Below are 72,089 nucleotides of genomic sequence, written 5' to 3' on the forward strand. Positions count from 1 at the left end.
TTTTTATGAAAATAAAATAAAATATAAAAAATAGCATATATAAATATAAATCAATTCAATATTTAATGTCGACAAATATAATATATATTTTTAGGAAAAATTAATCAAATTATTTTTTGGTGACAATTTATCATATTATTTAACATAGATGTATTTTTAAATTTTATTTGAAATCATCATTCTTTAAACAATTTTGTAAAAAAAATATCAATAATTTTAATATTATTTTGAAGGAATCTTTTTCTTAAAAAATGTTGATTTTGATGTTAATGTTACACAAAGTGCTTCTTGTGAACTCACGATATCAAACAAAAAATTAATAATTATGGTTAAAAAATGATAATAATAGTAATAACAATAATAAGGATAAGGTTCTCTTTAGTCCCCAATAAGATAATTGAGTTGTCAGTTAGGTCTACTCAATTGGTTGTATTAAGAGAAAGAAGGATAAAAGAAGGGCCAAACTATAGGTGCAAAAGTATATAAAATTTTAAACTTATTTTTTTATATAATCTAATTCTTAATGTCAACAAAAATTAATTTTAATTATTAGTTAACTAAAAAAATAACATAAAAAATCACAAAAAAGGACCAAAATATTTCAATCAAAGACCCAAAGAAGTACGGATAATAACCTAAAAAATTATAGAGAGCGATCAAGAAAAATTTATTAATTCTTTTTTGTAATTTTTGATATTACTTTTTGTTATTTTTTATTCAATTAACAATTAAAGGTTAACTTTTGACAATAAAAGGAGACAAATTATACCATTTTTACAAATTAAAAAGAAATATTATAAAAAAAAATTTAAGATCTCACATATTTTTGGATTTATAGGTTATGAGTCAATTTATTTTTTATTAAAAAATTAAAAAAAAAAGAAAAAAGAAAATGAATGAAAGGAATCTCTAATGAGATCCACATGTGCCTAGCAATGATTTCCTAGGCGAACCTTCCACCTTGCACCCCTACCTCTCATCATTATTCTGAATTTTTTTTTTTCCACCAATAATACTTGAAATCATGATAAGGGGTATATAATGAAGGCTTAACAAATTCAAATTATCATCATCGTAATCATCAAACTTTTGGTGATTTTCATCCTTAAAATACTCCTCCGTTTTACCTTTTGATAATTTTTCTTATAACTTATAATACTTTTTTTGTTTCACTCAACTTAGATAAATTCTTACTATGTTTTTTATCTTGAGATGTCATGTAAAATTGCATGATTTTTTTAATAATATAACACATATTTTATGTTTACTTCCTTTCCGTTTCACTAAAATTATTGAAACATTTCTTTTATTTTTAAAATATACTTTAGTCCAATTTTCAACATATTATTAATTTTTTTCAAATATTTAAATGTTTTATCAATTTAATAGTGTATTACATATTTTAGGCATTTTTTTGAACAGAAAATTATTTTTAATAAAAAATTAAATTAAAAACTTATAGAATTTATAGTTAAATTAAAAATATGTCAAATTGAAAAATGAAAAATTGAAAAAAAAAGTATGGAAACTGTTATTGATAAATATTTATCTTACGGTGGATAATTTCATCACACAAAAGTTAAATTTATTGAGTAATCAGTGGCTTAATGGTTGATTGGACAATAATAAAAAAATAAAAATAAAAGGAAGGTTTTGTTTGTAAATTTTATTTTTGAGAGATATTTCTGTAGGTTTTGAAAAAAAAAAGAGAATGCCTCTATGCTTATAGTTAAGATAAAATATAAAAATATACATAAACATATGGAATGAAACAATTACCTCAAAGAAAATATTGATTTGTTTTACTAAACTTTAATGTATTGAAAATAATAAAATTTTAAAACTTTTATATTCTGAAAATATTCACAAAGTAAAGTTCTTTTATGTTAATTAAGTACACATCAGTCTTCATTAAAGAAAACTACGTGCCCATTAATTAATTTTTCTCAATGCCGTGAATTGAATCATCCATGGATAAGCTCCAAGCCAATTTCATCCTCTCATGATTTTCATGATCCCCTGCAAACAGACAAATCATCTAAAAATGAAAGAAAAATATCTTTAGTCTGCTTTTGGATTATGAACTTTATGAATTATTCATAATATTTGAAAAATTAAAAAAATTGGATTTCTGTAATATTTAAATTATCCATAGATGCCCAATCAAAGAGAGGTCCCCATCCACCATCTTACATTGTCCTTCTTACAATATAGTGCATTATCAGCAAGAGTGTCCAACTTGTAAAGAAATAGAGTCTCTAAATCATAGTTAATTAGATTTATTTTCCTATACATTATTGCATATAGTTTGAATAATTAATTAATTGTGCTGTTCATGATTGATTTGTGAATAGTCCGGGCCATTGCGTAGTATATATTTTAATATACATATAAATAGTGATGATGTATTGATTAATTGAAAGATGGAGACAGTGTAGGGTCTATACGTTAAATTAATTTAGATCTCAATATATTCATATAAGGAATGAAATAGAATAACAAAAAACTTCATCACAAACTAAATTAAATTACTTGAAACTGTTTAATTAGTTACTATACAAATAAAATAACCGTGTCAGAGTATTTTATTTAATTTCAGTCACTCTTCATTCTTCAAACCTACCTTCCCTCCTTTAATTTAAATCCGTTCACGAGAACACAGAGTTTGAAAATCTTGAATTCAGTAAATATTTTTAAGCAGGTTGTGTTCTTGCCTTTTCTCCTCTAACTTTTCATGTGTTTTATTAAATGACAATTATTTCACTCTCTAAAAGAAACACTCACATGGCCAGAACATACATGATTGGCACGCCTGCACCAAAACTTGGAATTAAAAAGTTCAATTTGGTCCACATCCTTATCATATAATATCTACAAAATCTGCGGGTAATACATTCACTCATTACTTTTGTTTTTAAAAAAATCACCATTCCCTGTATATAGGCATATATTTTTACTTCTCACTCAAAATAATCGCAGCCTCCGACATAATTGTAATTTGCTTATTCTAAGATTTGAACTTGAAAGTTTAGGATAAGTTAATTCAATTCTTTTAAATAGTTACACCTAGCATCTATTGCTCCCAGTAAGCTTCTATTAGTTTCATAACTATAAAAATCAAGTTCAATGGGCATACAAAAATTCTAATATAAATTAGATACCTGAAAAGTTAAACTTTTTTTTTAAAAAAAAAAGAGTCAACAGTCAACTATGATGAATTGATAAATGTTGAACAAAGACACCAATTAAATAAAGATTCCACTTTTAAAATCTGTAGTTGTTGCCACACTTGTGCGCAACAAAATATTCTCTTTCTATTCACATTATATAAATTCACACACACAGAGCATATTACAAGCCATCCCATCCCATACCATCCTCCTTCACTTCCTACCCCTCTTACTTTCTCATCAGCTTTCTCTGTCAGTTTAAAACACTGATATTTTCCCAAGAAACAAACACCCAATGGGCAGCTCAGAAACTAATTATTGGTGGGTCCTTTTCCTTCTCTCAACTCTACTGCTCTTTGCAGATGAAATTCATGGAAGCAGAAAGCAAGAACAAGCTCTCAAGAATCTGAACATGGCCAAGTTTTTCAGACGAGGAGGTTCCATTATTGACAGAAGCAGTGAAACAACAACCTTCGAGGTAGATAATAATAATAATAATAAGGCTGTGTTTGGAGAGTACGATGATGATAAGTCTCGTTATTACTATCCTCAACAAGGATTGAAAGAGAAAGATAGAATCAAGAGACTTCCTGGGCAGCCCGAAGCTGTGAGTTTCTCTCAATATGGAGGGTATGTCACTGTGGATAAAATTGCAGGGAGAGCTTTCTATTATTATTTTGTTGAAGCTCAACAATCTTATCGTCATAAGCGCAAATTGCCTCTTCTTCTTTGGCTCAATGGAGGTATGTATATTATATTAACTACCATTTAATTAACTCAGATTCTTTTTATCTAATAATGTAGTGGGTGCAATTATATATAATCTTTCCATCCCAAATTATAAAATAATCTGAGACAAGATTATGTATACTAATAAAGCTCAATAATAACAAGCATATTTTTTTAAAATAAAAATATAAATTTTTAAAAATATACTTCATTTAATAATTAATATAACTTTAAATTTGTAATCATTTCAATTCTCTCTCTACTTGAAGGATGATATATTGGAAAAGCATAATTAAATAAAAATTGTCTTATATTTTAGGATAAGAAAATTCATCCAACATTGTCTTATAATTTATTATAATTTAGAATTGAGGGAGTATATATATTTATAAAGAGATAGAATTAATTATAGGTCTTATATTAAGAGATAGGGTTCTTTAAATCTTGCTTATTATCTAGCTAGCTAGCTAATTGATTGTTTTTTTTTTTGGCCAATAGCTAATTATTAATTGTTTAATTGTTTAATTTTGCTTAAAATATGGGGATCCCTATAGCTTCACATGGAAAAGAGGAAATAATGCATCTTGTAGTGGTGTTTACTTGTTGGACACTCTAATAATTACTATGAATGAGCTTCTTTCTGGTTGTTACGTAGTTTTTTAATTAGGCGTCTGGTGTTTGTCATTATCCATGTCTACTAATTCCTAATAATATGCCATATCACCAAAATATGATTCTATATATTTTGGTCCTACAATATTAATTAGATGTTTATTTTTATGGCCGATGATATTTGGACGCTTACCATTCGTAAAATATCAACAGCATAAGTTTATGAATTATGATAATTTCATGCAAAAAGACAAAATTCATGAATTTTTCTATTTTTTATAGTTTACAAAATTTTAAAAATCTATAAGAATTATTAAGTTTAGTAGATATAACTAGTGATATTTATCTAGTATAGATATTAAAGTAAAAGTAAATTAACTCAAAATATGATAATAAAGGATAAATTAAAAGTCTAGTAAAACTATAGTAATTAACTAAAGTCACAATCTTCCTTATTTTAAATTAAAACCTTTGAAATTTGTGATATCTATATCTATAACACGCACACAATAGTTTACCAAACGACGACTCCTGCAGCAGATTGATTATGAAGATTTTTTTTTAAATTGCAATATCTAGTTCTAAAAAAAAATTAAATGTAATGTGTGTCATGGAATCAAACCCATCAAGACAATAATTAAAAACCCCATAAATTTAAAATATTTAATATAATACGTATGTGTTTCTTTCTTTCTCATTTTTATCATATTACTTGGTATATAAAAGTCACATTAAAATTTGACACTAGTACTACAAAAAAGAAAAAGAAAAAAAGAAACCTACAAGAACAACTATACAAAAGTGTTTGGGAGAAAAAATATTCTAATAAATAAAGGTGACACAAAAGGGAGCCTTTCTTTTGTGAAACGTTTTTGTATGGTTAGCCTACCGGAACGCTTTCACAGCAAAGCATTCTAGAAGACAGCTTAAAAAGTATATATAAATATATAATACACTTTCACGTGGATGTGGAAATGCTTTTAAAGCATTCTCGTAGGGGGGAAAAACACTCATTCCTTTTGTAATAATGTTACAAATTTAAGTATAATCAAATGAAATTAAAGACGGCAAAACTTTTCAAATCACAGGTAAATCTAGTATATGTGTGTTTCTAAGATGTGTTATTATTTGAAAAGTATGCAAGAACTCTCTCTCTCTCTCTCTCTCTCTCTCTCTCTCTCTCTCTCTCTCTCTGAGACACACACAGTACTTCTCAATTCCACACTACAAATAAAGTCAAACATTGCGTGATGGAGACGTCAATATTTCAAATAGAAAAAGTGATATAAAGAATCTTGCCTTAAAAGCTTGTTAAATTCATATGTTGTAGCGTGTCATGTTTCTCTTCCTTGCATTATTATCTATTTTGTTTGATCTGTTTTGTATTGTAGTTATCAATGGTTTATCATTTTCTTATAAGTCATCTACGTGTTGATTCTGGAAATTGTTATTAGGTTAGGAGGTTCCAACCATGCAATCACTTGATTGAATGTCCACTTGATTCTTAAACCAAATGAGATAGAAGCCACAATTTTTGTCGCAATATTTAACTTCTAAAACCCAAGATGTTTATTTAATTTAGAAGTGTTTTGAGTTTAAGGAGTTACGTTTTTGTTTTGTTTTCCTTAAAAAATGTCCTTTGTTTCAAATTAAACCGAAAAAAAAAAAACAGAAGTGAAATCCCTAAATTAATATCCTCATCTTAGAGGATTTCTCGGCGTGGCTTGTGATCTTTGTTTGCAAATAATCTATTTATTATATTTAGGGGAAGATCTCAAAGCGAAGACCAAGTGATTAAGTTATAATATAGTAATTTATCTGAATATTTTGGATCAAGTAACGTTAATCTTTAAACTTAATGGTTAAGGAAATCTTGCACAGATTTTACTGTCTTTAAAATGTACACAAGCTCCTTGCCTAGAAAATGCTAGAGAAATTATTGTGATTTTTCAATTAATAAAAGTCAAAAGACGTCTAAGTAATTTATTTATTTTATTTCAAGCAGTATTTTATACATAAAAAGAATGTGTAATTTAAGGGGGGCGAATAAATTTAAAATAAAATTAACCGGTCCAATAAACTTATAAAAGTCCAATGAAGTTAAAAAATAAAATAAAATAAAAATTAATGGATCAAAATGTAAATGTGTAAAATAAAAAATCTTAAGTAAATGTATAAGAAATAAAAAATTAGTGATAATATAACTTTTAGTCTCTAAATTTTCTTCAATTATCGATTTAGCCACTCCACTTTGACTCAGTCTGTCTCCTTGTGATTTATTGAGTTAAGGAATCATATGGATTGAGTTATATTAAGTCAAGAGATATTTTGAGTCAAAATTTAAGAACTAAATTGATAATTGAAAAGAAGTTTAGGAACCAAATATTATATTTTCTCAAACAATTATTGATACTTTATGTTTTTCTCACGAAATTATATGAATATTTCTTGGAAAAAAAAGATTAATTGCAATGGATGAATATAATTCTAAAAGTGGAGTGATAGGTTCAAAACTCTTACAATGTTTTGTGAATATAAAGTAGCCTCGCTTTGTTGGCAAAATAAAATAAAATAAAATAGGCTCGCTTGAGTTCTATGTAAATATATGGAGAGATGTATATATTAACGATCGATCGTCTTTGAGATAAGATTGTCTCTAATAAGAATACACCTGTACATAATGGGAAAAAAACCTACTTTATTACACAAGTTTATTGAAAGTAATTATTACATGAGATAAGAATTAAAAGTCGCATCCGGCGACTGATGTACTCATTCATGTTGGTGTATCTTCAGGTCCAGGATGTTCATCACTTGCGTACGGGGCAATGCAAGAGCTGGGACCATTCCGAGTAAATAGTGACGGCAAAACACTTCACACCAACAAATACTCATGGAACCATGGTACCTCTCATTCATTAATCGTCAATATTATACTTGTGAATATAAAATGACTGACATATATACGAGGGTCTTTGTTGATGCAGCTGCAAATGTACTGTTTTTGGAATCACCAGCAGGAGTGGGATTTTCATACTCAAATAGAACATCTGATTATGGTAGAAATGGGGATAGGAAGACTGCATCAGACAACTATGTGTTCTTAAGGAATTGGTTGGAGAGGTTTCCTGAGTATAAGACTTATGATTTCTACATTGCTGGAGAGAGCTATGCTGGCCATTATGTTCCTCAACTTGCTCACACCATTCTCCACCACAACAGCCATCCCAACTCCACTTTCTCCATCAATCTCAAAGGAATCTTGGTATATATATATCCCTCCAATCTCTCTTTTTCAGATGTTTTTTATTTAAAAAATAGTTAGCAAGAGCCTTTTTTTCATAGTATAAAAATTCAGGTCAACTCATTCCATTAAACTGTTAAACTAGTGTTTTAACGAATTTATTACAATTTGATTATGGTTTAAACTATTAATCTTTAAATTAATTCCTTGACTTGTAAGATTTTCAATGCCTTGATTTTTTTTATACTAAAAATGCTCTCATAGGCTCTATCATACCTATGCTCTGTATGTAATTTCTTCTTGATTTTAGAATGTGTTTACATAAAAAAAAATGTTCTAATATAGGCGTTCTGGTATGTTCTGACAAGTACAATTGCATGATATCTTGATTGCAAATTAATGAGAGGCTCATGAAACTACATTATTGATATGCAAACGTGACTGCAATAAAATTCATCTTTTGGAAAACCAAAGGTTTTGTTTAAAATTAGAGATGCAGAATATCTTTTTCTTCTAATTTTCTCTCTCCTTTATTTTTTTCTCATTTCAAATTTAAAGTTGATCGTCACTTTCATCATGGTGTTTGTGGGTGGTGGGATGAAGTTTATCTGACGAAGTTGAAAGCAGAGATTTGTCATCCCAACCATTGAATTATTAAACCAACAAATGAATAAGAAAGGACCATACAATTTGTTTGACAAAGAAAGAATAGACCTCAGAGGGAATCTTGGAATATATTTCCAAGAGCTTGATCTCCTCTGATCTTCAAAAAAAAGAAAATGATGATTGATTTTAATAGCTTTATTCCAAAATTGATGTCACTGCCACGAGGTGCAAATGAGCTGTTTGGTTAGGACTAAGGGGTCATGACTTATCATTGGGTTATCAAGTCAACGAATCATTCGGTGGGTTGGACCATCATATATGTTTAGATGGGTCCCTGCCCACTACCTGTGCTGAGACCTGATCCAGCTGGTTCCTCTTTTTATTTTTATTTTTTTTAAAAAAAGTTTGATTGATTATTATTACCCATCATCATCATTTCATTTTGATTTAAAATTTTTAATTGTTGGAATGGATGTTATTTATGCAAGACGACAAATAAAATTTTTAATAGTGATTGATGGAAATTATAAGTTAGAGCAAGTTTTGGTGATAAATAGGTGATCACCTATATTTTTTTAAACAAAGTAAATTAGATTGGCTTCTCTTGAATTTTGTTAAAGTTATATAATTTTTTTTTGAAATTTATACTAACCCTTTTTGAAAAAATAAAGAGTAAAGCTTATAGAACTCTGATGAGATTTGTTGCAATTGTGCATACTCTCTTCTCTTCTCTTTTGAGAGAAATTTGTGTATTTTTCTTAAGAGAGAGAAGAGAGAGGGTTCATATACTTTCAACAAAATTCATTAAAGGTGTGTTGTAATTTTTTATATAAATCACACGCAGAGGTATGTTTAATGGGGAAAATTCGAGTAAATTTAAAAATAAACAATTTTTGTGAGGTTGATAAACATAGGCACATTCTTTATACATATTATTGTATGGGGTTTGAAAATTTACTATTTAAGGCTTATGAATAAGGTGGATATGATGCATGTTAAATAAACGCAAAATGAATTAAGATACATCGCTTTAGAAAAACGAGAAATTTATGCAATGCTTGGTAAGTATAAAAATGTTTAGAAAAGAATTGACAAATGCACTTATTTTATTTTTCTCTGAATATATCTCTATTACTTTTCCGTATATCAAAAATGCATTTAAGGTATACAGTTTATTAGCTGGAGGGTCGGACTAAACCATATTGTTTTGACAGTTCTATGAAAGGGCTTTCAAGATTACTATTTAAGGATTGTGAAATGCATTATTTGATACATGTGTGGGCTAAATGAACTATGCAGATAGGAAATGCAGTAATAAATGACAATACAGACAGCAAAGGAATGTGGGATTTTTTGGCAAGCCACGCCATAATATCTGACAAAGCGGCACGTGATGTGAACCAATTGTGCGATTTCTCAGAGGCTGTCTCCAACCAAAGCAGTGAATGTAGGGCAGCCTCGGCTGAAATAGGGGAAGATATTGCCGACATTGATATTTACAACATTTATGCCCCTCAATGCCATGACTCCAACCTTACCTCCCTCCCTAGCCTCCCTCTGTAAGTGTTACGCTACTTCCAAAGAATGACACATTTAGATACCAAAAATCAATCTCAATTATTTTTATAAAAAGAATGAAGCAAAATGAAAAGTAGATCTCGTGAATGTTATTGTAGGTAGTGACAGACCCATGTAGCGATTATTATGTGTATGCGTACCTGAATCGAGGTGAGGTACAAGAGGCATTACATGCGAATGTGACAAAGCTCACACATAACTGGGAGCCTTGCAGCGATGTGATATCCCAGTGGGTTGATAGTGCTTCCACTGTGCTTCCTCTCTTGCATGAGTTCCTCAATCATAGCCTTCAAGTTTGGATCTTTAGGTATATATTCACATTATTCTCCCTCCTTTTTATCAATTATTCTCCCACTTTGCATATAATTACAAGTGAATTCTATGCGTTGCAAACTACAGTGGAGATGTAGATGGGAGAGTGCCGGTGACTTCAACCAAGTATTCCATTGAGAAGATGAATCTTCCTGCCAAGACTGATTGGCATCCTTGGTTCGTCAATGGAGAGGTACTTTTTGTCATTCTCTCTATTTGGATTCTCTCAAGTGTAAGTGGACTTGAGTTAACATGTATAAAGTTCTATATAAGATAAAATTTAGTTTATTAAATAATATATAATGAAGTAAAATGCCCTATACAAACTTAAGTCTTGAAATTTTAAAATTAAGATGTGGTGTTCTTTCATTATTCTTGTTCATTTGTCCTTTTCTCTATTTTTGGGCATTATATTTGCTCCTTATCCCTAACATTGTAGGTTTAAATTGCTCCAATTTATCAATGAGATGAGGTCTTTTAAAAAAAAAAAAAGTTAATCCCTTACAATATAATGAATTAAAATTCAAAATCCTGTTAGAAGAGACATTTACATTTAGTGTCCGAGCATATCTTGACATTTGTAAAACTAACACCCCTAGAATTATCCATCTCATTTTTATCATCTAATGCATCAATTAGACAAAGTATTTTCTAAATCATGTAAAGGGATTGTTTTTTTCTTTCTTTTGCTTTCTTTTTCTTTCTTTTTCTTTCAAAATTTAAATACATCTAAAGGCATTATTGCAAGCATAGTCAAATTGTTTTTTTTTTTTTAACCAAGCAAAATATAGTCACATTGACTTGAAGCATGTAAGAATAGAAATAGGAATTCTTCTAAATACTAAACCTGACATTTAAATCAAGTAGTGACAGTAAAAATAATATAATGTAGAATGGTCGACATAAATGTAAAACTATAAAATGAAATGAAGTCAATTTATGGTTATGTGGATATATACAGGTAGGAGGATACACACAAGTGTACAAGGGAGGCTTAACATTTGCAACAGTGAGAGGAGCAGGACATCAAGTGCCGAGCTATCAACCTGCAAGAGCTCTTTCATTGGTCAACCACTTCTTACATGGCATCCCTCTTCCTAATGCCACTCGTACCACTCATCCCTAGTTCTTCATTTTTTCTTTTCATAACTTTAGTCAACGTTGAATTGAAGCAATATAAATCAAATATCATAACATTATGTTCCCATGCCCCCCCCCCCGCCACCCAAAAAAAGAAATAAAATAAATTTAACATTGTTCCTGTGTTAAATTTCACTCTCGTATTTGTGTCGTTTTTTCTCACAAAAGTATATGTGCTCATATTACAAAGCATGGGAAAAATTAAAAAGGTCCCTGTATACCTAAAAAGAAATGAGACAGAGAAAGGGCCAGACAGGGCCATATTCAATTGCCAGTGGTTATGGATTGGATTTAGCACTATTTGGATAGGTCTTTTTGGAACATAAAAGTCCAATATGAGTTTAACCTCGAAATGTTTACTTCACCAGCTTAGCTCCAATTACTTCTACGGCATTACTTGCTTGGTAAATTAGAGTTAATATGTCAGAAGAAGTTACAGGAGTTAAAAAATCTGCAGTAGTTACTGCCATTCTTGACTCAACTACGGTGAAATCATCATCAATCTTGTCTCTAAATTTTCGATGACCAGAAGATGAATAGTGTGGTTCCAAAAATGCCCTCCAGTTTCGTCATAACACTATGTGAAGGACTTGAACAGTAAAATACCAAACATGCCCTCACCTCAATGTTTTTCTTCCTCCCGCGTCTTCTTCGCCTTGCTCCATTTTCTTCCTAGTCAATGTTTCGTGGGTACCACGACAGCTGTAATTTTAATGTTCCATACATGAACCATAAAAAAATAGTGCAAAAAATTTCAATTTATAATGAAGGTCAAACTTTCTTTGAGTATGGGTTATGGGTCTCATCTACTATCTTATGTTAATGGGTTAAGTGAAAAAATATCTGTAAAATAATAGATAATGATGTAATTTTGCCCATTAATTCCCATACAAAAGGGGAAAATTTTCATGAAATTTAACAATTATAGTCAAGTCTCTTAAAACTTGATTATAATTTAAAATTAGGGTGTAAAAATAATAATACCTTCATTAAAAATACAATACTATACTATATCAATCAAATAATTTATAACTATTATTTCATTTTTTTATAACCATAAATTCACATATTTAATAGTTAAATTAATCACACGTTAAGAGTTTAATATTAGTTATATACAACTAACTATCACATCAATAATTTACAATTATCACTTTAACATTTTACAATTATAACTTTATATATTTAATAGTTAAACTAATTATGCCTTAATAACAAAGTTTAATATATTGATTATTTATAATTATTTTATCAATAATTTATAATTATCACTTCAATATTTTGCAATTGCAACTTTATAAATTTAATAATTAAATCAATCATGTATTACTAATAAAGTTTAACACTAATTGCTTACAACTATTTCATCAATAATTTATAATTATCACTTAAAATTTTTAACTTCATATATCAAATAGTTAAGTTGATCTTTTGTTAAAAAAATAGTTAAATTGATCATGCATTATAAATAAAGTTAGTATTGTCTTTGCATCATAATTTAAAATTATGCTCACATTCCAATAGACTTGATTGTAATTTTAAATTTTATAAAACTTATTTGTAACCATGTCTAGATATCTATATGTAATAATTTTCTCTTAAATCAATTCTATAAAAAAAACTTAATACTTATAAAATAATCATCTTATTCAAACTCCATTATGTAAATAAGTCTACACCACCTACTAAGGTAGAATATGTGGTGGATATTGATTGGGGATGCGGTCAAAGTAAAAATGGAATCGAGAAAAGAAAAGGCAAAATCAATCATCCTTCCATTCCGTTATGCCAAGTTATTATTGAACCTGACGAGGGGAACAAAATGAAGCAGGGAATGGATGATACGCGTAAGAGGAAGTGGGAGTGTATACAACTTCACAAGAACTCACAAATCTTGAAATCTTCAGAGGACTTAAATCCTAAACGAGTGTTACAAGTAAGATTATCACCGGGAGCAGTACTGAGTGTAGTAATTAACATGAGCCTGAATAGTGCTGGGGCTGGCACCGTCACATTTGAGGTCGCCGTTGATGGCTCTGAATCTCTGATGGTGGCACCGAACCCTTGGCTCACGATAGGGTGCATGTGTTGCATCCAATACCAGAGAGCCGTCTTGAAGGACACCACCGCATCGTTGGCCACCATTTCTGGAGTGTTAAGCCCGTCGAACCCGTTGCTCTCGTCGGCCGACCCGTAGTTGAAGTTCCACGATAACTCAATGGGCCCTCGACCGTAATATCCTATGTTGGGGGTGCACGGGTATTGTGTGTTGGTCCCGTCGCAGTAATCCATGGACGGACCGTCTATGATCTCTTCTATGTAGCAAAGATGTCCAGTCTCATGGGTGAAGTGGGCAAAAGTGGCAGCAATTTCGCGTTTGGAGTCGTCGGCGGAAGCCATGTTGCTGAATCGAGAGTAGGATTTGAGAGCGTCGAGGAAGGCTGCTTTGGTGTAGAAGTTCTTGCCGGCACAGCTGGCGTCGGCATCTGCAATGATGGCATTGAAGAGCTCAGGCGTGAAGATGTCGGTGACGGCGACTTGGGAGGATTCGGTCTGACCGCTTACTGCCGCAACACTATGGCTGCCACTGCCACCACCACCAGCACTGCAATGTTGAGTGTGGCCATTTTGGACTCCATATTCTGTCCTATGCTGTGAGATGCCACAATGATCCTGGCTTGGTTTATACATAGTGCATGAGTTGAATGTAGTTGACTTGAGTGTCAACTCGGCATCTCGTACCGTATTCATGGTTTCTGGAAGCTGTGTTTCTTTATTAATTTTAGCTCCAGTGCTATTCCTCCCCCTCCGCTCCTCCTTTTGCTCCGAAATACTTCCTAATATGAAGTCGCCCATGTCTTCACCTGAACTTTGGTCCCAATCCGCGCCAAAGGTCTGTTCCTGATAAAAGTCAATCATTTGATGTTGGTAAGCACCGGCGATCTATTACTTGTAAAAGTTAGCTATATAAACCGTGACTTTGATTAGGACCGGATCATCAAAGCTGTCTGAGTTTTTTTTTAAAAATTTAAATATATAATTTAAAATTTAAAATTTTATTTAAGATCTAAACAAAGAATTTTAATATTATAATTTAAATTTTTATATCATTTAAATAAAGAATTTAAAATTTATAAATTTTAAATTTAAATTCTTGATTTAAATTCACCCATTTAAACACAATCCAAGGATATTCTTGAAATTTATTTGAGATCATCTACATCTCTTTCAAAATAGGAAGCAAGTTAAAGGCCTTTGTAGTTTTTAACGCTTTATTAGTAAAAGGTGAATATCTGACCCAAATTTTGAATTGATCCTTTGGTTCCTTTAGTTAAACTCCCTTCTAAGCTAGCATCCCTTGTATTAACAATGGAGGAATGTGATATTATTCATTGGGTTTCTTCATTAAACATCTGTACGTGGACTCTCATTATCCAAGTTATTTTTGATATTTTTATTTTAGTGTTTGGTTTTGTCATCCCCTAGTTCCATCAATCATCCCGTGCAAGAACATTTAAAAAAAAAATCTTATTTTAAGTGACTTATGTCAAGATGAAAGTCTAATTTGGAATTTTGGATAACCCTGCCTTTTTGCACCAGCTTCAATGTTTTAACTTATCCTTTCCTTTCTTTTTTGTTTTGTTTTGTCTCGTCTCGGAGTGCTATCCATGAATGGCAACATCCCTGCTCCCCATGTAATTTCTAACCCGCCCCATTTAGGGTGAAAGCCCATTTTGGGATTTTTTTTTTTTTCATGTTGTTCAAAGCATCACCTTCTTTTTTGTCAAACCATATGCTAGAGTTGATAATTTGAATAAAACCTAATTCGCAGCCTAAACTCGTCCAAAAAAAAATTAAAGCCGGGCTTTAACTATATGAGTTTTTTTAAAGGATATAATAAGGGTGTTCAGTCTGGACCCGTCCCGACTGACCCGGTATCGTTCCGATCATATTGGGACAGGTCTTGTCCCGGCCCGAAAATAATCGGGACAGGACAGGAAAGGGATTTGGGACGGGACGAGACACGAGATTACCATCAGGACGTCCCGTCCCATCCCGAATATTATATATATTATTTTTTATTTTAAATATATTAATTATATTAATATAATTTATACTTATATTAATTATATCAATTATAATTTTAATACTTGCAATTCTTATTTAAAACTAAAGTTTTTTTATATTGATAATTTTAATGGCATGAAGTAAACATAGCGATATCTTTCTTTATAATATATTAATTATATTAATATAATTTATTCTTATATCTATCTATTTAATAATTTTTATTTATAACATATTTCTTGCTTATTTTTAGAAGAGTAATTAGCTTAGTTCATCTTCATTAAAGTAGAAGAACAATGATTTGATGTTGTGTTTGACTTGCCTATTGTTGCTAATCTTATAGCATAAAGATCACTTATATTTGTCATTATAATATGTAGTTGTGATTAATATAATTCAATAACTAATTTTAAATTATTGTTATTTATGTGCTTGTGTTGTTTTGATTTTAAAATTAATAAATTATATGATTTAAAATTTTAATGAACATTATTACCTAAATCTTTTTTCGATATTATTTCATTTATCGAGACAACGGGACGTCCCGATCTTGTCCTGATCCTGTCCCGACTCTTAATGGGACGGGACGACTTTCGGGACGGGACGGGACACAGGACCAAAATTCAATCCCGATCTTTCTTTCGGGACGGGTGGTCCCGTGTCCTGTCTCGTGAACACCCCTAGGATATAATACTTTAAACTCGATCAAAATAAGCCTAATCATTGGAACTATCAGCTTTATATGTATGTATAGCCGATAATTTTGGTAATGCTCAACGAGTTACCTCAAACCCAACCAAAAAAAGTTAAAGCCGCACTTGACTATATGGGCTTTTTTTAAAGGACGGGATACTTTAAGTTGGATTCCAATAAACTTGGCCTGAATTGAGCTCGACCTGCCCGATTACTAGTTCTACCAAACATTGTGTATTTTTCTAGTAAAAATATAAGTTTTTTTTATTCAACCTCTTAATTTCTTTTAATATATTCAAAAATAACTACTTTTTTTGCCAATAGTGAAATAAAAGAGTCCTCCATTTTTTTCAAATTTCAAACTTCAAATTCAAATTACATTTCAAAATATACTTCCTTTGATTTAAAATATAACAAGTTTTTGAAAAAAAATTCGCATACCAGTAAAATTCCCATTCCTATAAAAATATATGTTGTTTTTTTAATGATGAGTAAAAGATATATTTACACAAATATTTAGGTTAATAAATACTAGGGATAAAATAAAAAAAAATTTATATATACTAAGTTGATTATATTTTGAACAAAAATTAGCTGAAAAAAAATACTTATATTTTGAACAGGAGAGAGTATATTTTATAGTAATGACATTAGTTACCTCTTTTCTCTCTTCCTAAAAAGAACCCTAGCCACCAATCAATCAGCCCCTCCCTTTTTTGCTTTTTTTTTCCCCTTCATTCTCTTGCTCACTCAACTCTCTCCTATCTCCCCTGTCTTCCTCTTCTCTCACCATCGAACCCTTTCTTCTCTGTTGGCTTCCACACTCTCCATTATTAATGCAAAGAGTAGGGTTTAGATGGCCAAAATGTATTTGTGATGTTTATTTTAAGGTATGAGTGTTTCATTAGGTACATGTTTGTTCATATGAGGTGGTTCAAGTGTTAGTTGGGCCATTAGCACTTGGTTGACACCTTTAAGTTTGTTTTAAAAATGAGAGTAATTATTTTACACTTGAGTATCTAACTTTTAAATGGTATGATATTTTGTTATAAAACTTGTGCCAATAGCTAGATAGTTTAATTAGCTACATACAGATAGTTGAATCATTCAGATCAAATGTTTGATGTAACATCCCAATATAAATTTTAATAGTTAATTTGGGTTAATAGAAATTAAAAAAAAATAATTTTAAAAAAAAATAAAAAAAATAATTAAAAAAAATAATATTATTAAATTATTATTATAATAAAAAAAGGTGTAAAAACAAGAAAGAAAGGAAGAAAACGTGAACGCAGCCGCCGCCTCAACAGTAAAATATAATAATAATAAAAAAAAAGAAGAAGAAAGAAAGAAGAGAGAGAAAAGAATAAAAAAAATGTGTGGGACCCACTGAATTTTTATAAAAACTCACTTTCCTTCATTTCCTCATTCCTTTCCTGCGCGCGAGCTGAGGCGCAGAGAAGCGAGTTGCCGGTGCGAAATATCTAAATTTTTAAGGTAAGAGTTTTTAATAGGATATTTAGGGTGTGATTTTAAGCTTTTTAAGACTAAGTAAGTGTTCTAAAAATTTTTCTTAGTCATCTTTCTTCTTTGGTTTCTGATTTTGTAGTGGTAGAAAATTTAAGATCTGGAAGAGGGATGAATTTATGTTGAATAAATATAGTTCTTGAGGTTGTTAGTAGTATAATAAATATTCTAGAGTATAAATTTATTGGTGATCTTTGAATTTATGGCTTATGGATCAAATTCTAGACTAGATCTGAAAATATATGTTGATTTATTGAGGTTTAGATGATTATTTGGGATGAGAAATGAATTATTATGGCTATAGGATTATGATTCTAAGCTGGAGACTTAATTTTTAATTTTTGGGTATTTTAGGTACGAATTTATGAAATAAAAAAAAATTTTGATAATAAAAATTAGTTTAGAAGTTGATTTTTAGATTATTAATGTTTATTGATAATTAAAAGAGGAGTTAAAAATTATACTTAATAGTATTAACTATAGATTTGTATTAAGATTGAGATTAGGAATTATGTTATATTTTTAATTCTATTATTAGAATTATTTTATTAGTTTCAAAAATTGAAACTAATATTTATAAATAATATGTTATTTGTAGATTGTATTACTGGTGAAGATTGTGGTGAGAGAGAAATTTTAAGGAATAATTTATTGAAAAAGCCACAAGGTAACCATGCTTTTAATTTGTGATTAGTGTTACTTCTTGTTAATTGGGTGATTATTGAGAAAATTATGAATTTTGTAATATTGTATAATTGTGCAATATTATTATGAATTTGTTTAATTATTGTGGGAGGTGTTGGGAGACTTGCTATTATTGTTGTATTTATGTGCCACGTGGTATACCCCTATTGGAGCTCAATAGGTGGTTTGTAAGGGCTCGGGCTAATCTACCTTTGGCCGGGTAATTTAGCACCGAGTGAGGGCTACGGCTCGAGGTTAATGGAGAGATATAAGGATGGTTGTTTGTGTGTATTGTAATATTTCATATATTTGTTGGAATTATATTATTTTTAATTCTCACTTAGTAAGCACACACTTAACTGTTTGTATACACTATCATAAATTGGCTTTGGTTACTGGGACTTTTGAGTCTCATTATGTGGTTAACAATTTTCAGGAGAAGAGCCACGAGTGACACGTGGAGGAGTCCCAAAGGCTTAGTGGTATAGATCCACTGTCTCTTTTGGATATTTAATTTATGATTTATAATGTGTTATATTGTCAATATTAGGGCTTTTTGTTTATTGTCAATTATATGAATATATAAATGTAATCATGCTTTTCAAACTATTTCTATTTGTGGTACAATTTGGATGACTATAATTTTAATATTTGGTTTACTTTGGATTGGTTAAAATGGCATGATTATAAGGCCAAATAACTGGCTTGTGTTGAAAATTGACTAAATTACTTATTTTACTTGTTGGGAGTATAAGGATGGACAAATGTGATTTAGCCTAATGGCATGTGGGAGGTAAAAATTTATCTGAAATGTTATAGTGTGTAAGTTGAAGCCAATTATAAAATATTTTATATCGAAATTATTGATATAAAAATGTGTTGGGTGGCTGTAATCCAACTATGGTTGAGTTAAATTATTTAAAAAAAAAATTTTTGGTGTGTTACATTTGACGGAGAAATTATGTGCTCTAGTAGCTAGTTTCGGATTGTCATTTGTCATTATCACAACATGTGCCGCCGCATATGGTACATAGAGGGGACTTCCCCTTTTGTGTCATTCATCAAGGTAGATGACACATATGCCATGACAAATTAGCTTGGCCACTCTGCCCCTATGATGCCATCTTTTGCTTGTTTAATTGTATGTCATGTCTTCGTAATGTTTTATATTCCATTTTGTTTCATGTTTAAGCTCGAACAATCTTTCAAAAACATTTCTTGAGATCCCAAATCTTTAAAACCATTTTTCAAATAATGATTTTATATTTAACATTTTTCTATCATGATAATCCAATCTAAAGATTTGTCTAATCCTAATTACTGTGATAGAGTATAAGTGTGATGTTTTGGTAATGAAATGATGGACATTACAGTCAACTCCTATGAGTCTTATACTTGAGATTTCTCTTTAAAAAAACTAATGATTGACCATCAAGTTTATTTCTTTATGTGCACAAACTAATTGATGCGTTAGACAAGTTTGTTGAGACGAGTTGATAAGTAAAAATATTGCACGTATACGTATAGGAAATGAGACTAATCATAGGGGAAAGCATTGAATAGAGCCTTTTGTTTTTGTTCTTTTGGGTTAGGAGGATAGCATTAGCACCAGGAAGAAAAAGAGAAATAAAAAAAAATAATATCAGAAAGCATTTACTGTGCTAACACTGATTTGAATGTTTTAAATATTAAGCAAGATTCCTAATGCTTGGACGTTATAATATCTAACCTGAAGTTAAAAAATTTAGCCATTCATACCAACTTGGAGCATTTAAAATATCTATTATATTTTATATACTCAAGTTTAAGCATTTAAAAAATACTTTTCAAACTGAGCTGTTCTCTTCATTGCTTAATTGACGGCGTGGTTTAGAAGGAATTGAAGATTCTAGCCTACATGACGGACTTCAAGAAGTTGTGCAACCATCCAAAGGCATGACAAATTTGGGTCCCTGGTCTTTATAGTTGATGTTGCTTATAGAAGTGGGTAATTCATTGTTGAAAGCTGTAATTTTTTGTTTCATATTCTTGAATGCGAGTTTTGAGGACTTTCTGTGTTTCATGACTTTGTAAATGGAATATGATGAAAGACCTTTTTTTTTTTTTTGTTGCTGGTATTTTTGACATTTAGGCATGATGTGTTTTGTGCTGTTCTTGCTTTATACTAGTGTCCTCTGATTTAATAGTAGCTTTTTCAATTCTAATTTAAAAAAAAATTACTTTGTTAAAAAGCTATAGCATGAAGGACTAACTTGATTAGATTCAAAGAAGGGGATGGGCAAACATTGTTAAGTATTTTTTATTTCCACATGTACAGAAATTTTTTAACATTTATGTCATCATAATTACTGAACGTTTTTGTACATTTCAAATGTTATCTAATTTACCATCAATACTATTATTTTTTATTTCTTCACCAAATTTGTAAGGTGATTTAGCTAATGTCAGTATTTTGTTAGATAGCTAGCGTGAAGGACTAACTTGATTAGATTTTTGAAGAAGGGCATGAGCAAACATTGTTAATTATTTTTTATTTTCACATTACAGACATTTTTTGGCATTTATGTCATCATAATAAATAAATATCTTTGTATCTTGCATCTTAATTGATTCAATGGAGTGAACTGATAGTTTTACGTGTTATCAAGTGAAATTATTTTTCATGGAGCCTCAATTATTATACCTACCTTGGACTAAGGTATCAGCAATGGGTTTGATGTAGGTTATTTGTCTTTGTATTTTACACACACACACACACTCACATATACAAAAGTGGTTAAGGAATAATGAAGCATATGTTACATGGCTTCATTCATTATTCTATCAAGCACATAACAAGGATAAGGTAATCAAGGCAAGTTATTTCATTCCTTTAAAAGAACAGTATTAAAAAACAAAAGAAGAAAGGAAGGCTTTTGCCCTACATTTATTTTTGATGGGGGTGTGATTGAGGTCAAGAGAGAGGTTGGCTGAGAGATATTTAAAAGCCAAAAAATAAAGAGAAATAAATATAAAAAATGGGAAGAGATAAATAGACTGTACAATGGTGATAATGGAGGGCGTTGATAGATGTATGGTTGGTATCACTATTATTACAAATCCAATGAAAATATATAATTATAAAAGTCAACATTAAATCGCAAGATAGATGATTGGCTAAAAGAGTTTAAAAAGTGAAAAAATAAAGAGAAATAAATTTAAAAAATGGGAAAAGATTAATAGATATACAATGAGAGTGATGGATGGTGTTGGTAAATGTATGACTGGTATCACTATTGTTATAAGTCTAATGAAAATATAAATAAAAAAAATAACGTTAAGTCTTTACATTTTGCTCGAGCTTTGTTATATATCCTTGTACTTTTTTTTAATATTTTAAATTTTTACACTTTTATTTTTTGGTGTTCTATAAGGATCTAGAATATTGAAAAAAAGTGCAAGAATATATAACAAAAATCGAACAAAGTGTAAGAAACTAAAATTAGGTTTTCTCCAAATATATAATTACAAAAGTCAATATTAAATTGCATCATTAAGTTATAGTGAGAATATAAATTATTCTAATTTCACTATTAATTATACTCTTCTCGTGCATCAGATAGGTAGTGAAAAAACGATGATTTAAAACAATTGTCAACTTGCAAGTTGGTCCTGTTATTGCCATCATTTTTTCAAATGAAATAGGATGTGAAAAATCTTTCCAATAAGTATGGACTCATTTTATGCTTACTTTCTATACTCAAGCTTCCTACGCGTTTTTTTTTTTTTTATTGTTTTAGGTATCATAGTTCAGATGACACATGTTGGTTTAAATCGAATTGACGTCTATTTAGTTAATGCTTCAAGTGTAATGCACAGGGTAATAAAGGAAGAGCTTAATTTATGAACATGTTTGCCTGATGCTGAGTGTTTCATAAAAGCCTTTTTGAGGTCAGTAGCGAGAAAACTGAACATGGCAAAACATTGGGGTATTATGTATTATATTACCACATGCTACAACGAAAAAAGTAGTATCTTTGGCTCATTCCCATGTGTAAGCTTACTTTAACAGAGACACTTTTATTTTTATAATTTGCCTTTCCAGAGACTCTTTTCTTTTTCTTTTTCTCTTTTGCTATTTAAAAAAATTGTCTCATAGTATGTTTCTTATCCGTCACTCCCTTCATTTAAAAATATAAAATATTTTTTAAAAAGTTAGATGTTAAAAAATGTAATATTTTTAATCTTTTAAAGTGTAATAATTTTTTTTTAAGTGACCCTATTGATGAATGACTTTATATTTATTATCGAGTGTTTAATAGGAGTAAATATAAAAGATAGAATTAGTTTGACAGTATGTAACTATTTTATTGAAGGGTGACATTTGATTAAAAATATTTATATTTTTTAACTGAGGAGTATGTTAGTTTTAATTTACATGTTGGTTTAATGGCTCATCAAACATCTAACACAAGAATCCCAATTGTTCAGCGTACAAATTGGACCTCATCTAGCAATGAGTATTTCGTGCTACTTCTACTTTTATAATATGAATTCACACTGAGGTCGGATTTTTTTTTTTTTTTTTTTTGGTGTTGGGGTGGGGATACAATTTTTATGCTAGTAGTGAGAACACAATTTTTCATCGTAATTGAAAGTATATATGCTTCTCTTGGTCAAACTAAGAGCGAGAATTTCACCTGGCTCCAATTGAAGGTATACGCCCCCTTGGTCAAAATATTCCTGCATAATTTCCTCATTAGAATTTATTATATTGATGCCCGACAATAAAGTCGACATCTGCTATTCGATGAAAAATATGGAATCTTAATTAATGTTGTGGGGAAAAAAACATTGATAATAAACAATAACATCTATGTTATTCATGTAGGCCAGAGAAAATGCTTGTTTGCAGGCTGGACCATGTACACAACTAAGAAAGTTAAAGGTAAAAAAAAAAACATAAATATTGGTTAACTATTCAGTCTAAATAATCTTAGTTAACTATTCAATCTTGAATTTTCTGTTGTTAATTACATCCTCAACTTTATTTTTATTTGTCTATCTTTACTTCTAAATCTTAATGTGTGTTTAATTTTCAGTTTACATTCCACAAAAATTTAGTTAAAGAATCCAACTATTTGTTAAATTTGATAAAAATACATTTCAAATATAATTTGAATGTATTTTTTTTTGAGAGCTATTGAAACAGGCCTTTGGTTTATATGTCAAAATTGGAATGTAGGATTTAATTTGATACCATTCATGTGCAAGGAGAAGTTCCACTTCCTTCCTCAAGCTCTAAGGCATTTCCTTTTGCTTAGGAAACATAATTGTTAGTTTGCAAGTTTAATTTGTACTGTTGTTACCATCAATTTTTTCAAATACAGTAACGTGAAAATTCTCACCAGTAAAGTCACATGTTACTAGGTTAATGTGTACTTGGTTTATCTATATATATATATATATATATCTCTATGTTTTCTGTAAGTTTTTTTAATTTTGCTATTTTATGTAAGCAATCTTGGTTTCATTGTCATAGTTAATGAGCATCTTAGACTTCAAACTATTACTTAAATAGTATCTTAAATCTGAACTTTTGAAATGAGAAAAAAAATCTCTGAAATTGTAAATTTCAAATAAATTATCCCTTATTTATCCATACAATATTTTATGTAACTTAGTTGACATGTTACGTGTCAAGAGAAGATTAGTGTCATATTAGCTTTTGATTGGGCTCTACAAAATAAGAAAATAATAGTGGAGTAATTTATTTGAAATTTACAAAATTGATGGTTTTTTTTTAAGAGTTCAAAGTCTAAAATATTATTTAAGTAATAATTTAAAGTTAAGGATGATCATTAACTTTTATTTTTAATCTTCCTTTTATATAACTTTGGTAAAGAATGAAATTTTTATAATTTAATATGTGGCATTGTCAAAAGTTGAGGGCATGAAAAGACTAAAAATTCTTTTGTCTGATGTGAAATCCATCATGACAAATATTATTTACAGAAAGATATTTAAGAACTTGATACAATGATACAATGAAGTTGTATTTTTTTTTATTGACTATTTTTTGCTTGCCATTAATAGTGTTCCTGAAGGGTTAGGAGTATCTAATGTACCTTTCTTTAATACTCCTTATAATATCTCAACTTTTCAATTTCATTTTTTATTTTTTTTGGATCATTGGCTTTTATATAAAACAAGAGATATTTGGATATCTTGATATCCCAAAATGGTAAAGATTTATATTTTTTTATGATTTTTTAAAAAAAATATCACAAATACACCCTTTTATTTTTGAAAAATCATAAAAAATATAAATCTTCACCATTTTGGAACATCAAGATATCCAAATGTCTTTTATTTTATATAGAAGCCAATGATCCAAAGAAAAATAAAAAATAAAATTGAGAAGTTGGGACATTATAAAGGGTATAAGAGAAATGCACATTAGAGGCCCCTAACCCGTCCCGAATGGGTTTTAATTAAAATGCTGTTGTTGTGCAACCGATCCCTGATTTGCATGTTACATATAACAGAAAATTGGCATAATAAGTCAATTTTATTTCAAAATTTTATGAGAACATATAACACAACTAATCACACACACACAGATAAATTATGTTCACTCTATGATATAGACATCTTTTTTTTTTTTTTTTTTGGGTAACAAACGAGGCTAAACCAACTCAAAAGAAAACACTAATACACAAGACAAGGTCAAAAGCCGCCTCAGCATCTCAATAAAGCAAAAAGATAAATCTTTTCAGAAGGTGTCTCAATAATACTATGATTTTTAACATTGTCCCCACTCATCTTAGTAAGCTAATCAGTACATTTGTTGCTTTTAAGAAACACATGCTTAATCACAATTTCAGCATCACTCTCTACAGCATTAACTACATACCTGGCATTGCTGACGTTTTCTCTTTGCCTTTTTCTCCTCCACCTTTGCTTCGCTTGGAGGGTTTTCTTTTTTCAAGTCTTCTGCGTTTTTTATCTTTACTTTTTCGTACGCAGATTCTTGTCTCTCAATTATTGATCTGATCTCCGGAAGCTGAGAGAATGGGACCCCTTCTTCAACTTCAAAGTTTGAAAGTTCTTCAATTACCGAGCTAAAGGCGTCCTTCATGATTTGTAGCTTTTGTTGAGTCTCCCAAAGCTTAAGTTCTACTTCTGCTTTGGCTGTCTGGATTGTTGAGTAGCTGTTGAGTGCATTATCGTATGCTTCACAAAGATCAGTGTGCTTGAGCTGTGGTGAGAAATATTGAAAATTATTAAGCTTCTTGGCCTTCTCGCAGGCTTCAGAAACAGTGGAGCAAGGGATATAAAGTTCATCTTTTTTATTGACCTTAAGGATTTCTAGCTCTGAAGCATAAATTCCTTGGTGATCACCCGTCATAACAAGATAGCAAACCGCAAGGTTAGCTAAATAATAATTAAGACAGTTCATGGTTACTGAGAACCACTTCGAATTTTTTGTTGAATTTGAGAACCAAAGGTTGTCCAGAAGACATTGTTGAACTTGTGAAACCTTTGCAGCACTTCTGTAAGCGGCATGTGACTTAGGATCAAATATGGACAATTCACGTTTCCCGAAAGAAATCTTGCCAAGATCCACATTCTTTTTTGTAACAGGCGGAACATATTTAGCTCCTGAGCTACCCTGATCTGTAACAATTTGTCCTGTTCCGAATAATTCAGCAGGTGACTTAGCATCAAACATGGACAACTCATGTCTTCCGAAGGAAATCTCGTCAAGATCCTCATGCTTTTTTGTAGCAGGTGGAACATATTTAGTTCCTGAGGTACCCTGATCTGCAACAATTTGTCCTGTTCCGATCAATTCAGCAGGTGACTTAGGATCAGATATGGACAATTTATGTCTCTCGAAGCAAATCTTGCCATGACCAACATGCTTTTTTGCACCAGGTGGAACATATTTAGTTCCTAAGGTACCCTGATTTGTAACAATTTGTTCTGTTCTGGGTTTACGGAAATCAGGAGCTGCACCTTTAGGAAACATGGCTTCCCATTGTTCCTTAGGAATTGTAACAGTGTCCTCATGAGATGACTCCAGGTTCTCAATTTTTGGAACCCCTGTTATCCGAACTAATTTCTTCTTGTTCATTTTTTAAAACCCTGCTCAAATGATCAGCAAGGAAATTGTTAGAACCTTTTATATGTTCAAATCTTGGAACCAGATTTCTTCTGTAAAAAGTTATCATTAACTTCTACCAGAATTTGGATCTTTTCCGTTTACTATAACAGCTATCTTATTAACAAAGTTGTATGGGTTAGCACCAGCAGATAACAACTTTTCAAATCCTTCACTAAAATCTTCCCAAACGCCTTTAAAATGTTTCCAAGCATTGTACCATGGCTTGAGCCTTTCTGGGTTGCGTTTTATTGGTGAAATAAGTGTATATTACACTATTCTTCCAATTTTATACCCTTTCATATAACAATTGTGGATCTTCATGTTAGTGGTAACTTATTAACTTCATTTGGACTTCTCATACCTATACTTGTAAACTTACTTTCATATTTTGTTTCGCATGACCTGTATGGAACTGCGGGATAATTCCTCTAATTGCAGGTTTTTGTTTCTTCTTCCATAGGAAACATTACAGGAGAGCTACGTGCTCTCTTTTCAGAAAAAGAAAAATAAAACTCTACTCTAGAGAAAACATATAAAACTTACAAAGGAAAACTAAGGAGGAATTGTTGAACTTGTATGCACCTTTTGCTCCTCGGTGATTCCAAAGATAGAGAATTTTCTCTTCCCTGATTGTCTACTCCCAAGTGAACCCCAAAGTCCTCTTTATAACTCTAAACAAGTGCTTGTTGAGCTGGCGGAGTCATTATTGGACCTTCTTTTTCTTACCCGTGGTAAATTTTTGAGTGGATTCCTAGGACCGTACATTTAAAGCTTGGTGGGGTAACTCAAAAGCACTTCTAAACCACATCTAGATATATTTTTATCAAATTTAACGAATATTTTTGCCAAATATAAATTAAAAACTAAACACATACCTATTAAAAAAAATCCACCCTAAATCATCCGGATATGGATCAAGTGGAGTGGTAATAGGTGTAGTGATTGGAAAGTAAAAAATCAGTGAGTTTTTATCTAATGGCTGGTAAGAAGTAAGTGTATAAAAAATTTCCTCATTTGCAAAACATATAACCAGGTTTTATCCAAAATAAAAATTTATAAAAAATATAATATTTTTAATAAATCTGTTAATTACTAATTTGGTCAATACAGATTTTATTTAAATGATTCATTTTAATATTAATTTTTTATTTTTATAAAGTGACTATTCAGATATGCTTGAGACAGTTTAGATTTGATTTTAAAACTTTTTTATAATCTTATAATTTTTTATTTTAATAAATACAATATTAAAAATAAAAGATAACATTTCTAGCACCTTCCAAAAAAATTATTTTGTAAAAAAAATTATAAGTTATAAATTTTAAATATGAATTAAAATTAAATTTAAACTATCCAGAATACATATTAATAGTTAATTTATAAAAAATAAAAAATTAATATTAAACTCAACCATTCAAATAAAATTTATATTATTTAAATTAGTGATTAACAAATTTATTAAAAATATTAAATTTTTTTATAAATTTTTATTTTGAATAAAATACGATTTTATATTTTTACAAATCAGGAGTCTTTTTAATAAACATATTTCTTACCAATCATTAGATAAAATCAATTTATAAAAAATAAAAAATTAATATTAAACTAGATCATTCAAATAAAATTTATATTATTTAAATTAGTGAGTAACAAATTTATTAATGATATTATATTTTTTTTATAAATTTTTATTTTAAATAAAATATGATTTTATATTTTTACAAATGAGGAGTCTTTTTTATAAACATATTTCTTGTCATTCATTAGATAAAAACTCAGGTGAGGATTTTTTATTCCCCAACCACGGCACTCTTATCACTGCGCCTCATCCGTATCCTAACCCGTCCAGTTAAATCAACGAGCCCTTAAAACAGTCCAACGTACAATTTTTAGGTAGTTATATCCTACATTTCCTTATGAGTGAAGTGAATCCTTGTGAATTATATTATTGATATATTGATATTGTTATTAATTAGAATGAAAATATTAAAAAAAATTATATCCAAACCTTTGCCATGAATCCTAAATGAACAAAATATCCTCACCTTTGGACACCCCTACGATGTTCTTGACAAATTTATCTTGTTCTGCGGGAGTTAATATTCTATCTGTCCAGCTTCGTCGTTATTGGGTGAAATGTGAATAGAGAGGCAATGGAAAGACAGCATCGGAGTTTCGCGGCTGCCGATGCAAAAATGGTTTCCGCGCTGGCCATCGGAGGCCGGTCGGACAAGAGGAGAACATCTTCGGGAGCTCTGACCCCAATTCTCTGCCTCGACCACGATATCATCTGTAAGATATTCGCTCACCTAGACATGTTCGACCTCGTTCGCTGCTCTGCTGTTTGCAAAAATTGGTACTCTTCTTGTCCCCTTCTTGCACTTGAATGTTTGGAGAGTTGTGAATCACGCAGTGGGCTGCTGCCAAAGCAAATTATATATTGCTTACGTGTTATAGCTCTTGTGTTATTTGAAGCTTAAAACTTCTTACATTTGATCATATGTGTCTGCTTCGCTATTTTCATGAAGGAATTGGATCATCGACGACTCTAGGTTGCTGAGAAAATATTATTATAAGCAGCAGATTAGTTCTACCTTTACTCCTGGTACTTCTACATCACGCGAAAAGCCACTGAGAATAGTTCTAAAGGAACTAGCTACGGAGCACCATAGATTAGCGTTTCAAAAAGGTTACATTCGTATTGATCAGTGGAGGGGTCATTCAGCAAGGTAGTTGTTTGTTTTATGACTTTTTGCGTCTACCCATTGAATTGCCTAGCGAGACACCTGTTGTTTCTTTTATCTAGATGTTGCTTTAATAATTATGTTAAGAGATTGGGGACACCAATTGGCTGCAATATAGCAATTGTAGTGAATGAGTTAAATTCGAACAGTTATATATGCTGAAAGCATGATTCCTCATCTGAATCATGACCAAGTTCCCCGTTCCGATACTTTTGACGCATCCATGAATGTATTTCTTGATTGCATGACTCTTTTTTGTTATTTTTTTTTTTTGGTTGTCCGAGTGATCTGCATCAGGACATCTATTTGTATAGGTCATATGAATGATTTACCATTGTTCTCTGATTTAGGGCTCATCAGTGCCGCATGAAGATGGGCCTGATTCTTACCGGTGTTGGAGATAAGGTTTGTCACTGTTTTTTGTTTCCTACTGATTCATTCCCTACATTTACAACCTTAAGGCTCCCTTTGCTGGAGAGCTGGTTTGGAGCAGAAGCTTATAGCTCACGTGATTCTGGCCTCTGTGTTTTCATCCTGATGTATGGGTTCAGTTCTCCCCATGTCTCTTTTCTCTACTCTTATGGCCTTGCATATCCTTTGAAGAGGAAAAAATTGAAAAAAAGAATACGTAGTATCTAATTATCTATGATTATCTGAATGATATTAGGAAGACTAAAAATTTGGTGTCTTTGATAAAGTCATTTGGAAATCCTAGGAGATGTCATATAGCCATAGAATTTACTAAGTTCAGAAAGACTAATACTATTGAATAGACTAGACTATCACTGCTCAGCTTGGATGGTATCTGTCTCATGTGTTCCTCTGTTTAAAGTCGGGAGGAAATCAGGGTGAAGTTTTGTGAAGACATTTTGTGCTTCAGGACTAAATCTCTTACTAGTTCTTCATAGCTGTTTATATGGAAACCAATCACAAGGAGAGGTTTTGGGAATTTGATAATTCTCAGATCATTTCACAATAAAATGTTGGATCTATAGATTCTATTTTTATTTGTGTATTATATCTTTGGAAGTGGATTAATCGAACACTATGAGGAAGCTGAAGAAAAATGGTTAACCTGACATAATCTCTCCACTTGTGCTCTGTACTTGTAGAAGTTACCTAGAGTATATTGAACATTGGTGAATTTAGGTGACTTCATATTCTCTTGGTGTTTTTATGTGTTTTTAAGAGGTTTGAGTCCTTGCTCTACTAATATTTTCATGGTATTATCTAAGGCTATGCGTCTCTGGTCATTGGAAAGCTACAGATGCATGGAAGAATACTCAATACCTGATATGGTCTCTCTTGTTGACTTTGATTTTGACGTGAGCAAGGTAATTGTTTGAAGAAATTATTTATTATTAGGTTTCCATGTGTGTCTGGCTTGAATGAAATATTGCCATAGTCTTCATTTTACTAGTCCAATCCTTGTGCATAAATGTGCAATTATGTCTGAGTTTGGATTCATATGGCCCTCGAAACTATAAGAGGAGTAATAAAGATTGAGTCCAGGCTAAACAGACATGTGATGGGAAACATAGCTGTGTTATCTTTATTTTAAAATTTAGGATTTAGTTTATTTTTTTTTTTTAACCTTCAGGATTTAGTTTACTTTAGATTAAGATTTACCTTTTATCTGCATTTAAATAATATGAATAAATTCAGGTTTCAAGCAGAATTTTTTCCTCTAATTAATTAGCTCGGTACATTTTAGAAGGCCATTTTTGTGTCCCTTGGAAGCTACAGTTCATTTGTTTTTTCATGGTCTTTTCTCTTATTCTATATTTCCATTTTCTTCTGGAATTTTTGTGCTGTCAATCATCTCTAGGTTGGCACTAAGCCATTAATGTATTGTCACCTTTCATCTTTTCTTTCAGTAGCTGATAAATGCTGGTGTTATTAAGTTTATGAATTGTGGTACATAAAGTTCTTAAGTTTTGTATGCTTTTCCATTTCTGATTTCTTTCATTGTCATCATTGTTTTTAGATTGTTGGTCTTGTTGGTACACGTATATGCATTTGGAGACGGAATGGGAAAAGAAGTATATTTCCTTCACAAGAAGGAACATTTCCAAAAGGTTTATGCATGCGGTAAAAGTGTGAATTGTCTATGTCTATTTTTCTGGCTTATATTCAAACTGTGTTACAATTCAGTAGATCTTTTATGCATGGTGTGGAGCCGTGACATGAAGTGAGAAATTTAATATATAATTAGAGTTGTATCTGAGGCTCTGTTGTATGCAACCCTTCCCTCCGTCTAAAATTGTCTTTAGTGTATCTCAAAAGGGTCAAAGTAATCAGGTCATTAAGGAAAAAGGATTCAAGCAATCACTCAACATTGCTTTGAGGATTTTTGGAGGAGGCATAAATAAATTCCGACTATATTGTCACTTTGTCAGCATTCAGCAAGATACATTCTGAATAAGAATTAATAACCTTGAGAATTGAAGTCTGGTGAGATTAAGAAGCTCCAAGTTCTTGTGGACTGATGAATATGGAATTCCTGCATTGTTTGATGTTGGTTGTGAAAATGGCTGATATTTATCCTCTCAATTTTTAAAGGTTTATGGAACTTAAACTAGTAAATTTATATGGAATATGGAATTTTTAAATGACTGGAGACAATGTGACAATGTGATTTATTTGGATACGTTGTTAAAGTAGAAGTTTTGGGGATAGTATTGACAGTATAGAAATTATTATTGAATAATTGCTTATCAAAAGTAGGATACGTAAACCATGGTATCTTCAGATAAAGATAATGTTGAGAGAATGGGGAGTGTGATAGGAAAGAAAATAGCAGAGGAGAAGAGTATGGACTGAAGGCCGTTGAACTCTCTGTATATTACTTGGCCCCAAAGATGTATTCTGTTTAATATTTTGACTACAGAATGACGAGTATACCTTGTACTTCGTTACTTGACAATTGTCTTTCTTAAAATAATACATTTTCCTCATTAGTTAATACTTTCATGAATTTACCAAAAGTTCTAACTACAATCATCAAGTTGTGACTTCAGGTTTACTGCCTTATGAGACATGTACAGAGAACTTCTAGAAACAAGCATTAGATAGTAGAACTGATCATATAGAAGTATTGCAAGCAAAATGAAAGTTTCAACCCCTAAGTGAGATTCATCCTTACAAAAGAAGTTATAGGTGGTGAGGAATGAGGGGAGTTATTGAAAATTAATGTGAAGAAGGACTTACTATACGTCTATACCCATTGGGTATTCTTTCTTGCTACTATCTATATATGTAATATATTTTAAAGGAAGCTAAATTATCTATCAATAGTGCCAATTTGGCTTCCTTTGCGCTCCATGCTTTTGTCTTTCATCTTTTACATTTTATTTTTAGCAATTCTCTTTCTTATTATTCACACCACTTTAATTACACTTTTTTATTTTTGATCATGTTATTATCTCGAAAACTTTTAGGCTTTTTATTTTTTTCAAGGAAGTCATGTTCTTCAAGTTATTATCTATCCCGTGTGCTGTATGGGAAAGATCTAGTTTCAATATATTTCATGGCATGGTCCATATTAATTTTAAATAAATAATTATATGTTGAATTCTAGTTACTATCCTGTTTCTTTTCTAGCTACTTTCCCTCATACTCTGGTTTTCTGCTTAATATGGTACCCGTAAGGCATGAATTATGAGCTCCCTTCCCTGAAAGTTGATATTGATTCTTCTGTGCTTGCAGTTACTTTGATCCAGATGCTGTGGTTGGATGTGAAGATGGGACAGCTCGTGTTTTTGACATGTATAGTAGGAGATGCTCTCAAATTATAAGGTGTTTTAATTTCTATTGTGGATCCAAAAAATTAGGTTTTCATGAAAAGAATGTGGATTACCTATTGCTTTGAAGAAATAACTTTGAAGAGATAGCATTACATATTTGCATTCATGATGTTTGCAACTTGCTATCTGCAGGATGCATTCTTCACCTATAAGTAGTTTATGTTTGGGTGATGATCAACTGATACTGAGTGGTTCCTCATTCGGAAGCATCACAATATCAGATCCTTCCACTCTTAAGCAAGTAACAAAACTTAAATCGATTGATGGAACAGGTAGTTTATTTCTTTGGATTGGTTTTTCTTTGTTGGCTGTGATTCGAAGTTTATGATTGAAGAGGAATGTGCTGAACCAGTTCCTGTAGCTGTAAGCTAGAGTTGTCAAAAATATATTTCTTTTGGTTTTATGTGAGAAAGCAGTCTTAGCTATTTTTTTTCTGGTGTTTAATATTTAGCTAATACAATGTCATACCGATCTTTTTTTATTGGTTGTGAATGTTCACTATGCATGTTTTGACAAGCATTTTAGCATAATGCTCTGACCAATGTCTAATTTCAAGTTTTTATTGTAGCTATAAGGACCTTATGCCTTAACCCCACTTCTGAATTTGTTTTTGCTGGATCATCCGCTGGTTATACATACTGTTGGGACCTTAGGTAAGTGAACAAAGTGTTGTGGCCTGGTCCAGTTTCTCAAGTTTGCTGCACTTACCCTTAGAATATTCAATTCAATGTGCATTAAAATGTTCAAAAATTCTGAAGTATGAAGAACTTGATACTGACTAGCTTCACCAGCTTATCAATATGGAACAAACTCATTCTTCATGCATAATTTATTCTATGATCTTATTTATCTACTGCAAAGTTCATCTTCTTGAATAATCCCATGTGAGATTTGTTTGTTCATAACAAGCAGGACAAGGAGACGATTATGGGAGACACGGGTGAGTCCTAATATATATTCTTTACAACATATGCAAAATGACACGTCAACATTAGCTGTTGGTGGAATAGATGGCGTGTTACGAATCTTGGATCAGAATAATGGTAACATAATATCACGCTGTATAGCGAAGGATGATTTGGTATCAACTCATGAGAATCCTTCTGGAGCCATTCAGAGAATGAAAGGAAGAAGGATACATGAAGACGCCATTTCGACGAGATCCCAAGGATTGCACGACCACCTATTACATGCTTGGCCGTGGGAATGAAGAAGGTTGTCACTACTCACGGTACTGGAAACATTAGAATGTGGAAATTTAATTGAGTTCCTGCACTTGTACCTTTCATGATTAAGAGTTTCTCTATTATTAATTAATAATTAACTAGATATTAGATAGGCATTTTACGTTATGAGTCTAAGAAATAAAATACTCTGTATATCTTTGTTATATCAAAAAGTTTGAACTCTTAATTTCCATCCGCACTTCACCTACAGTTAGTCTAAGACAGCTGATGAATGGAATATATTCCCTCTGATCCTTAGATAACTTAACTAACTTCATGTTTATTAAAAAACGGGAGGTATATCCTTGAAATTGTTAAAAAATATCTAATTTTTCTATTTTTTTTTCTTTGCAATTAATAATCATAATAAATAAATTTTCACTCAAAAAAATAGCTAGGATAAATTATTGTCTGGGAATTCAAATAAGAATAAATAAATAAGGGATAAAATTTTAAAAAATATTATTTATTCTAATGTTGTCTTAAATTAAGAACTAAAAAAAAGCTTTCAAAGTTTCTCAAGAATAGGAGGGAGTATTGTCATCTGTTTATTGAAGGGTAATAATTTGGCGTACTGTCAAAAATCATCGTCCTAGGTATTTTCATTATTCATCATATGCATCGAGTAAGCTTGCCATAGGGTAATGATTTATTCCCTTGGGTACCAAAATATAAGCTCCTTTTAAAGATTTTGGTTTGGTTCTAAATATAAGGTCATATTTTCTCTAAGCTTCTATATTAAAATTTTCTCTCCCATAATACCCTTATTTATTGGGACATTTTTATTTATATACTTCTTTCATTTTAAACTATAAGACATTTTTAAAGAAATTTAATATTTCAAAATATAAATATTTTAAAAAAATTAAGATTTCATTAAATAGGTTTATTTTAATATCCTCATTTTTCTCTCTATTTAATTTATATCTCTCTCTTTTTTCAATATATTAAATAAAGTGTATTTTTAAAAGTTTTTACTTTTTTTAAAAAAATAAGATTATCAAGTATATTTAATAAAATTTATTGACACGTGATATTTTGTTCAAATTTTTTTTATAATTTGAGATAAAGGAAGTTCATTAAAATTTAGGAAAAATGACATTAAAATTACAAAATAATGAATTTATGATGGGTAAGTCCACGAGAAAATTTAAAATCAGTAAATATTTATTCATACAGTTATAAATTCTTGAGTTCTAATTTAAATTTTGAAGAAAAAATTAATCTTTTAATTTTTTTAATTTTTAATTTATTTGTAATTTAATTCCTCAATTATAACTTCTTATGACTCAATCCCTCAGCTTTTGACTTGTCTATAATGCAATCCCTCAACTTTTGTTAGTTCTCTTTTTCATATTACATTAAATCCCATATCAAAGAGCAAGAGAGAGGTATTTTAGAGCAAGAAGAAGGTATTTTAAAGTAAGATATGAGCATTTATTTTATTCATCTTATTTGATAAAGATAATTTTAAAAAATTTAAAAAATAATGATTGAATTATAAGTGAGTTAAAAGTTGAAGGGCCGAGCCACATGAATTTATGGTTGAAAGATTGAGTTGTAGCTAGTCATGATTAAAAAAACTAATTTATAAATGAGATAAAAATTGAAAAACTAAAAAGATTAATTTTTTCAATTCTAAATACAATTCTGAACTTATAGTTAGAATTCTTATTTATAATTATTTGAATTAATGTTTGTAACTTATTTTTAAAAAAAATTATCAAGACCTAACTATCATAAATTTTTTATTATAGAATTTTATTGTCATTCTTCCTAAATTGAATCCTCAAATGGTACATGTGTTTTTCTTTTTTCTTTTTTCTTTTTGAAATGTCACATATTCCCTACATATTAATAATAAAAAGATAAAAGGTATTTTTTTAGGATAGATATTAGAAAGTATAAAACAGTTTGAGTCTCTTAAGGTATAATTAATTTTTTCAAAAACATTTTAATTAGGAGTTGTAGTTATAATATTTTTTTAATTGAGACATCATTTTAAATGAAAATAAATATAAAAAGAGTGTATAATTTTAAAAATAATTAACTAACTTATTAGAAATGTAATTCAACTTAGATGTTTTTATAATATTAGACAGAGGAGGAAGTGTGTGTGTATTTGACTATGTGAATTAATTAAGAATATTTTATATCTAGGATGGAAGGGAGTAAATGATTGAAAAGTATTTTAAGAAAACAAATAATTAATTTAAATAATTTTATTAATTATTATAAATTAATTATCTAATTTCTACACAATGGAATATTTTAAAATTTTAGCTATCTAATCTATGTATCATTATTTTAGAGATCCTATAATTTTATGGCAATTTGTTTTAATTCCCATAATTTTTTTTTTTCAATCTTATAAGAATTAAAAATATTAAAAATATTAAAATTATAAATATTTAAATAATAAATATCATTTAATTTTTATAAAATTATAAATATTGAAAGCATCAAAAAATTATGGAGATTAAAAATAAAATTTGATAAAATTATAAAAATAAAATTGTATTTTTGCATCATTTTGTTTTTAGGGTGAATTTGCCATTCCACTTTTTTTTTTTTGGCCCCCTCATGCGATGCCATATTCTTACTCCATCTGAATCTGAAGAGCAAGCTGAAATAAGCTCTCTGACCCTTTGAAAACCCTAGAGCTCGAAATCTGCTCTGAATCGACGAAGCAACCATGGTATGCATAAGGAAGGCTACAGTAGATGATCTATTGGCTATGCAAGCCTGCAATTTGTTCTGTCTTCCTGAGAATTACCAAATGAAGTATTATCTCTACCACATCCTCTCGTGGCCTCAGCTTCTCTACGTCGCCGAAGATTACAACGGCAAAATCGTCGGTTACGTTCTTGCCAAAATGGAAGAAGAAACCAACGAGTGCCATGGCCACATCACCTCCCTCGCCGTCCTTCGAACCCACCGCAAGCTGGGTTTGGCTACCAAGCTCATGAACGCTGCTCAGAACGCCATGGAGCAAGTGTTTGGAGCTGAGTATGTCTCGCTTCACGTCAGGAAAAGCAATCGGGCGGCCTTTAATCTGTACACCGAGACTTTGGGGTATAAGATTCACGATGTGGAGGCTAAGTATTATGCCGATGGGGAGGATGCTTATGACATGAGGAAGCAGCTAAAGGGGAAGCAACAGCATCATCATGGCGGTGGTCACCACCACCACCACCACCACCACCACCACCATCACCACGGTGGTGGCTGTTGTTCCGGTGAGGCAAAGGCGGAGAAGACAGAGAACAGGGGGAATACCAAGGGAGATTCGAAAGGAAATGCTAAAGCGGCGTGATTATGAAAGCAATCAATGTTCTAGATAAGTTAAAGATGTAATATTTGTGCGTTGGTTGGTATTTTCCCCAATCTTCTGAAGTTACTCATTTTCCCCAACGATGAGAGTTGGAATCATAGTGGGTGTTAATCTTTATCGTCTTGCTGTAATTGGTCTGGACAAGTTAAACGTAATATTTGTGCCTTGGTTGGTGTTTTCCCCAATTTTCCAAAACTTTCTCGTTTTCTCCATTTGTGCCGTAATTGTGATTAAAACGGTTGTTGATCTTTATAGTCTAGCTTTAAATTGCTGAAATGAGTGTTTTCAAATTTTTCTCTACGCTGAGAGATGAATTTCCAGCTCTGTATCTAATGATGCGTGAAGGAACGCTATTTTGTCGTTCGATTACAACCTCCAATGGAATTTTGGTCTTAATTTGTGTTTTCATTCTAGTATCAGTCCAGTGGTATATTGTACTCAATTTGTGTTTAGCTTTTATTAACACGTGCTAGGGGAGAAAATTATAAGTTTGACGATGCTATTCAATTCAGGAGCTTAAGTTTTTGTTATCCTTGTGGAATTCTTACCTGGATTTTATTTGCTTTAAATAGATGAATAAAATGTCAGGAATATTAAGGCAGATTGATAAAATTGGAGAAGGGTGTGAATGGTAGAATCTTTATCTGCTATGTCTCTGTAATGATTTCAATCATTCCACCCGAGGAAGTAGAATATCTTTAGATTGCTTAGCTTTCCATGCTTTAGTTGCTGATGTGAGGCACTGATACATTTGGTATTGGTGAGTGTAAAGGAATAGGAAGGGAAATACTGTGTTTCTTTTGTTTGATTTGATGGAAAGCAATGCCTAATGCACCTACCATTCAATTGGAAATCTGAGCCTTAAAATGATTCTATAGTTGAGAAGGAATGTACTGTGCATTATGAAATCACATGAGGAAAGTTAAAAATACCCCAGATGAAAGCCGAAAAAACACAACCATCTCCCTTCAACAATTTGATGGGTATTTTCTATTTTGATCCTTTGCGTCTCTTTTTATATCCATACCTTTCTTATTTCTACCACCACAAACATTATTTAGAGAATTCTTTCATTTTCTTTTTCATGCATACCAAACATCATTGTTTGATGCTTATTTTCATTTCATTTCCATCTCCATTGCTTTAAAAAGTATTTCCTTCAGACCAAATGGGACTTCTGTGTTTTATGCATATGTAATACTGATCCTCGTTTGATACAAATGGACACATGATGGTCTAATTCATGATATGGGTTGAATATGGTTTGGACATGGCTTAGGTACATTTCTTCCCCTAACTTTGAGAGAAACAGTTTAAACAAGATTGATGTAAGTAGTTGAAAGCTGGATGGTTAATCAGACATTTAATTGTGTGCGTTTTCAAAGTGGTTTGAGTTCATATTCTTGCACATATATTTCCATGCCTTGGCATTACATGAAAACAAGCCCTCTAGCTACTTTTTAACTGTTGAGACTTAAGACTGAAAATAATTGTGCATGGATTCATTACTGTCAACAGGCTAATATATTTTTGTCTATTGGTTAACAATGCAAAATTCAGTCTGCCTTCGATATCAAACGCTATGATGTCTAACTGGATATGGTAGTTATTATAATCATTGTCTTAGCCGTAGGGAGTCCTATTTATGGCTATGCCACATTGTTTGGATTGTCGATTTTGTCATTTTTCTTACCATTGGAACAAAGTGATTCATCAAGCCATTCGATCTGTCTCAACTGTTCTACTTGTTGGCATGTCCTGATAAATGTGCTATAACTAGGTGAAGTTTGTTGAATATTCCAGTTTGTCAATGCTTTTTTGTTTGTTTGAACTGATGAGCGTGATTTCATTACTACACGTACTCTCACATTCAGAGACATCACTTACCTTAGGACAAGGAGCACTGTTTGAACACTGGTACTATGAAAGTTTCTGTTTTCTATATGATATTGGAATCTAATGTCCAACTTATATAAGCATCCCCCCCCCCGGTCACCTACCTAGACCCTAATCATATCTGGAGGAGGCCTGCGCTTCTTGGTGGCTTGTTCAAAGGCATATGCAGTCTCAATAAATGCTGGCTCTGTGAACTTGAGCCCTCCAAAGCGAATGCCAAATGGCTTATTCTGATTGTTATAGCCAGCAGGGATAATGATTGCAGGGTATCCTCCAATTCCAAGAAAAGGAACATACTTCTCTCTAGTAGATATCAAAGCATCAAGTTGGTTATCTTTCATCAACTTCTCAGACCCGTTCTTGGAAGATCTCTCCATGTTTGCTAGTGCTTGTGCCTTCTTGAACCGCCTCATTGATTCCATTGTCAGGTTGGCTTGAATTAACAGGTATTGTGGAAATCCAGCTTAACTCCTGGAAAATGAGGTCCGGTAGTTACTGAACCTGTGAACTTGAAACATAGGACTGTCGAGAATTATGTTCAATAGTTTTCACTTGCATGGTTTTTGTGTCCTTTGTTGAATGCTATGAGATCTGCCACGGATCGAAGTGGAGAAGCCTCAAGCTCTGATAGGCAAGAATTTAAGTCTCTTTTCAGCTCAGCTAATACGACTGTCATCTCGCTCTGGTGAATTTCCTGATTTCATCCATCAGTGTGGTGTCAAGTGAATATTTGGCAATGAGCAAAGAATCTTATGCTACAATAGACTTTGTTCTACCAAGTGAGAAACAAAATGTTATGTTGGAGGAATGTTTACTTATGTATGGGGGTTTGCTGTCACTTTTTGATAAGAATTTTTTTCAACCAAAAATAAAAAAAGATTTTTTTATCCAAATATGTTTGATTAAATAAATGAATTTATCGTCACTTTATCACTATTGATGTGTCTATAATTTACAATAAATTATATTATTTACAAGTGATTTACAGTACAGTTTGATATCTTAAGCTTGTAAAATACACGTGATTTGACACGTAGCTTTATATGAATCGTTCAATTAAAAAAATAAGATGCAATTGAATACAAATCATTTTTTATACAAAAATATAAACCATTTAAATAATATGCAATTAGCATGAGTGCCCCCACCAGCCAGAAGAAAAGGATGGGTTTTAGAAAGGTCCTACCAATTGGTAACCCATCCTGCAAGCTGATCATTTATGGCAATGGGAACATCATCCGAAAGAATCACTTGCTCTGAATTATATACAAGTTATCTTTAATTATTTTATCAGAATCAACTATCAAGAAAAGTTTGGCCCAAAAAAAAAAATCAAGAAAAGATAATTAAATAATTTGTGTTGTCTGAAAAGATATTTTTTTTTAATAAATGAACAAATTATCTTCTAAACTTTAAGTTCAATAATGTCATAGATTAACAGTTAACTAATAGTTAAAGTTAATTTTTATTAACGATAGGAGTTAAATTGCACAATTTTCAATAGTTAAAAAAATAATTTGCACAATAAATCAATTCAAGGTCTATGGTATTACTAAACCTAAAATTCACAAAATAATTTGCTCATTCACCTTTTTTTATATACCTCTATTAAATATATCATTTTTAAACACTTTCTTTCTCATATACTCCCTCCAACCCTGTTATAAGACATTCCTTACTAGCTACTTCTAGGATACTTGGGATATCAGTAAATTTGTTGAAGAATTGTTTAAACCATTCCTTTGGGAAGTCTATCAATAATTAAGGAGATATGGTTAAATTATTAACTTTGTTTAAAAATATATGATAAACTTTTAATTGTATCCTTATTTAAATGATTTTTTAAAAATTTGTGTTACATTCTCTCATATAGTTAATGGATTTAAAATTTAAATAGGAGTAATATTAAAAAAATGCAATTAGTACCACATTAAGAGTTTATACTAAGGATAAAAAAAATTCTTTTTAGAAAATGCTCTATAATATGACAAGATTGGAGTATAACATTTTACTCTACTCAAAATAAAGTTGGCAAAAAATAATTAATAATCTATCTTTTTATATAAAATAATTTATAAACAGTACCACAATTTTTTTCTTGAAGATGACTTATATGAAGTGTTGTCAACAGAATCTGGAGGTAAGTTGAAGCCTTGAAGGAATCTTGAATGGTCCCTTCCTACTGATCCATCAACCACATGCATATACTGCATATCTTCCACTTCCATCAACCTCAAGACTCAACATTATTTATTTATTTGAATGGCATAAATGAAATATGTAAGAAAAAGGAAACAATATTTTATGCCCTCAGTATAAATATATAATATTTTGATTATTATTTCAATATTATAAATAGTTTTGAAGGATGGGTCGTTTTATTTATATCTTATGAATTTATCATATCACTTAACCTAGATTTTGCATTTTAATGAAGGATATAAAATTCAAATACAATATACTTACTTTAAAAAAAAAATTACGTACACAAACATGCTAACGTTGGATTTAAATTCAGAACGTGCAGCATTAATTACCACTAAAATAGCTTGCAGCTGACAAAATGCATGAGTTTTGAACTCATTTTTATTTTTTTAAAAATATTATTGTCTTTGTCGGGTCAGATCAAAATGCCATTACTCTAGTGACACGTTCCTCTGGATCTTTTTCCTGAATTAGAGGTGCTCCTGCTCCATGTTCATTCGTGAATGAAGTCGAAAGTCTATTTTATTTTTTTGAATCTTTTGGAGCTTCAAATTCGTTTCTTTATTTATTTTATCTGGATTGGATTCCTCAGTAACGCTAATTCTAGTTCATTTTGCTTCTGCAATTAATCATGACAACAACAACGATGATAATATATAATCAAGTTGGGTTTTAAGTAATAAAGTTAGGTTGCTGCTAGTTTCTAGCCAACTTACGTAAAATTCAAAGAACTCCGTGGCTTATCTGGATCGATCTTCGTGACTTGAGCTTCATTGAAATGATTTGTTTGACACTGTGACTGATTACTTTGGCAAGCCAAATATTTTTTTTTTAAAAAAATTACACTATTAATTAATAACTTTCAAATAATCTACCTTAAAGAAGGAATTAGTTCCGTAATGAACCAAAAATTGAATTATTGTTGAGGTGGATATGTTTAGTAATGGATCATATTTCTGATAAGAAAATATCCTTGTACAATAAAAATAAATTTAAAATAATCGGTCTTATGGTGAAATGATAGTTAATTAGGTTCTAAAATTCTAATTTATTCTGAAAAAATTACTAAAGGATAAATTGTATAGAAAATAATTTATGAGACTTTCATATCTGATGTACAAAGGCTCTCCTTATTCATAACTTTATATATTAATATTTAATTTATAAAGTACAACTCATTTTTTAATAATTTTTTCTAAATTTAGCTATCATTGAATAAATCTTCAAGTGGCTTATCTCAGATTCTGAATAAAATAATGCAGATTAACAATTATGTCAATGGTTATTACGTAGTTTCGTGAAAGAAAGAAATACTCTTATATATATATATATATATATATATAGTTTCCGATTCCATGGGTATTCCCAAAAAGGAAAACCTTTGATTTTTCTTAATAAGGAATACGTCTACTCATGAAAAAGAAAGCTTCAGGGTCCATGCAAGAAAAATGGGAAAATGATGGGGTCAACTTATATGGGGATCACATGTTTTAAATTTTTTTTTGAAAAAATGAAGGATTAGATGGAAGAAGAAAATTCACAATTGAATACTTCATGATGGAGACATTTATATTAATTTATCTTAACTATTAATTCATCATGATAAGGATCTTTGTTTAGACTGCATTCTGTGACTTTTACTTTCAGCATTTGCGTTATTTTAATTTATTTATATAAAAAATATCCATGATCTCATTATTTAATTCATTCTTGGGCTCTAACTGTGACATCTATTACTTGAAATAATTTTTTCTTGTTAATACTATAGTTCCCCCATAGATCCTTCAAGCTGGAAAATGATTAATTTATGCCAAGTTTTTTGTCGGAATTAATTTATGCACATTAATATTTCACTTTGTATATGCCACACCTTAATGAGTAATCACCATATATATTTAGAGAGAGTAACATGAAACCTTTATTATATTGCATAAAAAAAAAGGAAAAGAAAAGAAAGAAACATATTATATTCTAATATCATTTTCAGCTATATATCTCCATTTTTTAATGGGTAAGTGTATGGGCGTTTAAGTAAATATTGTAATTATTATTCATTACTTACACACACATAGAAGTACGTACGTATAACGTATCCGTGGCTCTAACCCTATTATCGTGACCTTGATTTTGACTTTTATTTTCCATCTTCACTAACTCAAAACACCCCTTTGACATTTCAGGGTTAATTATAAGAACTGAGTTTTAATTAAATTAAAAATAGAGGAACTCACCATCGGGTTAAAGTTTAATATATGAATTTTAATCGAATAAAAATGGTTAATTTTTTATATTATTATGAAATCACCGAAAAAACTAAATAAATGGAAAATATAAATTAGAATCATCATATATGTGTCAATATCAAAATAAAATATAATATTTATTGTAAATTTACTACTTACAAATTCATTTTTTAAATTACTTGCAATTTATGAAATCCATCATCCATCAAATTTTGTATATCGGCGGTGGCAAAACTAGAAGTCTGTGTTAGGGGCCAATTTGTTAAAAAAAATCAAAAATAATTTGATAATTTAAAAAATCAATTATATATTTATTATATTATTGGGCTTTGAGTTCAAATGTTGAAAAAATTGGATTTGAATTTAGAGAAGAAAAATCAAAATGGGTTTAATGTTCAAAATATTGAGAAGAGGAATCTAATAGTTGAGACAATGAAACATTGAAAAGTCAAATAAATGACAAATTCTTGCATGGAAGTAATATATCACATTATCTATTTCCATCCAATAAAAACATTTTATATCATATGATTGTAAATATAAATTAATTATGTTATTGACAATGATATAGAAAGACATGAAATTAAAGAAATACTCTATTTTAAAAATAAAATTATAAAAAATAATTATACATAAAATTTTAGTTAATTGAACTTGCACAATATTATTAAATAGAGCATTGATATATAATATGATGCATTAAGTTCATGTAAAAATTTCTTTGATTCAATTGTAGTTTTTTCCTAACAGTGTTCTCTTCCTTAATAGATTTACACACACACACACACACACACACACACACACATATACAGAAATTGAAATGCCGAGGTGTAAGAAAATAAGAGGAATATTATCGAGTAGAACGGGGATTAACATGTGGTCCCCTGAAAGAATTGAGATTGGACTTGATTCTTTTTATAGAAAGTATTGCTTTTCGATCGCTGTCACCTTTCAACAGCTAATAGTATCACAGTGCCTTCGACTTTGCAATCTCGTCCTGACACTAATGGGTGAAAAAATAACACCGCTAAATGGATTAGGGAAAATATCATCTAAAAATACTCAGAGTTTATGAGAAAATAAGATTACTCTTAAAAATATGAAATTTCATTACACTCCCTTAATACCTATCTGGAAAGAAAATTTTATGAGAAAAGACCTAATTATCTCTAAAGTTTAATAAAGTTTAATCATTTAATGGGTGATTATTAATTATGTATGGTTAGTTGTCAAAATTAAATTTGAATAAAGTTTAATAAAGTTTAATCATTTAATCATTTAATAAAATTATTAATCATGCACAAAAATAATACTTGTACAATTAAACCTGTACGATATATCAATTATAGTCACTTATTAATTTTGTATTGTTTATGCAGGTACAATTAAACTTATATTATTAGTTATAATCACATGTCAATTCCAAATGTGTTATCGTTAATTATGTAAAGTAATACATACTTATCAAAATTCAAATGGATGCTTATTTAAATATGATTAACTTGTTCTATTAATTATTATTAATTACGTATAGTTAAATATCACAAAATCTTATTTTTAGATAGATATCAGGGATGCAGTAAAATTTTAGATTTTTAAGGTCGTAACATAAAAACTCTTCGGTAGTTCATGGATGATATATTTTCCCTAATAATTAATATCAGCAACTCATCGAATTTCCTTCCAACCAACTCCACAAAATATATATCCACCAATATTTACATGCATTTACAACGAATTCAATCTGTGTGTGCATAATCACACACACATCGCACGCGTCTATATTTTGCGTACAGCACCCAGTATTTTAGACTGTTTTACATCAAGCTGATTATAAGACTTCAACAAGAACCCAGACTAATCCGGATCGAGTCGGATCATACACACTCATATTGACATACATTCAATACACTCTCAGACATTGAGATGAAAATATTTGCCCCAGATTAAGCAATCTTAACTGGCCATAGCCATAGTTTGAGCCGTGTATATGTATATATATATATATATATATATTCACATATAACTTGTTTGGATGATCTGTTCAAGAAGCTTGGACTTGGTAGCTATCTGTTTCCACTGAGCTGAGAAGCAAATCATCAAGAGGAGGTGGTTTTCTTATGTTGATGGTGTGTTCTAGGGCATAAGCGATCTCTATGAGTTTGGGTTCTGAGTATTTGAGTCCTCCAAAAGCAATAACTAAGGGCATGTTGTCGTGGGTATACCCTACAGGGACAGTGATTGAAGGGTATCCTCCAACACCCAGAAAAGGAACATACTTCTGTCCTACGTACACCAAAGCATCCAGTTTCTTCTCTTTCATCGTCTTCTCGAAACCATTCTTTGAAAACCTTTCCAGCTTCGCTAGGGCTTCTTGAACCGTCTCGTTGATACCGTTTGTTTGGCTGGCCATCAAAAACATGTCTTGTGGATATTCCTCAATGCTTTCCTACGCAGTAAGAGACCTTTGATTAGGAACAGTATGTAATTAAAGTTGAAGAGTGAGTGAGTGTGTGTGTGTGTGTGTGAATACTTACAAGATTTTTGTTGTGTGTGTTGAATAGTATAAGTTCGGCCATGGATTTGGAAGGAGAAAAGCGAAGGTTTGAGAGATAAGAATTCAAGTCTCGCTTGATCTCAGCTAATAAAGCGATCATTTCGTTTTCATGTATTTCATCATTGTGCTCAATCACCACATCGTCCACCACTGTTGCGCCTTTCTCCCTGCAATAATATTTCATTTTAATTTATTTTCTCTTAAAAAACTTGGATTTAAATATATATCACTAAGAATTTTGGAAGAAAATAATTTTCTAAAGTATATTCATGAATTTCTCTGAAGTTTTTCATTTTTTAATTTTTTTTCTCATTTCTTTATTTTTTTTTAATAAAAATATGAAATCTTTCACTTTCTTAGAAAGACAAACTTTATGGCATCCAAGATCTGGATCCTTTAAAGTCAGAAACTCTGAATTTCGATGAAGTTTAATGGTAAGATCCATGGACTTCTTAATATTTTAATTGTATATGCAAAATAAGTAACCAACTTTAAAGCTATTTTAACTTTAAGGACTAGCTATGCCTTTTCTAAAATTTAATAGCTACCTTAAATTTTAGCGATAGCTTATCAGACAAAAAATTTAATAGCTTCCTTAAATTTTAGTGATAGCTTCCTTAAGTAACCAACTTTAAAGCTATTTTAACTTTAAAGCTATTTTTATTAATATTATTTAATAGAAAAAAAATTTAAGTGATAGCTTATCAGACAAAAACAATGAAATAATGGAAGTATCAAATGCCAAATGGTCCTTCCTATTTTGTGCTAGCTATGTTTTCTCTTAACATGGTTCGCAATATATATATATATATATATATAAGTAGTTGCTCACGTAGGAATAATGCTTGACAAGAATTAATAGTCAGTCGTAGACGTCAAAGAAAATTTAAACATATATAAGAATAAAAAAAATAATAAATAAAGGTGGACCTGAATGTGTGGAAGAGTTGTTGATAAGTCGCATTCTGAATGGAGGAATCAGGGAAGTTAAAGTAATCAGGGAATCTCAAGATTCCTAATCTCTTTCCTGAGAGTCCCTCAGAGTTAAGATACTGAGCATAGCCGCCATTTGGAATGTGTCTTGAGGCTTCGATCGTGCCTCTATCATTCTCGTCTCTTCCAACAATTATATCAAGCACATGCACTGCGTCTGCCACGCTCCTTGCCATTGGTCTTTTCCATTTTAACGTACCCAGAAACAAATCAAGTTCTTCAATAATTAACATTTTTGTAGAATTTAAATCTTCTGAAATTGATATAGATAAATTTATGTAAAGTTTTCTTTTTTTAAAAAAAGAAAAAATATTTAATCTTTTATAATAATAAAAAAACTAAGTGAAAATACTGAGAGAAACGAAATTTCATGTAAATTCATCAGTATCAATTATAGAGGATTTAAATCTCGATCATTGATAATATCTCAGTTTAGCAAAGTGTTCTCACTTTTCACACAATATAAAAATAACAAGAACAGATCAATTAAAGACATTTTACTTAGAAATGAGTCGAACTTAGTTGACAACCATCCGTAACGTTGTTTTTCTTCGAGATCCCAAAATATCATTTTTCCCACACAATATTATCTTATTATAGTTGGCCTTCGCTATTACGAAAAATAGTGAATTTTATCCATTTATATATAATCAGTTTAGCCGACTTAAAAAAAATCATCAATTCAAAAATCTCACACGCACAAATAAGATATTAAAAACTAGATCGGTAACTGAATTTATCAAGATACTAGTTCAAAAATTAATTGTTAAATCTGTACGCAGTCAAACAATGATAAGACCAGACATGAACAAAGCATCTCATTAAACTGATCAAAGCAATAATAATTCATCAACTATTTACTAGTTCAACCATATTGGTTAACCCCGGATATCAATATTTATTAAAATTTCAAAATGATTTATACAAAATGACTTTTATTTTTTTTAGATGAATCAATATGTTTTCTATAATTTTTTTATTTTTAACATTAAATTTAAATATTTGAGTGTGTGAAAATTTAATTTTTAAATTACTTACAGGCATTTTCATATTAAAAACAATACTGTTCAAGATATGATTTGGCACTAAATATAAACATCTCTTACAAAAAATTTAAATGTTAATTCATCATATTATGAGTGGTTAGACTCTTTTGCCAAACCTAATCTCGTTAGTCATATGAATTTATTATTGATCCAACAATAATAATATTATGATTGATTCATTCTAAAAAATTTTGAAAATATCTTAGAAGATTGGGGGCAAAAAAAAAACTTTTGAGAGATTTGATTTAATAGTAAAGTATTTTTAACAAAAGTGCATCATCAATTCATCAGCATCACCACCGGACGTACGTACCCCACAGAGTCTTGCCTCATGGAAATGGGTACGACACCATCTCTACTGGTTAGATTCACTGTGGGTTTGATTCCCACCACTGAGTTATACGACGATGGACATATAATCGACCCATCTGTTTCTGTCCCTATCGCCACCGTCGCAAAATTCGCCGCCACCGATATCGCAGATCCACTGCTCGATCCACACACTTCTTTGCTCAAATTATATGGATTCTGCACTCAAACTTTATCATCAGCCTAGAATCATCACAAATCAGCTCTTTTCACCCTTTGTGGATAGATTTTACCTTTCCTTGGCCGCCTCTGGCCGACCAGCCTCCGGGCATACTCGACGACCGGAAGCCGGACCACTCCTTCAAGCTAGTTTTTCCGAGGATGATGGCACCGGCGTCTCTCAACTTCTTCACCACGAAGGCATCTCGAGCCACGACGGAGCCGACCAAGGCAAATGAGCCGGCCGACGTGTTCATGTGATCCTTGGTCGCTGTATTATCTTTTATCAGCACCGGAACTCCGCTTAACCTGCTCCCTCGCTTCCCCGCCAGCCTATCGCTGTCGGCTCGGTGAGCCTGAGCCTCGGCGTCCGGGTTCACCTCCGTTACTCCACGCAGAACCTGGTTGTAACGTTGGATTTGGTCTCTGTAAAAGTGAACGAGCTGCGTGGAGGAGACATGGCCGCGTGTAAGAGCGTATTGTATGTCGTCGACGGTAGCTTCTCTGAACTGGAAAGCGTGAGACCGTGGAGATGGTAAGATGAGTATAGTGATGAGAATGAGTTGCAGTGAGAAGAAATGGTTTAGGGCTGATGAAGTGCAGAGGTTTTTCCTTGCCATTGCTCAGATAATTTATTGGTCCCAAGATAGAAGCAGCATTTAAGTTGAGAAATGGACCAACGAATAACAAGCATATAAATATTAATTTTTTTTTTCTTTTGACTAAGGTATCAGGTTTCAAAAATTCAAAGTTTGAGAGGGAACGAGTGAAAATGAGTAATAACTACATAAACAAACTAAAATATTAGTAAGTTATAGGCTTGCTCACCATGTATTGGATTTAATTTAAATACTTTATATAAAATACAGTATTCGTTGAAATATTTAAGTCATCTTTTATACGATGATATGATAAAAAAAAATATGAAACATTTTTAGTTTATCAATGCGTAATTACTAATTTTTTCAAAGATATTTTTATTAAATAAATTATTCAATCCTTTAAGTTTTTAAATAAGATACCTTATAAAATAATGACAAATATTAAAAGATGATATCAGTTTAAAAATAATTAACTAAATTATTAAAAATATAATTGAGTTAAAAATATTTTATAAAAAGAATTAAAAGTATACATTTGTGTGTACCTAAAACCAAATTCAACGGTAGAATTAAAAGGAGGGAACAATGAATTCGGCGATGTTTGTGGTAGGTGATATAATATACACACATACACACACACAGTAGGACCTATTAATTCAGGTCAAAAAAATATTGGCGTATTAATATTTGGAATAAAATAAACTAGATTGGATGGCACAGGAATAAGATGTTAAAAACCTGAAATATTTAAAATGTGAATATTACGGAGTTTGATGCAAAACAAGCAGGGCACGAAAAATATATTTGGGCCAACAAGGATGGAGTCGGCCTCTCTCGAAAATCTGGACTGTCCAGATTAACGTTAAAATTTAATTTAAATAGTTCAAATTGAATTGTTTTATTTTTATTTTTTATTTATATTTTTAAAATAATAAACATATAAAAATTATAAAAAATTTTAATAAATATATAATCATCAATCTAACAGTCTATATTTAGTAGAAATAATTTAAATTTAATATTAATTTTTAATAAATTTACTATTCTATTCAGAATATATTTTCATTGTCTAGAATATATTTGAAAAGTCAATTTAAATTTTTATATTAAATTTAAATTATTTATATTAAATCTGGACTGTCAAATTAATAAATATACTTATTAAAAAATTTAATTTTTATATATTTTTATTCTAAAAATGAAAATATTAAATTTAAATGATTCAGATTTTTTTTTTATTTCAAAGGAGAGGTAGAAGAAGCTTCTCTCATCTCCAATGAGCAGAAGGACGGAATACTCGCAGATTATTTTGGAATCTTGGAAGGAATCAAAGATGCTGGGTGCAGCCAAGGGAATCCAATGGGCAATGTGGAAGCAATATTACGAAAGATTCCGTGTCATGAGAGGAGCTCAAGAAAGCTTTAAGATAGTGACGTGAGGGTATTATCAAGGGCCCAAATATTCGATTAATTCAATAAATTGTTTTGTGTTTTTGTGGCCAAATATTATAGAATAATTCAATTATTATTATTTTTGTAAAAAAAAATTAGATGAATTGAATCCTAAGCTCCCCAGAACTAGGCCATACTTTTAAATTTAAAAAATATTTATAAAGATACTTATAAATTGTGAATCAATAAGATCCTCATGTTACATTAATAATGAAATTTAATATTATGATTTTATGAGTATAAATCCCTTAATCTTTGTTAGCTTTAATAATTACTTTTGCTTTCACTGGAAGACAGTAATGTCCTATTAATTGGAAGCCCACCGCTTTCTTCAAAAGTTCTTGACATGAAAAGTTGTGCTTCTTGTGCCATCGTAGTTCGTTATGCTCACGCACTAACAAATCAATTTTAAAAGAAGTGTTTTGTCTTCAATTTTCATTTGATTAGAATTTCCAGCTTCTATATGAATAAAAAGGCACTTAAAGAGATGCTAACAAATAACCCATTAATAAAACTATCATCTTAATATTATTAAAAAAAAAAACTATCATCATAATAGTAAGATAACGAGCTTAAACGCATCCTTATAAAGTATAAGCCACAATTTATCAACTAGACTAAAATTTACTGGCTAGTATGCTCTTAATTTAAATCAGTGACTGTTAATACTTCCTTAGACTCAAATTAATGTTGTGCGCAAAAAATTGTCTCTGCAAGAGAAATAAACAGCTAGCCTAACTCCTTTGTTGTGTTGTCAAAGACTCAAAGATAAAACTCTGCTTATTACAATTCCAAGACTTTCAGGACTTGTCTGGTCACTATATAGTATACAAATAGAGATCGAGGCCAAGCCATATAGAAGAATGGATTGAGACAATTAAGCATCTTTTTGAATAAATTGTAAATGAATTCTTCTTCGCTTCAGAATTGATAATCTCCTTCAAAGTCAGTTCAAAACAAGAAGCTAGTTTTTTTCCCCCACCTATGTTCAGATCAACCAATAAGACAGTAATTTTGTTGTCGAACCCATGGCTTAAGATCTAAACTTTCTTTTTCCATCTGAACTGTGATGTTAACAAAGATTAGCAATTTGTAATGATGTGTTCAATAAACGGCCCATCTCTTCTTCCTTCTCTTTGATTTGTCTCTTTTCTCTTCTTCATAACCCTTTTCCTGTCTCCACAGATCAATGCCAGAGAGAGATAGTTCTTCAGCAAAGTCCCACATGCCATAACACAACAATAACAAACAAACTGAAACTTGCAAACACATAACTAGTGAACAAGCCGGAGCAAGGGCTCGTCTTCTTCTTTGAGATGAATTTCTGCCAGAGTCACTGCTGCCACGAGTCCAGTTAGTCACATAGTCCCATCCTGTCTTTTCTCTGTTTTTCCCCCTCAATCTCTCTCACTCCTTCCAACGGATTTTCCTCCATCTAAATAAACCTCACTCTTCGTCACTTTTCTTTCTCCATTCCCTCATCACTTTCTCTCTCTGTCTCTCAACCAATCTTCCTCATTAAATCCTAGAACCACACCCCTTTCCCTTTCTCTTCAATATCTTCGCTTGACATTCCCCTTTCTCACTCTCTCCTAGGTCTCAGAATACCTTACCCTCGCAAATTAAGCTACTCATAATAATTTCGATATTAGGATTTCCAATGTTCGTCTCTCTCTAGGCATAAAATTTTTTTACAATAATATTCCTCGTAATCAATTTATAATTGCACGGTCTTAACCGCAGCCCTGTGTATTAAAAAAAAAGAATACCTTACCCTCCAAAAAAAAGAAAAAACATCAGTCACCCCAAAGAAAGAAATGCAATAGAGGACTACAGAAACTAATGAATAGATTTTAATATGTCGTGGTTAGTCTGTAGTAAGTAAACCATCCATTAATCCATTTTATAAGCTGCAACTAATACCTCAACTATCCCATTTATATACTAGCTAAAAGCTTACTAATGCTTCAGAAGGAATTGACAAATTGTGAGTCATAACATATCTTCATGCTCTTCGTATCGAGATGCAGACTATATGAAAACTTCATTATCACCATCATAACTTATTGGAGCTAAGTTTAGAAGCCATTGTAAAGGGGGACTGTTAAGGAAAAAATGCACAGGAGAGAACAGTGAAATGCCAAAGCCAGATAACTGCTTAAGATAGAGTTAATTACACATCATTGGTACCGCTCCTTGAATCAGATATCATGAAGTGTCAAAGGAAGTGCTCCAAGTTAAGCTGTCTTCAAGAAGGGCACTTTATCTTTCTGATATTTTTTTATGGCTTCTATAACTTCTACTGAGAATGTCTCGTCCTCGGGGTAATAAGCAACAGGATCTTGTAGCGGAGGCAATGGTAGATTAAGAACACCCTCAAGTGTTGCATGGAGACAATATGCTGAATATGTGACATGGTATCCACCCTCCTGAACAATTAGAAGCCGTCCATCACAGTGCTTGTCCGTAAGAGCCCGTACTATCTGTCCAATTCCCCTATAGCCCTCCATTGTTAAGCATTGCCTTCCATTTGGATCAAACTGAAGCACATGCATACCAAAATGTAACAATATAAGTAAATCAGCTTTTTTATTTACAATAGCAGCAAGGCAAATACAGGGATGATTAATTTTTACTAAGATATTTGTATACAGTGTCTGGTTGAATAATTCACAGTTGAGATATGTAATCACTGTAAATCTGGAAGGATATTTTGCAAAAGGTATAATTTGAAGGAAAGACTATACTTAATGAAAGTTGTTTTTCAGAATACCTTAATTCTGCTGGTTAAAAACAAAAAAGAAAAAGAAAAAGAAAAGGAGTACTATAATTCCACGGAAAATGATTAATTACAACCACTTTTTTGTTGGAATGGGAAAAAAGCAGAGTTCCATTTTGTACTCCAAGAAATGTAGATAAAAATGTAAGAAAGATCTCTGAGGTTTCAAGTTCTGAGAGACCACGAACTCAATTCAATTTCTCACAAACTTGGCAGAGTAGATTTTTAGTAACAATCAACATATAATTTAGGAACCACAGAGATGGTAAATGGATCAACTTACAGCACTTGAGTCTTGCCCAATAACCAAAACTATAACATCAGGGTCAAACTTCTCGATTGATGGAACCACCAAATGATTGAAGGCATATACATATCCCTTGTCCCCAGTTCCATTCGGCAGAGGAATGTTCAAGTTATAGCCATAACCTTCTCCTTCACCAAGTTCATCAACAGATCCAGTCTGAGGATTTGAAGGACCCCATGATCCATGGTTCATATGGAGGGAGATGGTAAGAACTTTATCAGACTGATAAAATCCCTCTGCTGTACCATTTCCATAATGAACATCAATGTCTATCACTGCAACTTTTCTACACCGAGAATCTAAAGCTAACTGGATGGCAAGACCAGCATTGTTAAGGAAGCAGTAACCATCAGCTTGAGTAGGCTGAGCATGATGACCAGGGGGCCTAACTAATGCATATGCTATTTTCCCATGGCCATCAAGTATATGCTTCATTGCAGATATTGTGGTTCCAGCAGCAAGAAGTGCAGCATCCCATGATCCTGGGTTTAAGAATGTTCCAGCACATAGAATCTTTCCACCTTCTTTGTCTGCTTGTACCAGTCCATTTATGTATTCTAACAAAAGAACACATTTGATATTTAAATCAAACAGACACCATATCATTCTCTAAAGCCTTAATCTGACTCCGATTATAAAAGAAATAGTTTCAGTACCATTTGAAGTTTGTGTCTGTTAACTTGGTCGGATAGCTGATATTATCAAATCTATATCAGTCAACTCAGAGTGAACAATGAATTCATTGAAGGAGGAATTGGATAAGTGGATGGAATACATAAACTGTATCATTGAAAAACTGGGGGAATAAAATCTGTCTAGAAATTACAACTTGGTACAATTAATGAAGGGCAATACTGGGGGAAGAAAAACTATCTTCTACGTCTTTATCTTATATTTAGAACCAAATACTGCTTTAAAACTTTGTCCTGAGGGAGTATACTCTGTTTTATGTTGTTATCAATTATTAGAAAGATTTACATTTAGATTCTCTCGTCTAACAGTGAATAGTGGTGTTAAGTAGGCTAGTTAGCAGCAAATGTCACATCTAAATCATTTCAAATTTTTTTTTTTTTTAACTTCAATCCCGCCTTTTCTGTTTTTACCGCATCACCATGATAGTTTTGTTAAAGTTACCCGACGAATTAATGAAGGAATTGATTGAAGAAACAATAGCTAGAGAGAGAAAGAGAAATAGTACCAGAAGTGTGGAAAGAAAGCAGTTGAGGGAGAAGAGCAGGAGAGCCAAGGTGCCAAGAAATGTAAGGGGAGATTGGTCCTCTTTTGAGTATAGAAACCATATTTCGGATCCTGTCTGAATTTTCCGGATGCTTCTCCAACACCTCCAAGAAGCCAGGGTCCGTTCCTGTGTCAAATACTCCATTACCAGCGTCATGCTTCAGCATATCCTCATGCCAGAACACATCAATTCGATTCGTTCGCGAGCTCAGTGATTCAGCCATACAACACTGAACTAGATATCTTTGTTTCCTTAGTTGAGGATTGGGGATTAGATTGTTCTTCGAGACTAGAAGATAACGCTAGCGGACTTGAGCATCTGCAAATTTTAGGCTTGTTTGGTTTCCACTTTTTGGAGGAGGAATTTTTTAAAATGAAAAATCTCATTAAAGACCCTCAAAACCAATATACTCACAAAGAGAGCCAGGAGAATCTCAAATTATTCTGCAGGCCCGAGGCTTTAGCTGGAATTAAAATTTTAAAAAAATGACTCAAATGCCCCTTACTCTTTCTTCTTTTAAAAAGAGGTCACTATCATCAGCTGTCATTCTAGCCAAAGTACGTAAAACCGGACTGATCATTGAATTGATCATGACACTGGGTCACAGGTAGTGATTCAATTAAGGTTGAATCGGGGGTTGAATCGATGGCAAACCGGTCATGATTAAAATAATACAATTTAAATAAAAAGACATTAATTATAAAAACATTCAACTAAATTTAACCACTCAAAAGTCTAATAATAATAAAATACAACACTTTAAATATCTATCATTATAATTACAACTCTTCAATCTCAAAAGTCTAGAGAAGAGATGGAGATAGAGCTGGAAAAGAGACGGAGAGTCAGAGACTAAGCTGAAGAAGAGATTGAGATAGTAGATACAGAGATAGAGTTGGAGAAGAGACGGAGATAGCTAGAGCCTGGAGAAGAGACGGAGACTAAGTTAGAGAAGAGATGCTGATTAGGTTAGGGCGAGAGAGGAGAGACATAGATGAAAGGCTAAACTAAATGCTGTTTGAAAATCTGGATTGAACTTAGCGTGCTCTACCTCTAACTTCTCATTTTGTGACTTTAGTTTCACTTTTTTTTTTTGTTATCTTATTGCTGAACTCAGCACTTTGAAAAATTAAAAATGAAAAAAAAAATCTCCAAAAGAAATAACCCGGTTGACCCAGTCAACCCACCGGGTTAATCGGGTTACACCGATTCATTCCCTCACCGGCTTAGGAGTAAACCCAGACCGGACAAGAGATCGGGTCATTGGTTTTTGGGTTGACCCGGTCGGTCCGATTCGGGTTTCAATACCATGATTCTAGCCCCAATGAGGATGCTGCAAATGCTACAACCACCAGTAGCCGGACCGCCATCGCTAATCACCAAAGATCATATATGTTCAAATGCACCATGGGCCAATAGAGGATTTGAATCCTTAATCCCTTAGTTATTCAATGAAAATACCACCATTAACCATTATATTCAAAGTCAGAACAGATTGACAATCCAATCATCTATCCAATCTAATTTTTCATGTAAAATGAATTTGTCTAACTTGAGTTAACAAGAACAACCCAAAATTAACTTAGATCAACCCACTCAACCCTATAAATCAGGTAGGTTGATATATATATATATATATATATTTTAAATTTTGACTCCTAAAATGACATTGTTTTGGGAGTTAGGATATAAAAATAAAAATTGCAAAAGCCCTAAATCTCTTTTACTTTCTAGAGTTACCATTTTCAATTTCAAACAATCATTCCTCTTTAAAAAAAATAGAATGTTAATTTTGGACTCATTCTCGTCATTCTTAATTTTATCCAGTCTCCTTCCTTCTCTATCGAGTTTGCCAAAGTCCACCTTGCCATTAAGTCTTCGGCCCTATGAACATTGCTCAAGTGCTTGACATTATTGTTGTGATTTTGAGACGACGCGCACGTTCTCTTTCTTTTCTTCAGCACAGCTTCTTCTATCGCTCAAGCAAAGATGAAGAGAGAAGAAGAGAGAAGCTGATGAAGAAAGAAGATGAAGACTAATGCGTGACCAATGCATAATGAAAATTCAAAAGTTGTGGTGATTGATGTCTACTACACATAAAAAAGTGTAACAAGATTTTAGGCTAGAAATAGGTAAGTACAAGTAGTCGAGGAAAAAAAATTATATATTGTAAATTTTATACATTTACATTATTTTTTAACAAAATATTTATTATTTATTATATAATAAAAATATATATTATTTTATTATGACTGGTCTAATTTTGGTTTGACCTCTGGTTAAACCATTGATCCTTGATCATAATTGATTTAATAACTAGTCCAATTTTTAATACCTTGCCATTAACCATCAAATACTTTTGGTTATATATTTCAAAATATAATATATATTATATATTGTTTTCAAGTATGTGTGTATGTTACTATTATCATGGATTTATTATTGTTTATATCCAAACATTCACTTCTAAAGATTTAAATTCGTACATAAAAAAGTTAGTCAACTTTTAAAAGCCAACTTTTTTAATTTTTAAATAACTTGTTACTTCAATATTGACAAGTCATCAATATTATATTAAATAAAAATATATATGTTTTAAATTTATTTTTTAAGCATTTTCATTGGCATTGCTGCTAGGGCTGCACAAAGGACTAACCCATAAGACTTCAACTTAACTAGAAGTCTGGTCCTTTTCATGAAAAGAATTAAGTTAAACAACCCGTAATTTGATTTGGTCCTAATATAAACCATAGTCGAACATGACCATATTGATCTAGTAGGATTAAGAGACCTAGTCTCAATCTTATCCAGCATCTCACTTTGTTTTTTTCATTTTTTATCTATGAGAAGTAGTAATTTATTTTAACATAACAAACTCAATTAACATAATAAAATTAATTATAGTCATATAAAATTTATCACAACAACAACTATAAATCCATAATATCCAACAACAACAAAAAATATTTCAGTTACAACACAAATGATTCAAATTAAACAATCTTTAACATGTTTAAAGTCCATGACACTAATTTAACAATAAATTTTACCAATAAAAGGAGAAAACTGAGATTGATTAATGCTGAAATTTTGTTCAATATTCATGACTTCACAAGATAAACACAATAAATTACTAATTATTATTATTATAAATTAACTTATTATAATAATAACTAGTGAATTAATTATAATTATATTAAATAAATTTATAGGATTGGATTGATCTCTTATCCAGTCCAACTCGAAAAAAGAGTTTAATTTTTTTAGTTTTTTTGGTCCTGAAAAGCTAATTTTGTCTACAATGGAGGACTTTTACACAACTTTAATTGTTATTAATTATGGATGCATTATTGTTCATAACTTGTTTAATTTTTTTCAACAACTCATTCATGCGTGTGTGCACATGTGCGTGTGTGTTACAAATATATTGTTCAAGCATTTTTATGAACTTTACTATTAATCGTGAATGCATTATTGTTCATATCTGAATAATTATTTGTAAATTTTTGAACATGACTTGTTTATATATAAAGATTCTATTGGCCTTTTTTGTGAATATCTTGGTTTTAAGGGCCATTAATAAGATTCTTCCTTTTAAAAAAATTGTTTTTGTAAGTGGGGATGCTATGACTCATAAGGATGAGTTAATAAATATAAATAAATAAATAAATAAATAAATATGCACAACTAGGCCTTGTTTGGTACGTTGGACTCAAGTTAGAGGGATTAATATTGGGATTGGAATAAATATTGATAATGGAAATGAGGTTTTAAAATTACATTTGATATGAGGTAATACTTGAAAAGAATACTTATTTTTATTTTATTTTGCAATAAAACATAAATTGTGAAAATCGTGTAATACTCCTTAAAATTAAAAAAAAAATTGTAACCCTAAGTCTAATCACCCTCCTTCACCTTCTCCCAAAGAATGACCACGATAGTGCAAAAAGGCCATTGCCCACGCTCTTCGACCACGTTCCACTGCCTTTACTCCCAAACAAGTTTATTTTCCCTCCAATTGGCACATCAACCACCCCTTCACCACTATGCGCCCTTTGTTGAACTCAGTTGGCGCTTAAGAACTTCCTTCTAGATACTATCACACCAATTTAAAGTTGTGAGAGAGGGAGATGTTGGTCAGACCTATGAGAGAAAGAAACAAAAGTGGTTGCAAGAAGCTTTGAGATCTAGTGATGATGGTTGTGAGATCGGAAAAGAAGAAGGCGATAATGTTTGTGAGATCTAGACATTGGTGGTTGCAAGATTAGAGAAGAAGAGAAGGCAACAAAGACAAAGGTGAAGATGAGATGGAGGTAGTTGGGAAAGTGGAAGATCAAAAGCCAGATGTGTGCTCAAAATGGAGGATGTTATGGTATAAGAAAATTCAATCTCAAGCTTATATTTTGAATATTACCTCCCTCATAAGTTTCATTAATCCTACCTACGTGGGTTTTACTAGACTCAAGAATTAAAAAATTCATTGTACCAAACATTATATTTATGGATTTCTCCAATACCAATCCTAACCCTCTACTGATTCCTACTAAACAAGGCCTTAAAATTTTATTTAAATAATTTATTTTATAAAATAGCCCAGCAAATGTCAACAATTTTTTTTTTTGCTAATAAATGTCAACAATTGTTAATAAGAATAAATTAGCTCATTAAAAAGCCTTGTGTCCAAAAAATATGAACTAAATTTTTTAAAATTTAAAGGTGTGGTCAGTTCATATTAATATACAAGGAGTTTATTATTAAAAATTTATAAAAAATTTATTATTGATATATAATGGTATATTATTGACAAATATAATAGATTAAATATAATATAAAATATAATAAATATTGAATTGTTTGCTTTTGTTGATTCTATAATATAGGCTATGTCTATAAAATGACTTCCCCACCACTCACATTCAGAAAATAACCCTGCACACCTTCTCTTCCGATCTTCCCACTCCCTCCCTGAAATGACATCCCTTCGTCTAAATTGATAAATTAATTAATATACAATTGAGCTCCAATAAATACAAATTATGGGAAAATATATACTGATTGACTAATCTAATGCACTTAGCTTCCCCCTTTGATGCAGTGAGAAGAAATTTGAACCATTCAAATTTAATTAAGATGGTTCTAATTAAATTTTTTATTTTTATTTTATTTTTATTGAAGTAAAAATAATATAAATTATAAAACATTTTAATAAATATGTTTACCGATATGAATAATCCAAATTTAATATATATGATCTACATTTAATATTAAATTTTTATAATTTTTATAAATTACCTATCTAGATATACTTTGAATTGTGCAAATTTATTATTAGATTTTTTAATATCAAATTTGGACAATTTATATTAAATCTACATTGTTTAAACTAGTGAATAAATTTATTAAATTTTTTATAATTCACATAGTTTTTATATTAATAAAAATATTAAAAAAATATTAAATTTAGACCATTTTAATTAAATTTGGATGGTTTAAATTTCTTTTCAGTTAGAGGAGATGCAATGTAGGCTTCCCTCCAAGTTATAATTCATCCAATTTATCTTATCCTATTTCCTGTTTCTCTGATGGGCTTTAGCCCATTTCTTCCAGATTTGTATAAGTTGGTCCATCAGAGTAGCCCATAACATTTTATGGGCTTTATTTTCCTATTGTTGGAGTGAAACTCCGAAACAAAATTCCACAATTTATTTTGGTCAGTAGCATGAAAAAATTAATCTTGCCAATTCTTTTGATGCTCGCATCACGAGTTCGAGCAACACAGGAGACAAGTGTTTTGACGTTTGCCAATTCTTTAAAAAATAAAAAAAAAAAACCATTTTGGTCATAAAATTTCGGACATTACCATAATTTGGCCAGTGCAGAGTTAGTTAAGATAGATTACATGAGGCTAGAAATAACTTGTTTCATTAGGGCAAAAAAGAAAGTTAGAAGACAAGCTTCCCGGATAAGGGCTTAGGACATCCCAAAAAAAAAAAAGTAAGAAATAAAGAATGAGAGAATAACAAACGAGGACCTTGTAAAATATTTCGAATAAATATGCCTTAATGGTCAATGAATAATGAGATGGATATATAGAATTGAAATCTTTAAAATATAAGAGAAGTTTGTGTTTTGTGATTATTAAGTTTATGAGAAGTTTGTCTAAGTTTTTAAAATAGAATAGATATGTTTGTTTGAAGATAAAATAGAAAGAAGGTCAAATATTTTACTCATTGTAAAACAAACAAATTAGAACGGGTTAGTTCCTAACTCATGGTTTGGTTCGGATTGGATGAAATTGTTTGCAGTCTTGTCCAACTTGACGTTGGATCAGCACTATCCACGAAACTAAGTTGGTGGTCTAATCCCCCATAATAGAACTTCTAAATTCTCCTTTTTCTCCGTTTCCAACGATTTTATTTATTTATTTATTTTTTTTGGTTTCTTACAGTTCCTTCAATAGGAAACATACTTGTTAGAATCGCTGTTGATGATTAAATATAATTATTTTTCTTAGTAAAAATTAAAACTTTAATTCATTATATTGTGAAGGAATAACCCTTTTCACTAGATTCAACCTCTAATAATAATTTAAACTTTTAATGTCATAACTTCTTCATCAAAGTAATGTCACCTTTGAAGTAAATAAATGGTAGCAATGTTGTCCCCAAGGTTAAGTGGGCAAACATTAATTGTTAACTTTGTTGATTCATACTTAATGATAATATTGCCACAATTTAATTAATTCAAAAATAATATTATTATTATTTGAGTCAAACTTATTTCTAAGTGAACAAAGTTAACTAATAACATTTGTTGATTTAACATTAAGGACAGCATTGTTATGATTAAATACTTCCGGAGTAATATTGTTGTGATAAATATGTAAAACATTGGATATTTTTTTAAAAAATAGTTCAATCATAAAAATAGACCTTTCCCCAATTTTGTTCAGTCACGTAATTTATTGATTTTCCCATTGCTGAAGTAGTTAAAGAATTACCCATTACAGTTTTTTTTCGGCTGCGAGAGATCAGATTCAAAATAAAATTTATATTAAATGACAAAATTAATTTTCTTAAAAAGAAATTGCACCTCGTACCCTCCACTCCTCCAGCGAGTGAATAAATCCAAGAAAACGATGAATAAGATGTTGATTATTCTACTTAATTGATTCCCTAGGCTCTCTCTCTGGTTTTTTTTTTTTTTTTAAATCATGCTCTTATAAGTAATGCACTAGAAATTAAAATATTGTTGCGCGCGCATGATAACACGTGACCGAAAAGTGATCAAATAGGGCTTGCTAGATCCTTGAAAATTACAACACGGAACCCCATATACGTTATTTTAAACACATGGAGATTTTTGTCGTTTTCTCAACAGAAAGTGATGTGATACAATTGTAAAAAGATGTCCTAAAAAGAATTTGTTAAAAATGCTTACATGACACATATTATATTAAAAAAATAATAATAAAATTTCTTTAAAATTTGTATATTTCAAAATTTTATAATTTTTTTGAATTTTTTGAATATTTTTTCTATGTTAATAATTTTAGGCTCTTTGGTTAATATAAAAATAACAGGTTTGGCTTTATTTTTTTAATTAAATTTTTTTAAACAATCATAATTTTTATTCTATGAGTTATAAAAATTAAATAAAAAATTATAACTTTTCACATAATTTTTTTATAAGTGATAAATAAGTTCTAAAAATAATCAGTTTCAATCATAGCCTTTATTAAAGCAATTATAACTTTGATTTTATAAATTGTAAAAATTAAATAAAAAATTACAACTTTCAAATATAATTTCTTTTATTATTGAAATTCAATTTTTGAAAAAATCAATCATAATTTTTATTTAAGTAATTATAATTTTTATTTTGTGAATCGTAAAAATTAAATAGGAAATTGCAACTTCTCTAGTAAATTTTTTTTATTATTGAAATTCAAGTTCTAAAATTACTATTTACAATTTTTGTTTAAATAATTATAACTTTTATTATGTGAATTATAAAAATTAAAAAAAATTACAACTTCCCACATAAACCTATTTTTTTAAATAAGGGATAATTTAATCATTTAACCTAAAATTATTAATATTAAAAAGGTACCTAAAAAATTTAGATAAATTATGACATTTTGAGAGATTTAATTACTATTTATAGATTTTAGTGAAATTTTATTATCATTTTTTTATATTTTAATTACCATTATACATACACACACTCCTCCTTTTTATCCACATATATTCTCATAGAGAAAATCACTTTCAAGTTCCATATCACAAATTTAAATACAAAAAAGTCACATGAAATAATAAAATCACTCTAAAGTTTCAAGTTCTTTACAAAATTATCAATTTATTACTACATTAAAATTATCAATTACCGTTGGATATTTATTAGTGAAGTTGTTTAATTGACAACTAAGTAAACAATAATTAACAATTATATAATAGAAATTGATAGCTTTAGCAAAATACATGGGAGATGGGACTTCAAAGTAATTTATTTATTTTCTGAAATTTTTTTCATTTATTTTTTTTTGTATGGGAGTTTAAAGTGGTTTTCCCAAATTAAAAAGAAACGAAGGTGTATTTAAAATAATAAAAAGGAAAAGGAAAGAAGGAGTCAAGAAGGTACCAAAAGTCTCCATAGAAATGACCCATAGGATGAATCTTGTCTAAACATGATGTCATTCTGAGGTTCAATTGTATGGAAGAAATATTAAATTTTCTGGGCGTTTCCCTTTCGTTTTCTGGGAAGAAAAATTTGAAGACGGAATGATGAGTAGGCCATTCCCTGTTGGTGCCTTTCGTTTTCAATCTTATCTCTTCTTTTTTAACCCACAGACACAACAAAACACTAAACAAATGGACTTTTCAAATTAAATGCAACCACTTTTCCAGTGAAAACAATACGTCTAACATTCCTTTTAGAAAGTGGCGTGAAAATGTTGTCTCACCAACAGAACATATCCAAAATGACTATTATCCTGTAAAATACAAGATAATTAATCATATTTTGTTGTGAACACGCTTTGTTTACTTAATAAAAAAATAACTTAAATATAATAAGTTGGATTTAATAGAAGGAACTATTTTCTCATATGATGAACCAAAATTCAAATATTCACTAAAAAATATTCTCACATTTAATACACAACCACACCTTAAATAAAATTGTCTCTAATAAGAACATACATATGAGTAGTTAAACAAAACTTAAATATCACTCTCTAAATTAAGCATGCAAAGTCTTTAAACTTTTTTCAGTTACCAATTAAATTCATGAAGTTTAATTCATAACTTATTCATTGTAGTTTTTTTGACTCAAAATGACTTAATCCTTATAACTATTTTAAATTTTAAGTAATTTTAAATGCAGGCATAATACCTGAAGAAGGACGTGATCGAACCCGAAACCTAATGCCACAAAAGGCACATCTGGTGATTCTAGAGCCAAGGGTCTTTGGCCATTTTTTTAATTTAAAAATTAGATACAAAAACATTTTGAAATTTTCTTCTATTTTGTGTATCAATTATCAAATATGCATGCAGATTATTTCCAGTTACATGAATTTTATTTATTTATTTTATTTTTCAAGAGCTTCCTCCTTCCTGTGATTTCTGAGAACAAAAAAATTGTGGGATTTCACCTTATAGGGAATATCCAACAAACAAAAGCAGAATATACATAGTACATGGCCACCGCGCGCCACCACAAAGACACTTTGCCTCTTAGTGGCCTTGTTCATTGATTCAGAAATTTCATTACTCACCACATTCCTTCCAATTCAAAACTCCATTAATGGCTCAACTCTTTTTATTATTTATTTTTCATCAATTTAGATCATTCCCACCATAACCACCTCCTCAAGCCATCAAGGATTCTTCTCAGACTTCAACCAAGTTGATGGTTCGGTAGGTCAGGATTATGGAACCCCTTGAAGCCTCCTCCTCCTCCTCCTCCTTCTCCTCTGACTAAGCCCTTGAACTCTAGAGCGGTACTCGCGGTGTTCTCACGGCGACTTCCTTGTTAGTTTCTAACAAGTTGAGACGGTCCTTGATTGTTTTATCAAACAGTCTGTTCTCTGGGTTCTCTGCATAGCATACATAGTAACAACTCACACAAGCATGAGGCACTGCCATGGCAATCCTTGTCTGCATGGTCAATATTTTTGAATTATCAGTTACAACATCTGATTCTTAATAAATTAATGCCAGATTCTGACGTAGATCTAGGCTGAAAAGAATATCAGCAAATCAAGTATAAGAACAGTCTTTAAGCATATCAAACGTGGGTCCCTTTGAAAAGTGTATAGCTGATATAGTACATATACTTATTAGTCTCAGCATGCTTAAATCGTTTTATTAATCTTCAGTATAAAACATATAATCCCAAGAGATTCTCTCTATTAACATATGAGATTCGATCACATGTTAATCACTCATTATAAAGTAAAGTAAAGTACATATCAACGTGGGTCATATTTAGCGCCAAAAAAAAAAAAACCCAAAGTGGGTCATACTAACTAACTACTAATATGGGAGAATATCAATGAAAGATCCAGAAAGAATTTAAATTTTTAAAGGAACACCGAACAGATATAGTACTTGTTAATTTCACCTTTGCTAACTCTTACCTGTCAAAAATCCTTTTAAGAAATTAAACTTATTCAGGAATCCTTCACTGATATTCTCCCTAATTTAGGTTTGTATAATATATATATATATATATATTAATACATCTATCTGATTCCAATATCCCGTATTGTCAGATTTGATCATTATTAGACCTAATTGGAGATTGCTATCTCGATGTATTTTTTTAGTTGCAAGATTCAAATCCTCAAGTTTGCTTGAGAATCGAATTTCTTCCATTCAACCCATCCACAAGTGGTAATATGCTCATTTTATTATTCCACCTACCAATCTTTTAAAAACCGGATACACTTGAGAACTTTTCTGATTTAGCAAATGAAAGTTGATCACGTGCAAATTACGCATAACAAAGTAAACAGTGTATTTTTTTTTTGTGTGTGTATTATAAAATAAAGTGGTCAAACAAGGGGCACTAACCAAAAGGTATCCAACGAAGAAAGTAAGAACGGAAAGGGTAGCTGTGAAACTTTGGTGAACTTTGGCAGTCCAAGCAGCCACCACAATGACACATATGGAGCCACTGCAAACTCCTGAGAGGAAGCAGATTGAGCTTGTTATATCAGAATCCACAACTTGTTCCATTTTTTCTTTCCGAAAGAGGGCCCACGTGTCTTGAGATGCCATCACAAATCCTTTCCCATACGCTGCTATCTGCAAAATATTAATTAAGTCATTTACCCAGATCAGTAATCCACACAAGTGAATGTTAATTGGGTTGATATCAGGATTAGCCGTTTTAAATACTTTTATAGAACAGTGGTGAGGACCACAATAATGATGTGTAGTTTTCAGATAGTGATGGCTCTCTAATGCCATCAAAGTTTGACAGGTCAAGCGGGACCAGATAAAAAGCTGCCAAAAGAAGTAGAGAAAAAACTTGAAAAAGTGTTTATGCAGATAAGTTTAAGCCAAAGATCAAGATCATATGCATAATCAATGGTTATTCATTGCTAAAACTTCTTAACACGTAATCTACAGGCTATTTAGCTATACTCGACTATAGAATTACTTGATACACTCAAAGGGATTAGGCCCATTTGTTGGTAAGGCTAGTTTATTTTTCTTTTTATTATAAGAAACGCTGGAGGAATAAAATATTAAATGCATCAGGCTGATGTAGGTAAGTGAGTTGTATAGACAACTTAGAGAGGGGATTCAGTTATGTGTCATGTTACCTGTACATAGGCCCAGCCATTACCATTTCTGAAAATGGACTCCATAACTCTGAGACAACAATGAGCACAACAAAACATGAACTCATCCTCTCCTTCAAGCAAATTTAAACCCCGGGCAACGATTCTGAGAGCTTCGATTGTTGGAACAAAGAGAGAGCCTAAACAAGCGCTTCCAAGATTCCTTGTTAATGCTCTGAGAAAGCAAAACTTAGTGCTTGATTGCATCCCTCTGAGATAATACAAGGCAATTACCCTACTAACAGTGATGTTAACAACATTCCTGAAGACCTCTATAGTCCAAGCCAAGCTCAACATCAACACCATTATAATCAACGGAGGAACATAAAAATTCAAGGCTCCCATCACAGCTACAGTCCACAGAGTCATCCAGAGGAATGAAGCACCAAGCACACAGTAAGTGGGATAATTCAAATCTGGGAATTTTGCTACTGGCAGAAGAGATAGGCTCAAGATCTTACAACAAAACTTAATTCTATTGTAAACCCAACAGGCATACAAGCCATTGCCTATTGAAAAAGCAATCAAACAAACTCCAACACCATTAGTGGAAGGTCTCTGGAAGCAAAGAAGAAGGACTCCAGCTGCAAGAGACATCAGAAACGAGCACCAGAGTATGAAATGAACCATAAAAGTTGGCCACTTCCTTATTGCTTTCTGCCATATAAATGCTAGAGTGATGCTAATAAGGCATGCAGCTTCCACTTGTGGCAGAAAGAACTTTAAAACCCTTTTCTCTTTCCTTCTGATAGAACCTGGTGCTTGGATTAGCCCTTGGATTCCCTTGAAAATAAGAAAGCAAACCAGAACAACAGCCAAAAAGAAGTGGAGAAGGAAGAGAAACAGGGATATTCTGTTGGTGTATCTTCTCGAATTCAATGTCACGGGTCGCTGTAAAAATTAAAATAAAAAAATTATAAAAAGGAAACAGAATCCTGAGAAAGGTAACATCAGCTCTTCAAGAATCTACCAATAAATTCACATACGTGAACAAGATTTTTGAGAAAGATTCAAAAATTCCAGGTCCTCTTCAAGAAAAAAAAAATGTCAAATTCAGAAAAGTAATTCTCTGAAAATATAAAAGTAAAGCTTACCTGTGGCTGCAGGGTTGGAACAGAGCGAGGCTGAGATTCAGGAGGAGGAGGAGGAGGTGGATGAGGATGAGGAGGAGCAGGAGCAGCAGCAGCAGCAGCAGCAGCAGGAGATGCAACTCTGGTATTGCTGTTAATTACAATCCTCAAAGGGTTCGTGGGGTTCAATCTATGAAACATCGAGTGCTGAAATTCTTCATGAGCATGACGATTTTCGACATTATTATAATTGGTCTGAATATCTCTCTCTTCGAAATCCACTTTACCTTTTTCCAAATCCTTAGCCTCTTCTTCCTTTTCCTCCTTGTTTCCATTTCCTTCTCTCACTTCAGCTTCTGCTTCACTTCCTCCCTCAACAACCTACCACCACACAGCCAACAAAAAGGGGGAAAAAAGAATTAGAACTTCGCAAAAATAGCAAAACCACTATGAAGCTAAGAAAAATACAGCAATCAAAACATGCAAAGCAAAATCTTTAGCTCACAGGTTGTTCAGCACCCATTTAAAAGTCAAGAGTCCTTCGGTGGCGGTGGCGGTGGTGACGGTGGCGGCGGAGAGTGACGGAGACGGCGTCGCTGATGGTCTCTGGAATGTTTTACTTGTCTTAATGAGGGGTGGATTCTGTGGTAGATGACGTTATTTGTTTTAGCCCGTTATTTTGTTCACTAGGCTTTTTCACACCATGCCCCATAGTATCAGAGCATGTGAGACCCACAATTTAACTATTTAATATCAAACACGGCAGAGTAAATTATTTATCTTTTCCATGACTTTTAGCTAAATTACATTTTATGTCATTTGTTTTTAAAAGGAAGAACGACATTTAAACCCCTCTCAATAAAATTTATTAAAACAAGAGCTTATTAATTTTGTATCAGATATTATATTATAAAAATATATATATGTTATTATTAAAAGGTGAACCTTAACTTGTACTCCCTTCGTTTTAAATTATAAAATACTTTTAAAAAAGTTTTTCCTTCTCAAAATATAAGACAACCAAAATATAAGACACTTTAAATAGATTAAGGTTTCATTAAATGTATCAATTTTAATATAATCCTTTCTCTCTCTATAATTAATTTTCATCACTTCTCTTTTCAATATATTAAATGATGTGTATTTTAGAAAGTTTATATTTTTATTTTGAAAAAATAAATTATTAAGTGTATTTAATGAGGTTTATTGGTAAGTAAAATTTTATCTAAAAGTATTTTATAATTTAAGACAGAGAGAGTATTTTTTTTGTGGGGAATGTAATAAATTAAGGTTCAACTTTTAACAACATATACATATTTGATGAGAATATAAAATTTATGACCTTTATTGTAATAAATTCTCTTGAGAAGGTCATAAATGTAATTCTTCCTTTTTAAAATGGATGATTCACAAATAATAATTAATGTTAATGTTAGCTTGTTAAACTCGTGAGTTTAAACAAACTTATAATAGAAATGTAAACTTAAATAGTAACTTATAAATTTTACTTTTATTAAAAAATAACAATTGAAAACATATTATTAAATAATTAAAATATAAAATATAATTATAATATATTTGATTTAAATATATTTTAAATATAAAATCATTGAAATTAAATCCACCTAGGTTAATAGATTATCATGTAAAATTTAAAAATTTAAAAATAAGGCAACATAAAAATTATTTTTGGTATTTGTTGTTTTGTTTTTTATTAATATTAGTTTTTTCTTTTTATGTTTTTTTCTCTTCATACCAGGTCCTGTCACCTTTATGAATAGAGTTCTACATACTATATACTTAATTCACTCAACTTAGTAAAAAAATTGGCGAGTTCAGCAAGTTTAATTAAATTTGCATCCAGTTTAAGTTTATGAATTAATTGATATAATTTTATAAGTTAAAAACATAAAAATAATAAACTCTTAAGTTTAACTAAATTTATATCTAGTTCGAATTTATGAGTAAGTTGACATAATTTTATAAATTAAAAATATAAAAATGTTAAAATCAAATAGTCAACTTAAGAGTTTGAGAACTATTACTCCGATCATGGATATTGATTTTTTTTGCCTCCAATTTCTATGTTATAAAATTAGGACAAATAAGTCTTAGCATTTTTAAAGATCTAAATTATATGTTTTTCTTTTAAGATATAAAAGTGTTTTAAAAGATGAGAAATGATAAGTTTATCATAGAAAAATATTTTAAGTTAATATATTTAAATGTCATTGAATTTAACATAAATTATATATTTATAAAATTGATTATCTTTTGAGTTAATTGAATAAGCAAGCAATATTTATTATGCTGCATAAGTAGTAAACATAAGGATGTTTCTAGTCAAAATAAATGTGACTGTAACTTTCCTTTTATTAATGTATGTTTGGCTGTAACATATCTTTTGTATCTTGACATCTCTCAAAGAAGACGGAAATATTGCATCTATAATTTAACTTTCATTAATTATTTTATAATTGTATTAAAAATAAAATTACAATCATCAATAAACACTAGTTCTAGTGAAAGAGACTATATCAATTTAAACATTAAATTTTGAGTTTGAGTTTGAGTTTGAGTTTGTACAAATAGAAAAAAAAAATCCTTCAAATAGTTATCTTCAATTGAGTCTGATAATATTCAAATATCACATAATCAAGTAACCATGTAAAAATAAAATGAGCAAAACTATGTCAAGTGTCTTTACTAACTAACTAGCTGGTTAACTTATTTTATGTTACGTGAAATTATAATCATATAAAACTATCCAATCTTTTGGCAGGACAAGTCTAATATTCTTAATAACGCTTATCAAAAAATAGAATCTCACACTTTTTCTAGTAATCAAATTCAAAGCATTCATAGAGTTATTGAATATGATTACCTTCTCAAACCCGCTTGATTCTAATAAATCTTTAAAGTTGAAATCCTAAGGATTGTCAAAGTGAGGGGCTTGGGAGAAAACTTGAACTTTAGACGAAGGCCACCACCTTGATACCTCCATTACTTAAAAAGAAAAAGCACCACTAACAGCTTGTTATCTATGATACATTGAACCATCTCAATTCCAAAGGTTAATACAAAAACACAATTAAGCTTCCCTACATTGGTTTCTCCCTCTTGTTGATAAATCTATAGTAGTTACACCCTCACCTTAGGGAGATAGCAACTATTACTATTCATATGTATTTGTAAATAAGGGTAGTTTTGTGGAGGAGCAAGACCTGCTCTATTATAACTCCCTTGAATCAAGAAGGAGATCTAGACTAGAATAGGCCTTGCAGAGAAGCAAAACCAACTCCTTTATAAATAATTCTATATCTAGTTATTCATAACATTTGAGAAAACTTTCTTAGAGGAAAAAACTCCATTCTATGATAATTTTTAAGTCATATTACTACTTTTAAGGTGTAGATTTCTTTTTTTTTTTGGCTTGCCAATAGTTTTTGGCTTTAGCTCCAATTTTTCAAGTCCTTAATCTAAATTAATCCAATCAACAACTTATAGGCACCTTTTTGGGGTATCTCTTTCTTGAAGAATTTTAATTATCGTTATATATCTTGAGTTTGAACTCAAGACTTCTAATTAAGTTAAATTAACCTTTAACCAATTGACCCAAATAACTAGTGGTTTTGGCGAATAGTTATGATGCACTCTCTTGTTTCTTAATATAATACAAAATTTGAAAACTTT

The 72,089-nt window shown here is 30.9% G+C and overlaps 7 protein-coding genes and 2 pseudogenes across 8 annotated transcripts; 3 read left to right on the top strand and 6 right to left on the bottom strand.

Annotated features, from left to right (window-relative positions):
* The first annotated feature begins 3,347 nt into the window (after positions 1–3,347).
* Positions 3,348–11,534, top strand: LOC129315590 (serine carboxypeptidase-like 40; annotated as a pseudogene).
* Positions 11,535–11,747: 213 nt separating this feature from the next.
* Positions 11,748–14,310, bottom strand: LOC129316699 (endochitinase PR4-like; annotated as a pseudogene).
* Positions 14,311–22,798: 8,488 nt separating this feature from the next.
* Positions 22,799–27,138, bottom strand: LOC129316043 (uncharacterized). Of its 2 annotated transcripts, XM_054960283.1 has the most exons (4): positions 27,056–27,138; positions 25,703–26,493; positions 25,259–25,603; positions 22,799–23,085 (listed from the first exon to the last, which is right to left on the bottom strand). In XM_054960283.1, the coding sequence occupies exons 2-4, from the start codon at positions 26,480–26,482 to the stop codon at positions 22,963–22,965; spliced, it is 1,248 nt and encodes a 415-aa protein (XP_054816258.1). In that variant the 5' UTR covers positions 26,483–26,493; positions 27,056–27,138; the 3' UTR covers positions 22,799–22,962. The 2 variants fall into 2 exon arrangements, with proteins under 2 accessions (XP_054816258.1, XP_054816257.1); XM_054960282.1 differs by having other exon boundaries at positions 25,259–26,493.
* Positions 27,139–28,529: 1,391 nt separating this feature from the next.
* On the top strand, positions 28,530–34,481 carry LOC129315812 (F-box/WD-40 repeat-containing protein At3g52030). The gene is given in 10 exon segments (XM_054959882.1): positions 28,530–28,868; positions 29,041–29,241; positions 29,607–29,661; positions 30,492–30,590; positions 31,244–31,347; positions 32,965–33,054; positions 33,195–33,334; positions 33,631–33,715; positions 33,975–34,207; positions 34,210–34,481. Coding segments are annotated over 10 exon segments (1,329 nt in total). The 5' UTR covers positions 28,530–28,665; the 3' UTR covers positions 34,329–34,481.
* A 2,389-nt stretch (positions 34,482–36,870) lies between these two features.
* On the top strand, positions 36,871–37,828 carry LOC129316080 (N-terminal acetyltransferase A complex catalytic subunit NAA10). The gene has a single exon (XM_054960333.1). The coding sequence runs from the start codon at positions 36,984–36,986 to the stop codon at positions 37,602–37,604; it is 621 nt and encodes a 206-aa protein (XP_054816308.1). The 5' UTR covers positions 36,871–36,983; the 3' UTR covers positions 37,605–37,828.
* A 1,794-nt stretch (positions 37,829–39,622) lies between these two features.
* LOC129316700 (probable amidase At4g34880) lies at positions 39,623–40,194 on the bottom strand. Its single transcript, XM_054961096.1, has 2 exons — positions 40,071–40,194; positions 39,623–39,951 (listed from the first exon to the last, which is right to left on the bottom strand). Exons 1-2 carry the CDS (start codon positions 40,192–40,194, stop codon positions 39,623–39,625), a joined length of 453 nt encoding a protein of 150 aa, XP_054817071.1.
* A 5,448-nt stretch (positions 40,195–45,642) lies between these two features.
* LOC129316701 (probable amidase At4g34880) lies at positions 45,643–49,710 on the bottom strand. Its single transcript, XM_054961097.1, has 5 exons — positions 49,165–49,710; positions 48,876–49,090; positions 47,454–47,696; positions 46,504–46,690; positions 45,643–46,415 (listed from the first exon to the last, which is right to left on the bottom strand). The coding sequence occupies exons 1-5, from the start codon at positions 49,708–49,710 to the stop codon at positions 46,011–46,013; spliced, it is 1,596 nt and encodes a 531-aa protein (XP_054817072.1). The 3' UTR covers positions 45,643–46,010.
* A 3,561-nt stretch (positions 49,711–53,271) lies between these two features.
* LOC129316059 (histone deacetylase 8-like) lies at positions 53,272–55,808 on the bottom strand. Its single transcript, XM_054960307.1, has 3 exons — positions 55,428–55,808; positions 54,206–54,786; positions 53,272–53,683 (listed from the first exon to the last, which is right to left on the bottom strand). Exons 1-3 carry the CDS (start codon positions 55,687–55,689, stop codon positions 53,381–53,383), a joined length of 1,146 nt encoding a protein of 381 aa, XP_054816282.1. The 5' UTR covers positions 55,690–55,808; the 3' UTR covers positions 53,272–53,380.
* A 9,287-nt stretch (positions 55,809–65,095) lies between these two features.
* Positions 65,096–69,091, bottom strand: LOC129315295 (protein PNS1). Its single transcript, XM_054958900.1, has 5 exons — positions 68,902–69,091; positions 68,421–68,777; positions 67,309–68,217; positions 66,551–66,784; positions 65,096–65,632 (listed from the first exon to the last, which is right to left on the bottom strand). The coding sequence occupies exons 1-5, from the start codon at positions 68,917–68,919 to the stop codon at positions 65,468–65,470; spliced, it is 1,683 nt and encodes a 560-aa protein (XP_054814875.1). The 5' UTR covers positions 68,920–69,091; the 3' UTR covers positions 65,096–65,467.
* Positions 69,092–72,089: the final 2,998 nt, after the last annotated feature.

The sequence above is a fragment of the Prosopis cineraria genome, unplaced genomic scaffold (genome assembly GCF_029017545.1).
Source record: "Prosopis cineraria cultivar Desert tree isolate PC_DT_omini unplaced genomic scaffold, ASM2901754v1 PC7, whole genome shotgun sequence".
NCBI lineage: Eukaryota > Viridiplantae > Streptophyta > Magnoliopsida > Fabales > Fabaceae > Prosopis > Prosopis cineraria.

Excerpts from the sequence above, each read along its gene's own strand:
- LOC129316043 (XM_054960282.1), bottom strand. The coding sequence starts at position 26,482 with ATGAACAAGAAGAAATTAGTTCGGATAACAGGGGTTCCAAAAATTGAG. Across the intron at positions 23,086-25,258 it reads GAAAACGTCAGCAATGCCAG|GAATATTTTGACCAAGGGGG; the intron begins GTATGTAGTTAA and ends GAAATTATGCAG.
- LOC129316080 (XM_054960333.1), top strand. The coding sequence starts at position 36,984 with ATGGTATGCATAAGGAAGGCTACAGTAGATGATCTATTGGCTATGCAA.
- LOC129316700 (XM_054961096.1), bottom strand. The coding sequence starts at position 40,194 with ATGACAGTCGTATTAGCTGAGCTGAAAAGAGACTTAAATTCTTGCCTA. Across the intron at positions 39,952-40,070 it reads AGGACACAAAAACCATGCAA|CCAACCTGACAATGGAATCA; the intron begins GTGAAAACTATT and ends TGTTAATTCAAG.
- LOC129316701 (XM_054961097.1), bottom strand. The coding sequence starts at position 49,710 with ATGGCAAGGAAAAACCTCTGCACTTCATCAGCCCTAAACCATTTCTTC. Across the intron at positions 47,697-48,875 it reads ATGAGGCAAGACTCTGTGGG|ACCAATGGCAAGGAGCGTGG; the intron begins GTACGTACGTCC and ends AAAATGGAAAAG. Across the intron at positions 46,691-47,453 it reads CAACTCTTCCACACATTCAG|GGAGAAAGGCGCAACAGTGG; the intron begins GTCCACCTTTAT and ends ATATTATTGCAG.
- LOC129316059 (XM_054960307.1), bottom strand. The coding sequence starts at position 55,689 with ATGGCTGAATCACTGAGCTCGCGAACGAATCGAATTGATGTGTTCTGG. Across the intron at positions 54,787-55,427 it reads GCTTTCTTTCCACACTTCTG|AATACATAAATGGACTGGTA; the intron begins GTACTATTTCTC and ends TTCTTTTGTTAG. Across the intron at positions 53,684-54,205 it reads TTGGGCAAGACTCAAGTGCT|TTTGATCCAAATGGAAGGCA; the intron begins GTAAGTTGATCC and ends CATGTGCTTCAG.
- LOC129315295 (XM_054958900.1), bottom strand. Across the intron at positions 68,218-68,420 it reads TTCCAACCCTGCAGCCACAG|CGACCCGTGACATTGAATTC; the intron begins GTAAGCTTTACT and ends TAATTTTTACAG. Across the intron at positions 65,633-66,550 it reads TCTTCGTTGGATACCTTTTG|ACAAGGATTGCCATGGCAGT; the intron begins GTTAGTGCCCCT and ends TTGACCATGCAG.